The following is a 72089-nucleotide window of genomic DNA, read 5'->3' on the forward strand; positions in this document are numbered from 1 at the left end:
GTGCTCCTTCTGCACAGAATCTGGCTGAGCACTTGACAAAAGCTGATGAAATGTTAAATACTGATGACTTCAAAACACAGCTTAGAGTCACTGCATTGAGTACTAAACATTTACAAGGTCTCCATTAAAATACTCATGCAGAGTTACATCTCTTAAGGGAAGAGCTAATGAAGCAAGAACAAGTTCAAAAGATTGATAAAAAAAGTTCTTCCAACCAACCTTTAACAGGATTGCTTATATTGAGAAGACTCAAGAGACCCAACAAGCTCGGATTGATGATATTCTGACAAATCAAGCTTCTCAGCAATCACAACTTAATAAAATCCAAGCCTCAGTGGAATTGCTTGTCTCTCTTCTATTACCTGTTGATGCCAAAAAGGGGGAGAAAGTCATTAAGTCCAAATGCAAGACTGATAAGACACTGAAAGGGAAGGATGATGAAAAGGATAATCAAGGTAGAGGTTTATCATCAAGAAAAGCTGAAATCACAAGTCTCAGGACAAGTTCTGATACTGGGAAAAGAATTAGTTCTGCTACTGGTAAAAGGATAAGTTCTGATGAACTTTTAGATCTTGATGAAGAAATGTCAAGACCGTTATTTCTTCAGGAAAATCCAGGAATGGACTTGGAGAGTTTAATGGAAGAAGAAGCCAGACTTAAATCAGAGAAAGTCACATCTAAATCTGAAGCTTCTGGTAAAAAGACACATCCAAAACTCAAAGGCATTGTGATAAAAGAAAGGACAAATACTGAAGCAACATTGGCTAAATCACAACTACAGATAGATCCAAGATCCAAGGGTAAAGAAAAGGTTGGTGAACCTATCAAGATTTATGTGCCTCCTGAGAATGAAGAAATCACTGATAAAAAGGATGATCTTGCTCTGACTTCAAGAAAAGTTCTTAAAACAACCTTTGACATGGCTCAAGTTGTTCAGAGTCAAGAGACGGTAAATTCTAATATTTTGAAGAAGCAAGTAACCTCTGACACAACTCAAGTTAACTTGATATCAGAAGATAGATCAAAGAAACTCCTACCAGGATTCACTAAAGCAAAACAGACTCAACCTTTGAAGACTGCTGCAAGTGGTTTTGAAGCAAGAGTAGTTACTGGAAAGGAAGCAAGAGATAAAACTGGATTGGGAAGTGCTGATGAAAGAAGAATTCAGAACACTACCAATGATCCAACTTCCTTGAGTGAACTAGGTATTGGAGCAACTCCTGAGAGATTGAATCAACTGGAATCTGTACAAATGGTTTACCATACCTACTTGAAAGAACACATCTTGTTGTACTTCATGACATATGTTAGGGTTTATCACATAAGGAAAAATGCCATTCCATTGAAGTATTTTGAAGAATTGGAGCATGTACTATTCTTACTTCAAGTGGATGACAGATTGCAGGAAGTGCTGTAAACTATTTGAGGGATCAGATTCAGAGACAGAAAAGGCTTTATTCTGTTAAGTCTAACAGCACATATGTTCCAAAGTACAGAGATCACAAGGGTGATATAGTTGAAATGAAGCCCAACACTGCTAAGATTATAACTACCTTTCTGGGTTACAGGGCTGTGGAATTCAATCTTGAGTCTGATAAGGCATATTTGATCAGACTGGATCAGGATATAAGAAAAGCTAAGATTAATGATCTCAGGGCTGCAATCTTTCAAATTGGTGAAGATACTGCAGAGCTTAAAGATGCTAAAAGGAGGATGATTGATGAACTTAGATATGCTGAGAGATGTTTGTTGAAGAATATCTCAGAACAACTCCTGACATCAGAGAGATCGGAAGATGAAGCCAAGTCAAGATCTACAACTGATTAAATTCTGATATCTGTACAGAATGAAGCTGTTATCAGAAGATAAATATTGGTAAAGCTTTAAGGACTGTAAGTTGTAGTTATCTAGTCTAATTCTCATGCATTTGTACTTAATGTTTTTGACATCATCAAATATCTATTAAACTTGTAAATTAGCACATTTGTACTTAATGTTTTTGACATCATCAAATATCTATTAAACTTGTACATTATGCTAATTTACAAGTTGGGGGAGATTGTTAGATATATTTGATAATGTCATGGTTAATATGATTTATGTTTAGTTTTTCAGATCTTACTTAAACAGGATAAATCAATACTTACTGGAAGTCAGGACTTAAGGATATCAGTACTTATATTATCAGGAGATAATCATCAGAAGATGGATATTAGAACTTAAGTGTTGAAGGACGTTCAGATAAGGACATCAGCTGATTAAAGGAAAGAAGGTCGAGATAAACATAAGAAGAGATATGCATGAAGAAGGAATTCTATGAAGAATAGAATACTTGGAAGAAAAGATATCTGATTGATATATTTTAGGAAGCAGAATTATATTCCATATCAATTAGCGATTATCTTGTAACTGTGTAGTATATATAAACACAGACATAGGGTTTACACTATAAGTGTTATCATATTTGAGAAGATTATTTAATATAACCCTAGCAGCTCTCGTGATATTTGTTCATCACTGAGAGGTAACAGTTCCATACTATAACAGAGTTTATTGTTTCAATAAAGTTTGTTTTCTGTTACTTGAGATATTAAAGTTCGATTTGATTATACTTTACACTGTATTCACCCCCTCTACAGTGTGTGTGACCTAACATTAATTTTTAATCCGATTAGGACCGAGTTTGATCCGAGCTAGACTCAAAATAGGGTTTTATTTGACTAATGAAAAATCAGCACGTGAATATTTTCGAGTATGTGTACGTGTCGATATATTGGTTAATACGGTCGAGTTTTTAACAATGACTTGGATTAGTCAGACAGTGTCTCAACCAAACAAATAGGGATGTGCATTAATCTCGCCCCGCCTTACCCCGATACGATCCCCGCCCTGTTTAGGTCGAGGATTCAGGGAATTCTTAGAGGGCGGGGAACGAGGAAAGTTTTATAAATATTTCAGGGATCGAGGCGGAGTCTAAGATTAGTGTCTCCCCGACCCCAATATGTGTGTGTATATGTGTCTATATACATAATATGATTTATACTATTAATATATTTTTAAAATAATCCATACTTTTCTTGACCAATTCTTTTACAATGCATTATAATATATATATTTATTTTTTAATGTGTCATTTCTTTATATCAGAAATCAATTTTAATATGATTTGATGTTAAAAAATTGAGATATTATTAGTGTTTTTTATATAATAAAAATTGGTAGATTGTTTTTAATCATAAAAACTTATTAAAACTACAAGATTATTATTATTAATTATTTCCCGAATCCCGTGAGAATTCTTGTTCGGGCGGGGATCAGAGAGTAAAAGAATTTCCGTTCAGGATTAGGGGCGGTGATAACATTTCTGGATCCCGAAGTGACATGATACATAACCCTACAAATAAACTTTAAATGTTTTTGTTATAATAACATAAGTTTGGTTTGTTTAATAATTAGTCTTATATACCTTACAATAAGTATCTAATCTCAAAATTCACGCGGTGAGCGATAATCGAACCCCACTACAAAAAAGTAAACTCTCTCCACTTAAATTATCTGATCAAACTTTAATAGTATGTATGAAAATAATAAGTAAGATAATTCAGTGATGAAATTTATGTCATCACATTTTCATATATTTAAATTTACGAGATGTAATCAAATTTATAAAAATATATATCATTCTTTATTATATAATTGTTATGCGGATATAAAATTAAGTTAAAATAATCATTTTACGTATTAAAAATTAATTTTTTATAGGTACAAGTTCGTTCGACATAATATTTTAATATATACACACACATATATACAGGCCCGTGTTTACGCTAGTTATAATAATATACAAACTCACACTCTATACCTGTTTCTCAATCTGTATCATTTTATTTTTAAGTAAAGTATTAGGAAATATCTAATTTTGTTTTAAATTATTGAGACATTCACAGTTTTAGAAATCATACATTATTTTTAAAATTGGTGATGTCGAATTTTTTATTATGATATTTTACTTAAATTTAATTTTTATAAATTACTAGATATTTAGTGGAGTTTACGAAAATGTGAAGAATTGGAAACGAATTGCTCTTGTTAACAATGTTTAATTATTTCTTCCCGAAAAACTAAGTGTTTAATTTAAAACTATAAACAAAAATTTTTAATTTTTAATAAATGACCAGAAAAATATACTAATAAAAATATATAAATGATTTGTAATAATTTATTATATATATAGAGAAATGATCAAATAAAAACCAATATTAAAATAGAAACTCGAACCAATCTAAACCACTCACTTTTTAAATCTTATTAAATCCTGACCACTAATTTAAATATCCATATCCCAATTATTAATTTTATTTTAATGTCTTATCTCTTCCGCCCTTTTCATCTTCTTCCTCGTTTAAACATTCCAGCGACCGAAAATCACGACTGTCATATCTCTCTCTCTCTCTCATTACATATACATAAATTTGGATATATATATCACCCCTACATGTACTAACCACTATCAATCTAAGCATTATCAATATTTATAAGTTTCGACACCAATAAGTTTGTGATTGTTTATTTGATGGACATGATAAGAGAGATGAAGATGGAATAAAATGTTGATGGAAGATGGACATCATCAATAATAAATTCAGCAAGATTGATCAGGTATTCATGTTCATATGTAGTGCTTAACTTTCAGATTTGATGACTTTATAGGTGTTGGTAAGCGAAATTCGAATTTGTAGAATAAAAATAAGTAGAAATCGGAATGGGGTACATAATGAGCCGCAAGAATTAATGATGGTTGGGGTGTGGCCGAAATTAATGGTGCTGGAAAGTGTGACCAAGATCAATCGGGATATGCTCATTGATATTATATAACATGTGCATATACAAATATTTAGGTAGGTTTCTGGTTTCTATTATAATTTGGTTTCGATTAGAGTATCCCCTAATATATATATATATATATAGATATTAGAGTATCCCCCTAATATCTATCTATATATATATATATATATATATATATATTATCCGACATAAACAAGTGGAGTCCGAGTTGAATATATAAAAAATTTAACTCGGCTCATTTACTTAGAGTTCATTTCATTTTTAAGATCGACTCATTTAAATAAACAGACGAGACAATCTCGAGTTTGATGCACGAATGAGTATGTTCTTTTTACGGGACATGGAGATTTCACAGACCCACGTGAGTCTTTAAAATTTATAAGAATATCTAGCTATTGCAAACTGGGGCTACACATGGGTTGACTAAACCGATCAAACCGACCCAACCTAACCTGTTTTTAACCCGAAAAACCCGACTCAACGTAAACCGAATGATAGATGGGTTGTCACTTGGTCAGCCTAGCGTGAATGGATTGGTTACGAGTTACAAATATTTTTACCATAAACTAACCCAACCGAATTCATTAATATATCACCTATAATTTTATATATTTTTTAAGTTTGACATGTATTTACACCCATTTTCATACTACAATATCTTAAAAGGGTTGTGTAGTATCTTTTTTTATCTCATCTCCAATATCTTATGAAGATTGCTATTTCATATAATATAATTTTATTTGTTCAATTTTTGGTTGCATATTCATTTTCGTTTGCATATATATGGTTTACATTTCGTGGGTGTGCATATAATTTACGATATGATATACATTATTAAAATTATAATACTAATCAAATTTTAAAATTAGTACTGTAATTGTAAGTTATACACATTTTATTTTATTTTTAAATTTTAAAAATGAGCGATGATATATAGTATTGATTTTCTTTTTATTGGATCATTCAACTCTTCTAAATCAACCCAATCCGATCCAAACTGATGTATGATGGATAGGGTTGGATTACAACTTATATTTTACACGATGGATTAAAAAAATTAAACTAATTTATTTGGCTCTGATTATAAAACGACCCTCAATCCCATCAACCCGATCCATGTGTAGCCATATTGCAAACTTTACGAAGAAAAGAGAGATCGCCGGGAGAATTATTAACATGTGAGTAGCGGGCTGCGAAAATATTAACATGTAAAGCGGGCATTGCAATTACAGTGGGCTGTGGATATTGTTATAGGGAGAATTTCGTATAACAGTGTTGTGGAGGTTGATGAGCGAAACAAGGATCAAGGATGGTGTTTGAGGGCGGAGGAAGGTTGTTTGGTGGTGGTTCAGCTTGTATGTTGACTCCTTAAGAAAGAATAGGGTTTGTTATTCTCTATCAAGTGTCGACCCATGTCTCATACAAGTGCCTACGTACCCTATTTATAGGGATCAAGCCTCACGTAGTTCTTGGCGAACAAGTCACATAGGCTAGGGTTAGGACTCCTCAGCCCGTGCAGCCCAAGCCCATGATAGAGTCAGACCTTCAGCCAATTTAGTCACGTAAATCTCAACCGGCTCCACACGCTTCCTACAATCTCGAGGCATCTCCGCAATTTTTCCCGTGATTGTAGAAACAACCCGTGTCGGCCCCGAAATCTACGAGCAACTCAGTCATCTATGAGTCACTTTTCCATATCGAACACAAAGTCCTCTAATGCGGGCCGGCCTGGCGGCCTCGGCCCGCACCGCCTTCATTTTTAATCAATAAATACAATATTATCTTCAACTCCATTAGATGTGAGCTCATGGGCCCAACCCGCGTATGGGCAACCGAGCCCAGCTCGAGTACGGTCACTTGAGCCCTCCTCACATGAAGTCACTTGAGCCCGCCTCGCGTATGAGAGCCCAGTCGGCAAGTATGAGCCTACCTTACGGGTGTGAGCCCAGCTCGCATGTCGTGAGCCCAGCTCGCATGTCATGAACCCAGCCCGCATATGCTAGCCCAAGTCACATTGGTTCATGATTCTAGCCCACACATGAGAGTCCATCCATTCAATGCATCTATGGGTATCTGTTTAGGGCCCATGATCGAAAGCGGACATAACAGATATACGCAGACACATCGACAAGGAGAAACAAAGAAAGAGATGTGATCGAAAAATGGTACTCCATTATGGTTGAAAAATTCAAACCATTTCTGAGAACTGAGCAGTAGACAGACAGTACAGGAAGTGTTGGATCATCACCCTGTGCCACATTTAGACGAATAAACACGGCCTAATTATCACTTTTGAGATGATCGAGACACTCTAGCCACCCCACCTTCACGTTTGACCATAGTTCATACGTTTGCGTGACCATGCATGCATTCTATATTACTTCCTCCCTCTTTCCAGGTTTTTTATATTAAAATACGGGTAATTGGCACGAATTTCAATAATTCAATAAAATATGATTTTCTAAATAATTTTAAATATTTATTTTTTTAAATAAAAATATAGTATTTAAATTTTTATGCAGAAAAAAATAGTTAAAAATATATTATAGAATTATACTTTTTAATAACCATAAAATATGCGTCAAACAAGATAAAAAATATATAAAGAAATAAATGGTACGGAAGCGGTAAGAGTTTACACGTTTCATGTTTGTATATATGGTACTCAATGAAACTCAACTAGAATCCAGGGGAACCAACGTGGCAAACCTAAACTGCAATACTGACTTAACTAAAAATTTAAATAATTTTTTTTTCATGAAGTCCTCTTTTTTAGTTAACAAATTGTTAAATTTTTACTTTAAATTTCGGCCAGTCTCAGAAAAATAAATCATATTAGTCCCAGATATTTTATAATACTACTCTAATATATAATTTTGACAATAACGCTGTGAATTGTGTGATGAATCGGCTTCATGATATGTAACAAAAGAATAAATTTTGACGTACCTATCTGACTACAAACTCACTACCTATAAATCAGGATGACCTGTTCTTTCTTTTTTCATACTCACTTTCAACGGGGCTTAAGTATTTATACAAGTTTGGTCCGTTTTATTCTACTGTGATCATGAATTATTAGTTACTAATTTATTTTTTAATTATTAAAAATTAAAAATGCTATAAAAAAACATACCTAGATGAAATAACGAAATTTGTTCTTTTTATTTTGAATGTGATTATTTATTTAGAGTGTTTTTAAATTTTATTTGTCTACCCGATTTATCACATCTTTCGAAAAAGAATGAGTTATATATGATTTTTTAATAAAAAAATTTGCATTTTAAAATACTTGTTATCAAATAATCTAAGTAAAATATTAAATACTTTGTAATATAATAGGTTTTTAAATATTTTTATCACATTTATATAATAAATTATGTCTTTTCATGGAACAATATGTTCAATCGTAATATCTTTTTGTATTTTTTAAATATAATATTTTATTTTGTAGATTATTATTTATTATAGACATATATTATATTACAGATAACATAAAAATTAGGAAAAAATAAATTGGATGTTATAAAAAAAGAAGTAGAAGTGTAGAACATAGGAGGAGGAGCACTGCTCTGTTACGTTAAAATTAAATAAGTAAACTAAAAAACAGTATAAAAACATGAGAAACTGGATTCTAAAATGCTCATGTTCCAACAAGATCATATAAATAAAACAGTATACAAACATGAGAAACTGGATTCTAAAATGCTCATATTCCAACAAAATCATATAAATAAAAGACTCAAACCCTAGTAACTTCCAGAGGTATATAATGTTAAATAACCTACTCATTTAAAGTTTTAGGATTGTGAAGGAAGTCTCCAATAATATTATATTAAATAACCTGCTCATTTAAAGTCTTAAGATTGTGAAGGAAGTCTCCAATAATATCATATATTCTCGTACATATGTAAGTCAAGATTTACCAATAACAAAATTCTGGATTATTTATAATTAAACGTATTTATATATCTATTTATCTTATTTTAGACAAAACTTGAATTTTGGCAACGAGAGACAGTTAGTGACGCCTGACGAATGAAAAGTTATTGGTAAATTGTTTCGAAAACCAGTCAAAGCAAAAACAGTACTTTACCTATATCTATACAACTATATTCTGTGCTATACAATCTTTCATTTAATCCCCACTACAAAATTACCAAATGTCAATCGTCTGGCAAATATGTGTACCCGATATAGACACGAGGCCTATTCAGCATTTCTGAGACTGGGTCGTAAATGGAAGCAATAATTCAAGTTGGAGGCTAGAAGGACGAGCTTTCTTTCGTCTTCTCCCCCAGAAATACATTATTATTGCATACATTTTATATGTACCACGAATCAAACTCTTCGTCTTCTGCAAATGAGACAACAGTTCAACCAGAGCATTTTTGCATGCCTTTGCATTATTGCAAATTGTAGTAATGGTTTTGATAAACTTTTGGTTGGAGTCATACCTGTCGCGCTGAATCCGCTGAAGTCGCGCACTACAAGTAGCAGAGAATTGCCAACTGAGGACTCTCATAATTTAAACATGACTATATATCATTCATGTCCTGTGATGAGGGATCCACTCGGTCTTTTAACTCAACTAGGCTGCCAGGGATTGGCTTGTTAATTAAATTTTTCAGATTTTTAAAGGAGTTTTGTTAAGTGGATGAGAATCGATAAATAAGCTCCAAAGATCTGTTCTGTATATAATAGAAAAATAGGGTGATAATATTTTTGAGATTAAAAAGTCTAATTGAAAAGATGTGTATTCTTGGAATTGAACTCGAAATATTTCATTGGCCTATATAATTTCGTTCTTGGATTTGAACTCGAAATATTTCATTGGCCTATATAATTTCGTACTACTACACCATATTGTCACATGTGTTTTTTATCATACACATAATATGTATGCAAGTGTGTTAAATGAATATTTTATTTAACTTTAAAGATATTTAATTGAATTCCGCAAAAAAAGTTAGTTACTTGAATATATATATATATATGTATATATATAGTTAATTTTAAAGAATTGAATTCCAGATATAAAGTTAGGCATAATACATAAATGGATTATTATCTTATTTATTAATCATTTTTTAGTTTGAAAATATATCTCATATATTTTTAACATATTTTTTATTATAAAAATTAATTAAAATGTACATATATAATTTTTAAAGAAATATTGAAAATAGAATCTCTTAAATATAAATAATCTATATTGGTATTATATATTTAAATAAGTTCGAATTATAATGAGTCAATGCATTTTAGTTTATTTCGAATTTGAAAACAGAACTTGGCCCATTGTTCAAAAAAATACTCGGAATTTGACTACATGAGCCGGCCGAAAAACATCGTTACATTCTACGTTTTGTAAATTTAAATTACAAGCTTGGCGGGAATATTTTACCAATAATATGAATTTTTTTAATATCATATGTTAATATAAATTAATGTGTTTGAGGTCTTTATATGATCAAGTCAATTGACTATTGTATTAAAATTACTAAATTCACTGATAGCACATTATTATTTTTGGGACTTATCCCAATTTTAAAAATATTCGAAATTTGATATAAGATCTCACTAGATTTGTTAAAATACGATGATATATTAAAATAATTTATTTTTCATTTTTCACTTTAAAAAACTAGCTTTTTTAAAAGAATTTTTTTAGATAAACAATATTCATTGATCAAGATAATCTTGTACAAATATTTTAAATTATTTTAATATTTTGAATTATTTAAATAAAAGTTATATCTATACTATATTATAATATTTGATTCAATACATTTTATACTATTCAATATATATATATATATATATATATATATTGTTCAATAATTTTGAAGAAATTAACCAGTTCAACTGATATTTATAAAACTTTATTGAATTGAAAAATATATAATTTTAGAAGAATAGTATACAATGTTATCAAATTATTATATGAAGTAATATCAGAGTCGTAATGGAAGAAACTTAAAAACGGTTTAAATAACAATATAATTACAAATTTTCCTCGAATTTTTGAAAAAAAATCATGAATATCAATAATAAGTTTTTACAATATATAATTTATTTTTATGCTACAACCATGATTGATACTCGGTTGAGTAAAAAATAGATATGGATTGTTTGTCAGTGATAATGTGAATACCATATATAAATTATTGTAATTTATTTATTACATAATTTTAACTTTTGAATAATTATAAAATGCATGTTATTTAAGTAATCAATTGCCTCACTAGATGTTAATAATGATTATACATGTACATAAATCAGATATTTAGCATATAAATAATCGAAACCATCGTAATTTACTAAGAAATATAACATACGATAATTTACATGTTGACACACACACATAAATAACTTGATCTTACTTTGTTAACAGTAGTGTTAATAAAAAACTAACATTTTTCCAGACACCCATATATTGATTTTTAAAAAGTGATATTTTTTATTAAATAAACTTTTATATTAACAGTAGTGTAAATTTTACATTATTGTATATTATGATTGCAAGTTATTCTGATTTCAGTTATACATTTTTTTATCTTTTTTTGAGTAAGTTAATTATAAGTTAGTAGTGAACTCGGTAATAATATAGACCAGTACATATAGTTTATTTAAATAAAATTCAAAATTTTTGGTCTACTCTGTATTCAACATATATGTTAATTTTTAATTTTTTTCTTTGTAAACATACTAACGACGTTCTACAGATTAAGTTTAATCATTTCGTTTTAAATGTACACTGACTACCATGTTTATATTCATTCATTAAATACAAATTATACAACACAAACAAGAATATATATATTTTGCTTAATGAGCTATATTAGAAACGTTGTGTAATTTAGTAATATCTTGTATGAAAATAATACACATTAATAAATAATCAACTTGTATTTGATATACGTTAGACATTGTACAACATTTACAAATAAGAAAACAACTAAGAATATCATAATTGCATGATGCATAAAAAAACTCTAGAAAATGACTCGTGCCTCGCACGGGTTGTTATTATGCTAGTTACTATTTCAGCTCCAAGTGTCTTGTAAATGACATAATTGCCCATGATGGAGACAAATTTAATGAATTTCACTTGTTAAAAATATGGGCAAATATGTAATAAAAATGACCTAATTTAAAATTTGGAGCTTCAATAGTAAAACGAGGAATTTATTTATCAATTCCCTTATTAAATTGGGACTAGAGTTTGTTGCTGCTAAACGTACTAATGTAGTTAGTAAGTAATATGGGATACAAAATAACTTATGCCGAAAATTAGAAGTATAATTCTCTTGTAAAAATGTTTGGTTATTTAATTAAAGAAATTATAAATTTAGTGTGAGAGAAATCTACCTAAAGGTATAAAGTCTCAAGGATTCTTGAGCATGAAAGCTCCAAATTGCCCTTCGTATTTTTTCAAATTCACAAATACATGCCATTGGATCAAATGACATGTATACCATCTCTTGAACAACAACACAGTTTGGTGTCACGTGTTAAGGCTCAAACAATATAATATTTAAGATATATATTACTCCTAAGTAATGAGCTGAAAGGCAGCCTGTTAGGACGAAAACACGCACTAAAATTACACGCAAGTATACGCGTTCGCAAGTAATATAGAATTCTTTCTAGTTCGTTCCCACAGAGACTGGTTTAGGTTAAATTCAATTTATGCACTTATGCAACAATGATATGGTTATCATTCAATGCTAAGACAAATAACAAATTGGGTTTTGATTAACTAAGAGATTATACTAAATAAAATTAACTAAGAGAATTGAGGTTGAATTACTTATATGAGACACTATGGGATTCGAACTTTATTACTACTTCATTCAAAGTCATTATTCTTAACCTTAGCATGCAATGGTGATGACAACTAATCAGATAACACGAAACTAGTAAACGCTAACTTTCGTTGTACGAATACCCTACTACCAGACATCCACAAAAGAGATAGAAGCTGAATAGACACCAATTATGTTGAGACCCTATATGTCTATAGAATTTGACAACACAAAGGTTTAATGCGCAAGTTATCTATTGTGATTACATAGGGCAAATAAGATGGTTAAAATTACCTATGAATCATGCATAATAAATGCATGAACCTATGCTAGCATGGCAAGTTCTAAACATCTAAATTCACTGTCGCTTCAATAGAGATTAACATGCTATCTTATATGTTAGCTAAACACATAAGACGAATAAGCACAACCAATACTAGGATATCAATTGTTAGGTCACACACACTGTAGAAGGGGGTTGAATACAGTGTATAGCATAATCAAATCGAATTCTAATAACACAAGTAACAGAAAACAGACTTTATTCAACGCAATAAACTCTGTTACAATATGGAACTGTCATCTCTCAGTGATGAACAAATATCACGAGAGCTGCTAGGGTTACAATGAATTATATTCTCGATAATGATAACACTTATAGTGTAAACCCTATATCTGTGTTTATATACTACACAGTTACAAGATAATCGCTAATTGATATGGAATATAATTCTGCTTCCTAAAATATATCAATCAGATATCTTTTCTTCCAAGTATTCTATTCTTCATAGAATTCCTTCTTCATGCATATCTCTTCTTACATTTGTCTCGATCTTCTCTTTCTTCAATCAACTGCCTTCCTTATCTGAAAGTTTCCTTCAAGTCCTAATATTATCTTCTGATAAATATCTCCTGAACCTTAAGTACTGATGACTTAAGTTCTGACTTCAGTAAGTGCTGATTTCAGTTAAGTACTGATTTGTCCTGTTTAAGTAAGATCTGAAAACTAAACATAAATCATATTAGTCATGACACTATCAAATATATCTAACAATCTCACCCAACTTGTAAATTAGCATAATATACAAGTTTAAAAGATATTTGATGATGTCAAAAACATTAAGTATAAATGCATGAGAATTTGACTAGATAACTACAACTTATAGTCCTTAAAACTTTACCAACTTTAACTTCTGATAACAACTTTAGTCTGTATTCATATCAGAATTTGAGTAGTTGTAGCTGATCTCTCTGATGTCAGGAGTTGTTCTGAGATAGTTCTTTAGCAAACATCTCTCAGCATATCTGAGTTCATCAATCATCCTCCTTTTAGCATCTTTAAGCTCTGCAATATCTTCACCAGTTTGGAAGATAGCAGCCCTGAGATCATTTATTCTAACTTTCCTTATGTCCTGATCCAGTCTGATCAAATATGCCTTGTCAGACTCAAGATTGAATTCTACAGCCTTATAACCCAGAAAGGTAGTTATAATCTTAGCAGAGTTAGGCTTCATCTCAACAATATCACCCTTGTGATCTCTGTACTTTGGAAGATATGTGCTGTCAGACTTTACAGATTAAAGCCTTTTCTGTTTCTGAATTTGAGTCTTCAAATAGTTTGCAGCACTTTCTGTTATTTTGTCATTCACTTGTAGTAAAAATAAAACATGTTCCAGTTCTTCAAAATACTTCAGTGGAATAACATTTTCCCTTACATGGTAAACCCTACCATCTATCATGAAGTATAACAAGATGTGTTCTTTCAAGTAGGTATGGTAAACCATCTGTACAGATTCTAGTTGATTCAATCTTTCAGGAGTTGCTCCAACACCTGGTTCACTTAAGGAAGTTGGATCATTGGTTATGTTCTGTACTCTTCTTTCATCAGCACTACCCAATCCGGATTTATCTCTTGCTTCCTTTCCAGTAACCACTCTTGTTTCAAAACCACTTGCTGCAGTCTTCAAAGGTTGAGTCTGTTTGGCTTTGGTGAATCCTGGTATGAGTAACTTTGAGGATTTAACATGAGCAATATCAGAGGTTTCCTTTGATTTATCTTCTGATATCAAGTCAACTTGAGCTATGTCAGAGGTTACTTGCTTCTTTGTAATATCAGAACTAACTAAATCTTGACTCTGAACAACTTGAGCCATGTCAGAGGTTGTCTTAGAAATCTTTCTTGAAGTCAGAGTGAGATCAGCATCTTCAACAGAAATTTCTTCATCCAAAGGAGGCACATAAACCTTTATAGGTTCACCAACTTTTTCTTTTCCCTTGGACCTTGGATCTATCTGCAATTGTGATTTGACCTTGGTTGCCTCAATATCTGTCCTTTTTTTATCACAATGCCTTTGGCCTTTGGAAGTTTCTTTTTACCAACAGAAGCTTCAGATTTAGAGTTAACTTTTTCTGACTTAAGTCTAGCTTCTTCTTCCAATAGACTCTCAAAGTCCATTCCTGGATTTTCTTTCAGAAATAACTGTCTTGAAATTTCTTCATCAAGATCCAAAAGTTCATCAGAACTTATCCTTTTACTAGTATCAGAAGTAATTCTTTTTCCAGTATCAGAACTTGTTCTATGACTTGTAGATTCAACTCTTCTTGATGAGAGACCTCTACCTTGACTATGACCTCCACCCATTCCAGAGTTTCCCTGGTCATCTTTTTCATCATCCTTCCCTTTCAGTATCTTATCAGTTTTGTATTTGGACTTAAGTACTTTCTCCCCCTTTTTGGCATCAGCAGGTAAAAGAAGAGAGACAAGCAATTCCACTGAGGATTGGATCTCATCGAGTTGAGATTGCTGAGAAGCTTGATTTTTCAAAATTTCATCAATCTGAGACTGTTGCTTCTGTTGGGTCTTCTCAATGTAAGCAACTCTGTCAAAGGTAGGTTGGAAAAAAGTTTTCTTGTCAATTTTCTTAGTCATTTCTTGCTTGAGCAATTCTTCTTGAATTTTATGCACCTCTGCATGAGTTATTGAATGTAGACCTTGAAGATGTCTAGTACTCAATGCAGTGACTCGAAGCTGTGTCTTGAAATCATCATTAATTAGCATCTCATCAGCTTTTTCCAAGTGTTCAGCAAGAATCGATTGAGAATGAACAAAAGTAGTTGTGTTCCACTCCTTAGTCCACTCCTGTCCTCTAGGAGTTTCACTCCAAGGTACTGGTGCTTCCCCTGTAACAAACTTCTTGGCTATCAGCATAAGACATTCTTCTAAGCCTTTTGAGAAGCTTAGATCCCCCAATTCCAGTATCCTTCTGAGAAGGGACCTTCTCAGCTTCTGTAACAACATGTTCTGATACAGGAACCTGTTCCTCACTGTCTGACCCATCTCTCAGAACAATCCTCCTTCTCTTCTGTGGTGTCTGAGGTACAGTCTTTGTCCTCTTGGGCTTGGAAGATGAAGGCTTCACAGTATGTGCTGATGATGAAGGTTGAGTTATCTGTGAAGGTTTGAGATGTGTTCCGATAGAGGGTTGAGTAGGTTGAGGTGTAGGTGAGGTATGTTCTGATGGTTGTTGTGGTGTCTGGGATGTGCTGGTTGGTTGAAAATCAGGGTAAACAGATCTGTAAGTATGAGGATCAACATTTACCAGGATCTGTTTTACAGACTGAGGTATCTGTAAGGGTCTAACCACCTTTTTTTAAGGTAAGCATTTACCAAGTCATTAAACGCCCGTTTGGCAAGTTTAAAGGGTGGAAATAAAAAATTGGCTGGTTGAGGTTCATTAGCACAGCAAAAAGTATATATAAGCTAACAAAATCTAGCAAAATATACTACATTCCTATCCTCTGTCATCCTATCCCCTATAAAGCCTAGCACAGCACTTGCAAAATCAAAATGAGTTTGGTGAATAATAGCATACCCGATGTGCTGACTCATAATAGGAATGACATCAAAGTTGGAACACTTATTGCCGAATGCTTTAGTGATGCAGTCGAAGAAAAAGCTCCATTCCTTTCTGATATGTGCTCTTTTCAACTGTCCAAGCTTGGCCAAACTCTTCTCATACCCCAAATTGGCCATGAGCTGCTGTAGAACGGGTTCCTCCGGTGTTGAGAAAATGCAGCCTTCTGGTAAGTGTAGAGCTTTACGAACTGCTCCAGGAGTTACCACATGCTCAACATCATTTACTTCAAAAATAATGCTTGGAGTACCAGTAGCACCACCATTATCAAAATGCCCAGTCCGCCAGAACGTCAGAACTTGTTGGCTGGAAATGACTTGAGGCTGGGTTAATGCATACCCAATCTCACTGTGTGCTAGAAGATCTTGCACAAAGTGCAAATCAGATGGAGCTTCATCATGGTTTAAGATTGCAGCATAGTTGTTGGGTACAAACTTGGCTCCATCTATAATCAAATCCTTAGGTGCCATGAGAAAAAGTGAGAAATAAGATTGCCTGAAAGGTGTTTGATAAAATGTCTTTATGAAAAAAAACGTCAGGAGATGAGAGAATTGAAGTAAAGAAAGAGAGTTAAAGTGTGAAAGTAAATAAAAGATTTTACAATCTTCTCTCTCTTTTACTTATACACGGTAGAAAAAGTAACCGTTGGACACCTGTCAGACATGCAGCAGTAAAGAATAATTAATGGGCACAGGAAAACAGTAATCATTACTTATCACATGCAGTTTTTCAAGGAAAAACCGTTTTATTTATTAAGTAATCCCTTTAATTAAGGTAGTTCAGTTTTAAATTTAAAATTTAAAACTGAACCCACTTAGTAAATCATTTTCACTGCGAGTCCATTATCCTGTAAAAATACAATGAGTGAGAGAATGACCAAAATAAATAAATCAAGTAAACATGTACTGCCACGTCAGAATCAGAACTTGATTTGTATCAGAGATAAACTGGTCATCAGAATATGGATAAATCAGGATTTAAAAATGCATCAAAACACCAAACAACTCAGAGACAAAATCTTGCAACAATAGAAAATTTTATTAATATATTGGGTGAATACATGTCATGAAATATAAATTACATCATAAAATTACAAGATTGTCCTAAGCTACAACTCATATTTCTTCTTCCTACTTTCAACAAAAAGAACAGCGAGACGAATGATTCGCTCCTGCTGTCGAAGAGCTTCCAACCGTTCTTCTTCCAGTCGCTTAACATGGCGATGGTAATCCATATAGAAGAACAAGAGATCTGTCAGAACCTCTTGGGGAACAGAGTCCCAAACCTCATCAGGAATGGCAGTTACATGCCATTCCTGCTGCCATTCTGGACAGCTCATGGTGAGAGAGAAAGTATCATAGTTCAGAGCTAAGTTGAAATTAACCATGATTGTGATGAGTGAAGAAGAAATGAGTTTGAGAATTCGAGTGTAAATGAGAGATGCGCTGGCTAGAATGAAGTGTTGGTTTATATAGGCAATAGAATGCCAGGAGACGCAAGGAAAATTTAATGCTGACAAGTAGAAATAATTCTACCTCGTCTCCCTAGACTGAGGAGAATAAAAACAGTCATTGGAAGTGTAAAACAGGGTTTAATGCGCACAAGTAAACATTACTGTGCATGGAAGTGTACCACTAACTCTAATTGTAGTGACTGTTAATATCTCACCCGAACATATTTTGATGTAAAATAGGACTGTTTCAGATTTTAACCATAAATAAGTCAAGTAAAGAATCAGAATTTAATATCAGAACTTAGACTTATATCAGAATTTAACAGTCATCAGAACATGATTTCTTAACTCGAAAAATGAATGCCTATTTCTGTAATTCTTCACACAAATTCTGATTTCGGTTCTTCAGAACTTATTCATCAGAACTTCCATCATAACTTGTCCTCATAATTTATGCAATCTGACACATAAACTGTTCATCTAAAACAACATTGATCACCACAGTAAATTTCATCATTCATATGGAGTGTAAGTGTGTGTATTAAGCTAAATATCAGACAAAGAGTAAAGTCTGATTCACTTCAGTACATCTTAGAAATAAGGCATAACTAAGAACTTTACTTAAAATCTGTTAGTATTCTGAAGACTACTATTGAATGAGTTCATGCATGAGTCCACCTCAACTGTTTTGTGCTTATTTTATGCATCTTTTGAAATTCCATTTTACAGTGGCTTCTCAGTGTAAGTGAGTCACGACTACTTATCATAATTTATGCTATTATCAGAGTATTTCTCCAGAAATCATAGAGTGTGAAAAGTCACCAAGAAAAATAATTATTTGCTTTTCTGATGCATATTACTTAATACCAGCAATGCACTTGGGTCGTCCCTTCCACATTTTTACTCTAGATCTCAAAGGAGTACCTGATTTTTATTCTTTGTCCCTCTTTTTTTAATAAGAGAGGTTTATCAGCACTTAGTACATCCATTAGATTTACTAATATCAGAACTTAACAGATGAGAAGCATTATTCTAGTTTTTGACTTAGTAATAAGATAGACAAAGTAAACTTAACTAAGCTCAATATCAGAATTTGCTTGTGTCAATAGATTTCCACATAAATAATTACTTCAAACATGGGATTTTTAGTATATTAAAGACTACTAGGTCAGCATCTAGCACAGTTATCCTCATAGAAGTGAATAGTCACAGAAACATTCATATCACTATCAGAGTTTAGAAATTCACATCAGACAACAATCAGTACTTAAGCAATTTTCAATTAAGCACATAATACACAAAGATAGTAATTTCTGTAAATACTGATCATAAAGTCTGATGCAGCAGAACAAAAGCTAAGCAGATTTAGAGAAAGAACCTGAAACCATTCCAAGTTCATTTACCAATCTTGTAAAAGTAGCTTCACACAGAGGTTTTGTGAAGATATCTACTAGTTGTTGATCTGTTGGAACAAAGTGCAATTCCACTGTACCTTCATCCACATGTTCCCTTATGAAGTGGTACCTAATGCTGATGTGCTTTGTCATTGAGTGTTGAACTGGATTACCTGTCATAGCAATAGCACTTTGATTATCACAGTAAATAGGGATTTTAAAATATGTTAACCCATAATCCAGTAACTGATTCTTCATCCAAATAATCTGTGCACAACAGCTTCCTGCAGCAATGTATTCTGCTTCTGCAGTTGATGTGGAAATTGACTTTTGTTTCTTGCTAAACCAAGAAATTGGCATCTTCCACTTGTGCTCTTCCTGTCAATTTTGCAACCTGCAAAATCTACATCTGAGTAACCTATTAGTTTAAAATCTGATTCTCTGGGATACTACAATCCCAGATCAGCTGTTCCCTTAAGATACTTGAATATTCTTTTCACAGCTGTTAAGTGAGGTTCTCTTGGATCTGCTTGAAATCTTGCACAAAGAGAGGTAGCATACATGATATCAGGTCTACTTGCAGTTAGATAGAGTCAAGAGCCAATCATACCTCTGTATTCAGTAATATCTACTGATTTACCAGTATCCTTATCCAGTTTTGTTGCAGTGGCCATGGGAGTGGATGCATTTGAACAATCTTGCATTCCAAATTTCTTCAGCAAATTTCTGGTGTACTTGGCTTGACAAATAAAAGTGCCTTCTTCATTCTGCTTGACTTGAAGGCCCAGAAAATAGCTAAGTTCCCCCATCATACTCATTTGATATCTTGACTGCATCAGTTTGGCAAACTTCTTGCAAAGTCTGTCATTTGTAGAACCAAAGATGATATCATCAACATATATCTGAACCAAAAGTAAGTCCTTTCCATGGTTGAGATAGAACAGTGTTTTGTCTATAGTTCCTCTGTTAAATCCACTTTCCAGAATAAACTGAGCTAAAGTGTCATACCATGCTCTTGGAGCTTGCTTAAGGCCATAAAGTGCTTTATCAAGCCCGTAGACATGATTTGGATATTTGGGATCTACAAAGCCTGGAGGTTGTTCAACATATACCTCCTCTTCCAATTCTCCATTGAGAAAAGCACTTTTCACATCCATTTGAAAGACAATAAACTTTTTGTTAGCAGCATAAGCCAAAAATATCCTTATGGCTTCCAATCTAGCAAATAGTGCAAATGTTTCATCATAATCAATTCCCTCATGTTGAGAATATCCTTTTGCAACCAACCTTGCTTTATTTATTGTAATTATGCCATCACTATCAGTTTTGTTTCTAAACACCCACTTTGTACCAACAATAGATCTGTTCTTTGGTCTTGGCACTAGGGTCCAGACTTTGTTTCTTTCAAATTCATTTAACTCTTCCTACATTGCTTGCACCCAATCAGCATCTTGAAGAGCTTCTTCCACTTTCTTTGGTTCAGTCTGAGAGAGAAAGGAATTATAAAGACATTCGTTTGAAGTAGCTGTTCTAGTTCTGATACCTGCATCAGGATTTCCAATTATTAAATCAGGTGTATGTGATTTAGTCCACTTTCTTGCAGATGGAAGGTTTTCTCTAGAAGTGGATGCTCCCTCATGATCCATGCCATCTTCATCAACATCTTCTGATGCTCCCCCTGAAACTATGCTCTCTGAGTTGGATCCTTCAGTATTTAAGTTTTCAGAACTATCAGAACTTGGCTTATCAAAACTTGTTGAATCAGAACTTGAAGAGCCAATTATATGTTCTGATGGTTCTTGAGATGTGGTTGTATCTTCAGTATGCTCCCCCTGCACAGGTGCATCCTCTTTTGACGTAGTCACCACAGTTTCAATGACATCAGAGTTTAATCCATCAGAGTTTGCAGTATCAAGACTTAGACTATCAAGGTTTTCAGTATCAGAATTTAATTCTTCATTTTCGAATCTCAGCTGATCATGATCATTGAAATCTTCAAGTCAAGTAATCTTCTTATCATCAAAAGAGACATTGATAGATTCCATGACCACCCTTGTTCTCAAGTTGTAGACTCTGAAGGTTTTTGTGGAAAGTGGTTATCCAACAAAGATTCCTTCATCAGCTTTTAGATCAAATTTGGATAGCTGTTCAGGGTGAGTCTTAAGAACAAAACACTTGCATCCAAATACATGAAAATACTTCAGATTTGGCTTCTTTTTCTTCACCATCTCATATGGTGTCTTTCCATGCTTGTTAATGAGTGTTGCATTCTGAGTAAAACAAGCAGTCTGCATAGCTTCAGCCCAAAAATAGGTTGGTAGCTTTTCTTCATCAAGCATAGTTCGTACAGCTTCAATGAGAGTTCTATTCTTTCTTTCAACAACTCCATTTTGCTGTGGAGTTCCAGGAGCAGAAAATTCCTGCTTGATTCCATGGTCTTTGCAGAACTCTTCCATTGTAAAATTCTTGAACTCAGTGCCATTATCACTTCTTATTATTTTCACAGAGTCTTTAACCAATTTATCCAGTTGCTTGACATGATCAATCAAGATAGATGCAGTTTCACTTTTTGTGTGCAAGAAATACACCCATGTGTATCTGGTGAACTCATCCACTATGACCATATCATATTTCTTCTTTGTAATAGACATGACATTTACTGGACCAAATAGATCAACATGTAGTAGGTGATAAGGCTCAAGAATTGATGATTCAGTCTTACTCTTGAATGAAGATTTCCTTTATTTAGCCTTCTGACAAGAATCACAAAGGCCATCAGGAGCAAATACTGACTTTGGCAGTCCTCTCACAAGATCTTTCTTGACTAATTCATTTATATTGTTGAAATTTAAATGAGAGAGTTTCTTGTGCCAGTTCCAGCTTTCTTCAATTGATGCTCTACTCATCAGAAAGATTGCAGAACCATCAGTACTTGTTGAAAGCTTGGCTTCATAAATGTTACCATGCATGTATCCTTTCATAACAACTTTGCCTGTAGATTTGCTTACAATTTCACAGTGTTCTTCAAAGAAATCCACATGATAACCTCTGTCACAGATTTGACTAACACTCAGCAGATTGTGTTTAAGTCCTGAGACCAGAGCTACTTCTTTAATAATGACATTCCCAAGATTGATATTGCCATATCCCAATATTTTTCCAATGTTGCCATCTCCATAAGAAACAATTAGGCCAGCCTTCTTCACAAAGTCTGATAGCAGGGCTTTATTTCCAGTCATATGTCCTGAACATCCACTATCCAGAACTAGGATATTTTTTCCTGTTGCCATGCAATCACAAAGACCACTAATGATCAGTTTTAAGGACCCATACTTGCTTGGATCCTTTGGCCTTATTAAGTTTGTTAACATTTGCAGCGGATTTAGTATCAGAGTTTATGTTAACATTTTTCTTATCATAATTTACACTATTAGACTTTGAATCAGAACTTACACTAGAAGGAACAATGCTAACTTTCTTTAAAGAAGGTTTTATTTGATAATAATCATAGTACAAACTATGATATTCCTTACAAGTATAAATGGAATGCCATAAACTACCACAATGAAAACAAGGATTTTGTGGCTTATATCTAACAAACTGACTCTTAACTCCTGACTTTGAAGGTAAGGAGTTTATGTTCTTGTTCTTCCTGTAAAAAGAAGCCAGATGGTTAGAACTTCCACAGTTATGACATGTTTTTCTAGGAGCATCAGGAACAGGCTTATAATCATTGCTTTAATTCACACCTTCCTTTCCATTTCTATTTTTCCTAGGCGATTTTACCTTGTTTGCATTCTTAACATCTTTCAGCTTATGCTTAAGCTGCTTCTTTGTCATTAAGCCTACGTTTACTTCAGTTGTCTTTTCCTGTTTTAGTTTTTCAGAAGTTAATTCCTTTTTAACTTCTGATTTCTCAGTTTCAGACTTTACAGCTACAAACTTAACATGTTTTAACTTTGGCTTTTGTTTAACAACTATAGGCTTAATATCTACAGTTCCTTTATCATTCTTATCATCTCCATAACCTAAGCCCTCTTTCCAGTTTCCACTACTTAACAAATTCTGAGTTGTTCTGCCAGAGTTAGTCCAAGTCCTGATAATCTCTCTTTCCTTTTCTAACATAGAAAGCATCATCTCTATCTTTCTGAGTTTGATGGAACATGACTAACTCTTTTTCTAAATAATCATTCCTCTTTTTACAAACAAGATTTTCAGAAGTTAATCTTTCACATGTTAAAGTTTGATCTCTATAGCTAATGAACACAGTTTTAAGATATCTTCTCAACTCATTAATATCATCAGTATGAAAGGCATAAGTAGTTTGAGGTACCTTTAACTCAGCAGCTTCAGGACTGCTATCAGCATTTGCCATATCAGCATTTGCCATCAAGGCATAGTTCTCCTCACTTTCAGAATCTGAAGTGTCTGTCCAGCTTTTCTTTTTTGTGACAAGAGCCTTGCCTTTGTGACTCTTCACTTTCTTGCAATCAGGAGATTTGTGACCTTTCTCACCACAGTTGTAGCATTTGACATTTGTGTAATCTCCTATGTCAGACTTTCCTCCTTTGAATTCAAATTTTCTGAAATTCTTCTTATCAGAACTTCCACCTTTCCTGGAAAGCTCTTTCCTTTCCTGAACTTCCTGTATGCAATCCTTGTGATTCCTTTCACCATAAGAGCACACAGCTTCATCATCTCTTCATCAGCATCTATCTCAGGCAAGCTTTCAGTTTCTGAGTCATCGTCACTATCAGAACTTGATGACTCAGTACCAGACTTTGTGAAGAGCGCTTTTCCCTTGCCTTTCCTTGAGGTAGCTGCCTTGGGGGATTTTTCTTTAGCCTTAAGAGCGACTGTCCTTGACTTTCCTCCTTTCCTCTTGCTTCTTTGTTCCATCTCAAGTTCATGAGTCTTGAACATTCCATAAATTTCATCAAGAGTTGTTTCATCAAGATTATAGTTGTCTCTTATAGTGGTGGCCTTCAAATCCCAGCTTTTAGGAAGTGCTAACAGGTTTTTAAGATTTGAATCCTCAAGATCATATTCCTTGTCAACTAGTGACAAATTATTCAAGAGTTTGACAAATCTGTCATATAAACCAGTTAATGACTCATCAGGCTTTGAGTCAAAGTGTTCATGCTCTTGAGTGAGTATTGTCTTCCTGTTCTTCTAAATCGAATCAGTTCCCTGGCACCTTGTCTCCAAGGAATCCCATATCTCCTTTGCAGTTTTGCAGTTTATTACCCTGTTTGACATTACATTATCAATGGCACTATGCAGTAAGTGTCGTACCTTAGCATCCTTAGCAATTGATGCGATATCTTCAGCAATGTAATCACTCTTCTCTTTTGGTACAGACTTTGCTGCTTCACCTGCAACTGCAACAACGAGTTTTGTTGGATTGTGAGGTCTTTCCTTGATTCTATAAGGATATTTTGGATCTGTAGCTTCCAGAAACATAGTCATTCTCACCTTCCATATGGGATATTCAGATGTTTTCAATATGGGAACTCTAATAGCCTCATATCGACTATGGATTTGTGTCTTTGGAGGTTCTTCAGTTTTGGTGGGCTTAGTTGGAATTTCTACTTCAGACATGATTGTTTTTGGATCTTAAACTGTTTGTGTGTTAACAGATCGGCTCTGATACCACTTGTTAGGTTACACACACTGTAGAAGGGGGTTGAATACAGTGTATAGCACAATCAAATCGAATTCTAATAACACAAGTAACAGAAAACAGACTTTATTCAAAGCAATAAACTCTGTTACAATATGGAACTGTTCTCTCTCAGTGATGAACAAATATCACGAGAGCTGCTAGGGTTACAATGAATAATATTCTCGATAATGATAACACTTATAGTGTAAACCCTATGTCTGTGTTTAATACTATACAATTACAAGATAATCGCTAATTGATATGGAATATAATTCTGCTTCCTAAAATATATCAATCATATATCTTTTCTTCCAAGTATTCTATTCTTCATAGAATTCCTTCTTCATGCATATCTCTTCTTACATTTGTCTCGATCTTCTCTTTCTTCAATCAGCCACCTTCCTTATCTAAAAGTTTCCTTTAAGTCCTGATATTATCTTCTGAAAAATATCTCCTGAACCTTAAGTACTGATGACTTAAGTTCTGACTTCAGTAAGTGCTGATTTAAGTTAAGTACTGATTTGTCCTGTTTAAGTAAGATCTGAAAACTAAACATAAATCATATTAGTCATCACATTATCAAATATATCTAACATCAATCAATCACCACACACTAAGATATCAAAATAATTAACTATAAAAATCCATAAGTAAATCCGTTAGAACCCCAAGATAACGATTAGTTCATAACCGAATTCATCATCACCATGGGTTCCGATGAAAGCATGATAATAAATTGAATAAGAGTACTAGGGTTCAAGACAAATTAAAAACAAACATCCTAAGTATCAACTATATTGAAGAATATGAAAGTCTTCTTTTCCGTAGTCGTCTTGTACTCTCTAGGTCTTCGTATTGCTCTTCCTGGTCTCCTCGTTGTTAATACACGTCTTTTTATTGTCTTTAAATAGTATCCCATTTGTTAGGAATATATGTGTATTAGTTTGATGATAAGTTAAACAAAACACTTAAGTAGAAATCTAGTGTTTGTAGCCTCAATGGATAAGACCACTTTGGCTATCCGTTGATGAAGTAGCTTTACTTAGAAATAAGTTTAGTATTGTAGCACATTTCAGTCTTTTTAAATGAGTTATAATTCTTAGAAGTTGCAGGAAATTATAAGTCATGTTGACTACTAGTGGATATGCAAATAGGAGGGCTAATTGTAAATATTTGATGCCTTGTAATTTTTTATAAATGAAGTAGTATCAACTGATAAATTAAAGACCTTCAACGGATGAGAAACAAAGCCTCAACGGATGTCTCTAAAGCTTCAACGGATAACATCCATCAACGGATGAGTGCATCAACGGATAAAGCTTCAACTGCTAAAACATCAACGGATAAGAGCATCAACGGATAAAGCCATCAACGGATGAAAGTTTCAATGGATGCTCAGTTCCATAGCAGTTGATAGTGACAATTCATAAGCTGACAGAGGCACATGGGTTGACAGAGATAATTGGAATATGGTAGCCTCTTGGAGGAATCATGAAAAAGCAGCATTTCCATTCTGGTGCAAATAAGGAAGTATTCAAAGATTATCTTAGATTGCATTGGACAGAGAAATGAAGAAGAAACATGTGAAGAACTATTTATAATTGTATTTTATCTTTGTCTTCACTTGATATACTTGGTGATATATAAACCAAGTTGCAGCTAGTAATTAGTGTGAATTTTCCAGAGCTGTTTAGAAAAATTCAGAGAGAAAATCATCTAGTTTGTACTAGGAAGCAGCTGTGAACAATTCTTTGTATCACAGATTTTCTGAAATACACATCTCTGGTGGAATAACAAATCCACCAGAAAAGTTTTTAAAGCCTCTGTGTTCTTTACATTTGTGTTTTGAATATACATCTGTCTGTACTTGCTTAAAGCAATTCACACACATCTGTTCATCATACACTTAGCTTTTGAAACTGCTCAAAACTTGAAAAAGTTTTGAGATTTACATTCAACCCCCCTTCTGTAAATCTCATTGTTAGTTCCTTGGGAATAACAATTGGTATCAGAGCAAGCTCTTAACATACAAAGAGTTTAAAGATCTATTCTACTAATATCATTAGTAAGAAGGATATTGGAGTGAAGATTCCAATCTTGGAAAGAGATAATTATCATCACTGGAAAGTGAAGATGCATCTACATCTTCTCTCTCAAGATGAAAGCTACATAAACTGCATTGAGAATGGTCCTCACATCCCTCATAAAGTGGCCACAGCTTCTACTGCCACAGTTGCTGTTGGACAGTCTATTCCCAAGCCAAGAGTAGAATGGACTCCTGAAGATATTGAAGAGGTTCACAAGGACAAGAAGGCCATGAACATTCTGTTTAATGGCCTAGACAAAGATATGTTTGATAATGTCATTAACAGCCTCGCTGCTAAGGAAATTTGGGATACTGTACAACTTATCTGTGAAGGTACTGAGCAAGTTAGAGAAAACAAAATGTAGCTTCTCATTCAACAATATGAATATTTTCATTCTAAAGAAGGAGAATCATTAAATGATACTTTCAATAGATTTCAGAAACTGTTGAATGGATTGAAGCTGTATGGCAGAGTGTACCAAGTCAAGGATTCCAACTTAAAATTTCTAAGGTCTCTACCAAAGGAATGGAAGCCTATGACTGTTTCACTAAGGAATTCTCAAGATTATAAGGACTTCACACTTGGAAGATTATATGGAATTTTGAAGACCTATGAACTTGAGATGGAGCAAGATGAGCTGTTGGAGAAGGGAAAAAAAAAAGGTGGATCAGTTGCACTTCTAGCTGAAAATGAGAGAATTGAAGCCATGGATGAAGAAAAGACAATGCCAAGTCTCAAAATTGGCATAAGCAAATCATAATCAAGCAAGGAAAATGAGCAAGCAGCTGAGGTTGAAGATAATTCCAGTCAAGATGACTCTGATGATGTTGATGAACATCTGGCCTTTCTTTCCAGAAGATTTGCAAAGATGAAATTCAAGAAAAACTTTAGAGCCACTAAGCCAAACAAGAACATGGTGGACAAGTCTAAGTTCAAGTGTTATAACTGTGGCACAAGTGGACACTTTGCAAGTGAGTGCAGAAAGCCAACTTCTGAAAAGAAGAAATTTGAGCAAGTGGATTACAAAAAGAAATATTTCAAATTGCTCAAACAAAAGGAATGGGCTTTTCTGACTCAGGAAAATGACTGGGCAGCTGATGGAGCCAATAAAGATGATGATATGGAGTATGTCAACCTAGCCCTAATGGCTAATTCTGATGAGAATGAAACTAGTTCATCAAGCAACCAGGTAATCACTACTGACCTCTCTCAGCTTTCTAAAGATGAATGCAATGAAGCTATAAATGATATGTCTACTGAATTGTATCATTTACGTGTTTCACTTAAATCACTGACTAAAGAGAACATGAGAATTAAAGAGAATAATCTGTTTTTAAGTGATAGGAATGCTATGTTAGAGGGTAAGGTAATTGAGCTTGAAAAGATTAAAATCAAATGCTTATCTGTTGAGAGTGAACTAGAAGAGTCTGTTAAGAAAGTAGAAATTCTTTCTAAACAACTAGAACGTGAGCAATAGGTAATCAAGGCCTGGAAAACATCTAGGGATGTTAGTGCTCAAATTGCCAAAGTTCAAGGAATTGAATCTTTCTGTGAGAATGCCTGAAAGAAAAACAAAAAGGAAATGGAATTGATTGATGGACTGTCAACGGATGTGGAATCAATGGATGATGAAAGTCATCCGTTGAAGGAAGAAAAGGAGCATTCGTTGAAGGGTGATCAGTTGAAACAGGCAAATGATTCTAAAAAGGATAATTTGAAAAATCTCAGTAAGAAGTTTGGTTCAACTTCCAAGAACTTTGTCAAAGAAGAAGCTAGCACATCCAAAGATGCTAGTAAGGTGAATATAGGACACATGACTTTAGACCAGTTGAAGAATAGGCTTAAGTTGGTTGAGGATAAAAAGGAAACTAAAAGAAAATCCAATAGAAATGGGAAAGTAGGGATTAACAAACACAACAACTACACACCTGATAAGTATGCTCCTAGAAAAAGTTGTGTGTATTGTAGTAATGTTAATCATCTATCTGCTAACTGCAAATCTGTAAAGAATGCTCCCATGCCTTTATCTTCTTCCATGCCTAACATGTCTATGTCACCACTGCATGTTATGCCTGTTATGTCTCAACAGAATCCACATGCATATTTTGCAAACATGCCATATGTTAATAATCCTTATTTTGCTGCATTTAGTATGCCTCAAATGTCATACAACATGCCTATGTAGAATAACATGTTTGCATAATCTATGCCTTATCAAATTCAACCAAATGTGCTAAATGATTCTGTGACTAACCCTACACTTCAACCAACTACATCTGAGACTAAGGTTGACTCAAAGTTACCTAAGTCGAAAGGTGCAGGAAGTGTGAAGTCTAGGAAAAAGACTAACAAGGCTGGACCCAAGGAAACTTGGGTACCAAAATCAACTTGATTTAATTTTGTTGTGTGCAGGGAAAAAGAAGGAATCTATGGTACTTGGACAGTGGTTGTTCAAGGCACATGACAGGAAATTTCACCCTGCTCACAGAGTTCAATGAGAGAGCTGCCCCTAGCATAACCTTTGGAGATGACAACAAAGGGTTCACTATGGGATATGGCTTGATTTTAAAGGAAAATGTCATCATTGATGAAGTTGCATTAGTTGATGGTCTCAAACATAATCTATTGAGCATCAGTCAACTATGTGACAGAGGGAATACTGTTTCCTTCAATTCTGAAGCCTGTGTTGTTACAAGTAAGAAGGACAACAAAGTGGTTCTAACTGGAGTTAGAAAAGGGAATGTGTACTTGAATGATTTCAACTCTACAGATGCAGAATCAATCACTTGTCTTTTCAGGAAAACAAGTCAAGATGAAAGTTGGCTATGGCACAAGAAGCTATCCCATTTGAATTTCAAGACAATGAATGATCTAGTCAAAAAGGACTTAGTTAGAGGAATGCCTCTAGTGGAATTCTCAAGGTATGGATTGTGTGATGCTTGTCAGAAAGGAAAGCAAAAGAGAGCATCATTCAGTAAGAAGCTTGAATTAGCAATTGATGAACCATTACAACTTCTACACATGGATCTTTTTGGACCAGTCAATGTATTGTCAATTTCAAGGAAAAGATATTGCCTAGTGATTGTAGATGATTTTTCAAAGTTTTCATGGACCTATTTTCTTGGATCAAAGGATGAAGCTAGTGAAATCATTATCAAGCATATCAAGCAAGTCAACAACCATCCAGATTTCAAAATAAGGAATATTAGGAGTGACAATGGAACTGAGTTCAGGAATTCTACCATGAGGTTGTTCTGTGAAGAAAATGGGATCATGCATGAGTACTCAGCTCCAAGGACTCCACAACAAAATGGTGTGGTGGAGAGGAAGAACAGATCACTAATTGAAGCTACAAGAACAATGCTTGAAGAGTCAAAACTCCCAACATATTTTTGGGCTGAGGCTGTTAACTGTGCATGTTACACTCAGAATATTTCTCTAATTAATCAGGCAAACGGCATGACTCCCTATCAATTGTTCAAGAGAAGAAAACCAACCTTAAACTTCCTTCATGTCTTTGGTTGCAAATGTTACATTCTAAGGAACCAACCTGATCACAAAGGCAAGTTTGATGCAAAGGCTGATGAAGGGATATTTGTTGGTTATTCTGCTGGAAAATCATATAGGGTCTACAATCTAAGAACCAACATTGTTATGGAATCTGTGCATGTTGTGTTTGATGATAAAAAGATTGATGGACTAACAGATGAGGGATACCATGAAGGACTCAAATTTGACAACATTGAGATATATTGTGATGATAGTGAAGATGAGAATGATGGAGAAGACACTTCAAAAAGGATTCAAAACTTGCATGTGGATAATGCACAAAATGCTGCATCAGTTGAAAGTCATAACTCAGCATCCGTTGACAGAAGTAATGCAGCATCCGTTAAAAGACAAAGTGTATCATCCGTTGAAGTACATAATGGAGCATCCGTTGATCATAGTTCATCAACGGATAATCAAATTACCTCATCAGTTGATAGAACTCCCAGTTCCTTGCAAATGCCCAATAACTCAGGGGGAGTTTCAACTAATCAACACTCAATCTCAGATCATGAATACACTAAGGCCACCTCATCTACTGCTAATCTACCACCTCAAAGGAAATGGACCAAGAATCATCCCTTTGAACTAATCATTGGTAATGCAACATCTAAGGTGCAAACTAGAAGGGCTACTCAAGATGAATGTCTATACAGAAGTTTTCTATCACAGGAGGAACCTAAGAGAGTGGAAAAAGCTCTATTGGATCCAGATTGGGTTGTAGCTATGCAAGAGGAGCTAAACCAATTTATGAGGAACAGAGTATGGAAGTTGGTACCCAAGCCAAAGAACAAAAGTTCTATTGACACAAAATGGGTATTCGGAAATAAGATGGATGAAAATGGCATTGTCATAAGGAATAAAGCTAGATTGGTTGCCAAAGGCTACTCTCAACAAGAGGGTATAGATTTTGATGAGATATTTGCTCCTGTTGCAAGACTTGAAGCCATCAGAATCTTTCTAGCCTATGCAGCCCATGCCAATTTCAAAGTCTATCAAATGGATGTTAAGAGTGCATTTCTGAATGGAGAATTGGAGGAAGAAGTCTATGTGAATCAACCTCCAGGGTTTGAAGATCCAAATTTTCCAGACCATGTGTATTATCTGTTGAAAGCACTCTATGGACTAAAGCAAGCACCTAGAGCCTGGTATAAGACTTTGCCAAAATTTCTTCTAGATAATCACTTTACTAGAGGTACTATTGACAAAACTCTTTTCTTTAGAAATGTTAATGGCTCTACAATACTTGTTCAAATTTATGTAGATGATATTATATTTGGTTCTACAGATGATAAACTTTGTAAAAAGTTTGCTAATTTAATGCAAAGTAAATATGAAATGAGCATGATGGGAAAGCTAACTTATTTTCTTGGTTTACAAGTTAAACAAGTTAGTGGTGGAATTTTCATTAGTCAAACTAAATATATTTATGATCTTTTAAAGAAGTTTGATTTAATGGAATGTTCATCTGCAAAAACTCCCATGGCCACTGCCACTAAGCTTGAATTAAACATGGTTGAAAAGTCTGTGGATATTACAAGCTATAGAGGCATGGTTGGCTCACTTCTATATTTAACTGCTAGTAGACCTGATATAATGTTTTCTACATGTCTTTGTGCTAGATTTCAAGCTGATCCTAGAGAATCTCACTTAGTTGCTATTAAAAGAATTTTCAGATATCTCAAAGGGACTCCAAATCTAGGAATTTGGTATCCTAGAGAGTCTGGTTTTGATCTAATTGGCTACTCAGATGCAGATTATGCAGGTTGCAAAATAGACAGGAAAAGTACAACTGGCACTTGTCAATTTTTAGGGAATAAGCTTTTTTCATGGTTCAGTAAGAAGAAAAATTATGTTTCTACATCAACAGCTGAGGCTGAGTACATTGCTGCTGGTAGTTGCTGTGCACAGATATTATGGATGGGGAATCAACTATTTGACTATGGGCTAAATGTTGACAAAATTCCAATATTCTGTGACAACACAAGTGCCATTGCCATAACTGAAAATCCAGTGCAGCATTCAAGAACCAAGCACATTAACATCAAGTACCACTTCATAAGGGAACATGTGATGAATGGTACAGTGGAACTTCATTTTGTTCCAAGTGAAAAATAAATCGCAGACATATTTACCAAGCCACTTGATGAATCAACATTCACAAGACTGTTAAGTGAGCTTGGTATGCTTAATTATTCCTAAATTCATGTCCTAACTGTAATTTGTTATGCAGCCTGAAATGAATTTGTTGCAAGAGCAAAGTTGGCTTTAAGTAAGTTTACCCTATCAATGGATATTTTCTATCCATTGAAAGCCAAAGTTGTTCCATCAACGGATGTTCATTATCCGTTGAAAGACAAATACATTTCTGGAAATTTTATCCTTTAATGGATAAAACGATGTTAATCTTCAATGGATGATCGTTTACCTCATCCGTTGAACTGTCACATCAGTCGTTTTGAGTGAGTCACAGCCGTTGATTCTATTTTCTTAACCGTTGATACATATATAAATACAGTTGTATGTATTTGTATTAAAGGCAGTTTTTAGAATACATACAGTTTTTCTTTTATTCTCAAACGGCTGTAATTTACTTAAAAATATTGTTTAATCATTATCTTTATATTTTAATTTGAGAAAGTATAAAAGCCCCTTTGATTTCTTATTTTCACTTTACGCTTTCTTGAATTTTCAAAAGCTTTTACTCTCCTTCTCTCCCAAAACTCTCAACTTTTCTCTGCTACTTCTACCCACAACAATGGCACCAGTAGTAAAGATAATGTCCCAATCTGGGTTTGTCTATGAGAAAAACAATTTCGTAGCTTTGGTGGAAAAGAATGAATCCCACTCAGATTATCACAAGATGATGGATTTTATCAAGAACTATAAACTGATCTATGCAATGCTGGAGGCCCCAATGATTTACTGTGAGGTAGTTGAGGAGATTTGGACAACTGCTGAGTTCAACCCCACTGATATGACCATCTCCTTCTCTCTCAAAGGTAAGGATTACTGTATTAACTCTGATGATATACATTCCTGTTTTAAATTACCTGAAAACAATGCCATTACACCACACACTGATAATGATGTATCTAGCATGTTAGATTCCATAGGCTATTCCCTTGATTCTACTAGTTTAGGCAGTATTAAGAGAAAAGGCCTTAGGAAAGAATAGAGTTTTCTCAGTGATGCCTTTATCAAGGTTTTCTCTGGGAAAATTAGTAATTTTGATGCAATAACTTCAGCTCTTGTTAATATGCTCTATATGCTGGTTTCTGATAGGTACCATAATTTTAGCAACTATGTTATACTAGAATTGGGTACTAGGTTAGGTAACAAAGCTAATAGAACTCATAACATCTATTATGCTAGATTCTTTATGTTATTGACTAACCATGTTGTTGAAGGTTTGGTCATAAATAATGAGAGTAATAAACTCAAATACTGGGTACAAGAGAAGAGGGTCCTTGCAGGATTGACCTCAACAGTAAGGTGCCATTGGTATACTTACCAATCATAGATGCACCTCAGGTAAGTGAGGTAAATACTTCTTCAACTCCTACTACTTCCAACCCTAACATTTCTTTGCCTTCAAGTGTGGTCATGGGATCTGTGTCAATGCCCCAACAGATTCCTACTAAGGCCACCAAACCTAAAATTTCAAAACCCAAGTCAAAGAAAGCCACCTCTGTTGTCTCTCAAAAGACAACAGTTGTAACAACTACCATAAACCCTGAGGGGAGCGAATAGGGTGTTAGTGGTGAGGGGAGGGGTGAACATAAAGAAAACCCCCATAATAAGGTAGAAGAGGTGAGTGGTACCCAAGCTAGCCAAGCCACAGTTTCTCAAAAGACTGTGGTGGTTGAAAAGGATTCAAACTCATCCCTTGTTGCACCCTCCCAAAAGGGTGTAGCTATTGAAAATAGTCCCCAACCAGGGACACAGAACAAAAGAGGGAGGGACACTGAAGCCACACACTCACCTGTAAAAGCCTTCACAAGAAGAAAGAAGGTCAAAACCCAAGTTTCCACAATGGGTGCACACACTGTACAGATACACTCACTTGTATCTATGCCTTCACAAATTCAGCTTGATGTGACTCCAACAAATGTGGAGTCTGTTAGATATATTTGATAATGTCATGGCTAATATGTCTTATGTTTAGCTTTCAGATCTTGTGTGAACAGGATAGATCAGTACTTAACTGTTGATCAGTACTTATACTAGAAGTCAGGACTTAAGGATATCAGTACTTATATTATTAGGAGATAATCATCAGAAGATAGATATCAGAACTTAAGTGATGAAGGACAATCAGATAAGGACAGTAGCTGATTAAAGGAAAGAAGATAGAGATAAAACATAAGAAGAGATATGCATGAAGAAGGAATTCCGTGAAGAATGGAATACTTGGAATAGAAGATATCTGATTGATATATTTTAGGAAGCAGAATTATATTCCATATCAATTAGCAATTATCTTGTAACTGTGTAGTATATAAACACAGACATAGAGTTTACACTATAAGTGTTATCATTATCGAAGTTATTATTCTTTATAACCCTAGCAGCTCTCGTGATATTTGTTTATCACTGAGAGGTAACAGTTCCATATTGTAACAGAGTTTATTGTTTTAATAAAGTTTGTTTTCTGTTACTCAAGTTCTTTAAGTTCGATTTGAGTGTACTATACACTGTATTCACCCCCTCTACAGTGTGTGTGTGACCTAACAATTGGTATCAGAGCCTAATTGTTAACTTACATACAGTTAAAGATCCAAACACAATCATGTCGGACACAGAAACTCCAACTAAGCCTACCACAACTGAGGAACCACCAAAGACACAAATTCAGAGTCGGTATGAGACCATCAGAGTCCCCATACTGAGACCATCTGAATATCCCATATGGAAGGTAAGGATGACCATGTTCCTAGAAGCAACAGATCCAGAATACCTGGATAGAATCAAGGAAGGTCCTCACAAACCAACCAAACTCGCTGTTGCAGTTGCAGGTGAAGCAGCAATGACCGTACCAAAGGAGAAGAGTGATTATACTGCTGAGGACATAGCATCAATTGCTAAGGATGCTAAGGTACGACACTTACTGCATAGTGCCATTGATAATGTAATGTCAAAAAGGGTAATCAACTGCAAGACTGCTAAGGAGATATGGGATGCTCTGGAAACAAGATGTCAGGGAACTGACACAATTAAGAAGAACAGGAAGACAATACTCACTCAAGAGTATGAACACTTTGACTCAAAGACTAATGAGTCATTGAATGATTTATATGATAGATTTGTCAAACTTTTGAATGATTTGTCATTGGTTGATAAAGAGTATGATCTTGAAGATTCAAACCTTAAGTTCCTGTTAGCTCTTCCTGAATGCTGGGATTTGAAGGCAACGACAATAAGAGACAACTACAATCTTGATGAAACAACTCTTGACGAAATCTATGGAATGCTCAAGACACACGAGCTGGAGATGGAACAAAGAAGCAAGAGGAAAGGAGGAAAGTCAAGGACAGTTGCTCTTAAGGCTGAAGAAGAATTCCCCAAAGCAGCTTCCTCAAAGAAAGACAAGGGTAAAGCTCTTTTCATAAAGTCTGATACTGAGTCATCAAGTTCTGAGAGTGATGATGACTCAGATTCTGAAAGCTTGCCTGAGACTGATGCTGATGAGGAGATGATGAAACTGTGTGCTCTTATGGTGAAAGGAATCACAAAGATTGCATACAGGAAGTTCAGGAAGGGAAAGAAGTTTCCCAGGAAAAGCATAAGTTCTGATAAGAAGAATTTCAGAAGATCTGAAGGAAGAGGAGGAAAGTCTGACAGAGGAGATTACACCAATGTTAAATGCTATAACTGTGGTGAGAAAGGCCACATATCTCCTGACTGCAAGAAGGTAAAGGGTGACAAAGGCAAGGCTTTTGTCACAAAGCAGAAAAGCTGGATAGACACCTCAGACTCTGAAAGTGAGGAGAACTATGCATTAATGGCAAATGCTGATAAAGAAAGTGCTGAGAGCAGTTCTGAAGCTGCTGAAACAAAGGTACCTCAGACTACTTATGCTTTTCATACTGATGATATTAATGAGTTGAGAAGATATCTTAAAACCATGTTTGTTAGCTATAGAGATCAAACTTTAACATGTGAAAGATTAACTTCTGAAAATCTTGCATATAAGAAAAGAAATGATTTCTTAGAAAAAGAGTTAGTCATATTCCATCAAACTCAGAAGGATAGAGATGATGCTTTTTATGTTAGGGATGAAGTGCTAAAAATGAATGAATATCTAAAAACTGAGTTAGAAAAGGAAAGAGAGATAATCAGGACTTGGACTAACTCTGGCAGAACAACTCAAAATTTGCTAAGTAGTGAAAATTGGAAAGAGGGCTTAGGTTATGGAGAAAATAAGAATGATAAAGGAACTGAAGAAATTAAGCCTGTTGTTAAGCAAAAGCCAAAGTTAAAACCTGTTAAGTTTGTAACTGTAAAGTCTGATAATGAGAAATCAGAAGTTAAAGAGGAATTAACTTCTGACAAACTAAAACAGGAAAAGACAGCTGAAGTAAACATAGGCTTAATGACAAAGAAGCAGCTTAAGCATAAGCTGAAAGATGTCAAGAATGCAAACAAGGTAAAATCACCTAGGAAAAATAGGAATGGAAAGGAAGGTGTGAATAAAAGCAATGATTATAAACCTGTTCCTGATGCACCTAGGAAAACATGTCATAACTGTGGAAGTTCTAACCATCTGGCTTCTTTTTGCAGGAAAAATAAGAATATTAACTCCTTACCTTCGAAATCAGGAGTTAAGAGTCAGTCAGTTAGATACAAACCACAAAATCCTTGTTTTCATTGTGGTAGTTTATGGCATTCCATTTATACTTGTAAGGAATATCATAGTCTGTACTATGATTATTATCAAATAAAACCTTCTTTGAAGAAAGTTTCCATTGTTCCTTCTAGTATAAATTCTGATTCAAAGTCTGATAATGTAAATTCTGATAAGAAAAATGTTAACATAAACTCTGATGCTAAATCCGCTGCAAATGTTAACAAACTTAATAAGACCAAAGGATCCAAGCAAGTCTGGGTCCTTAAAACTAATAATTAGTGGTCTTTATGATTGCAGGGCAACAGGAAAAATATTCTAGTTCTGGACAGTGGATGTTCAGGTCATATGACTGGAAATAAGGCCCTGCTATCAGACTTTGTGGAGAAAGCTGGCCTAAGTGTTTCTTATGGAGATGGCAACATTGGAAAAACATTGGGATATGGCAATATCAATCTTGGGAATGTCATCATTAAAGAAGTAGCTCTGGTCTCAGGACTTAAACACAACCTTCTGAGTATAAGTCAAATATGTGACAGAGGTTATCATGTTGATTTCTTTGAAGAACACTGTGAAATTGTGAGTAAATCTAAAGGCAAAGTTGTTCTGAAAGGATATAGACGTGGTAACATTTATGAAGCTAAGCTTTCAACAAGTACTGATGGCTCTGCAATCTGTCTGTTAAGTAGAGCATCAATTGAAGAAAGCTGGAATTGGCATAAGAAACTCTCTCATTTAAATTTCAACAATATAAATAAACTGGTCAAGAAAGATCTTGTGAGAGGATTGCCAAACACAGTATTTGCTCCTGATGGTCTTTGTGATTCATGTCAGAAAGCCAAACAAAGAAAATCTTCATTCAAGAGCAAGACTGAATCATCAATTCTTGAGCCTTATCATCTTATACATGTTGATCTATTTGGTCCAGTAAATGTCATGTCTATTGCAAAGAAGAAGTATGCGTTGGTCATAGTGGATGAGTTCACCAGATACACATGGGTGTATTTCTTGCACACAAAAAGTGAAACTGCATCTATCTTGATTGATCATGTCAAACAGCTGGATAAAATGGTCAAAGATTCTGTGAAAATTTTAAGGAGTGATAATGGCACTGAGTTCAAGAATTTGATAATGGAAGAGTTCTGCAAAAGCCATGGAATATAGCAGGAATTTTCTGCTCCTGGAACTCCACAGCAAAATGGAGTTGTTGAAAGGAAGAATAGAACTCTCATTGAAGCTGCACGTACAATGCTTGAAGAAGCAAAGCTTCCAACCTATTTCTGGGCTGAAGCTGTGCAGACTGCTTGTTTTACTCAAAATGCAACACTCATTAACAAGCATGGAAAAACACCATATGAGATGGTGAAGAAAAAGAAGCCAAATCTGAAATATTTTCATGTATTTGGATGCAAGTGTTTTGTTCTCAAGACTCATCCTGAACAGCTATCAAAGTTTGATCTAAAAGCTGATGAAGGAATCTTTGTTGGATATCCACTTTCCACAAAAGCCTTCAGAGTCTATAATTTGAGAACAAAAGTGGTCATGGAATCTATCAATGTCTCTTTTGATGACAAGAAGATCACTGGTCTTAAAGATTTCGTTGACCATGATCAGCTGAGATTTGAAAATGAAGACTCATATTCTGATACTGAAAAACCTGACAGTCTAAGTCCTGATACTACAAACTCTGACGGATTAAACTCTGATGTTATTGAAACTGTGGTGACTACGTTAAAGGAAGATGCACCTATGCAGGGGGAGCATACTCAAGATCCTACCACATCTCAAGAAACATCAGAACATGCATCTGGCTCTTCAAGTTCTGATTCGTCAAGTTCTGATAAGCCAAGTTCTGATAGTGCTGAAAATCTAAATACTGAAGAATCCAACTCAGAGAGCATAGTTTCAGGGGGAGCATCAGAAAATGAAAATGAAGATAGCATGGATCATGGGGGAGCATCCAGTTCTAGAGAAAACATTTCATCTGCAAGGAAGTGGACAAAATCACATACACCTGATTTGATAATTGGAAATCCTGATGCAGGTGTCAGAACTAGAACAGGTACTTCAAATGAGTGTCTATACAATTCTTTTCTCTTTCAGACTGAGCCAAAGAAAGTAGAAGAAGCTCTTCAAGATGCTGATTGGGTGCAAGCAATGCAGGAAGAGTTGAATGAATTTGAAAGAAACAAAGTCTGGACCCTAGTGCCAAGACCAAAAAATAGATCTGTTGTTGGTACAAAGTGGGTATTCAGAAACAAAACTGACAGTGATGGCAAAATTACAAGGAATAAGGCAAGGCTGGTTGCAAAAGGATATTCTCAACAGGAGGGAATTGATTATGATGAAACATTTGCACCAGTTGCTAGGTTAGAAGCTATAAGGATATTTTTGGCTTATGCTGCTCACAAAAAGTTTACTGTCTTTCAAATGGATGTGAAAAGTGCTTTTCTCAATGGAGAATTGGAGGAAGAGGTATATGTTGAACAACCTCCAGGTTTTGTAGATACCAAACATTCAGATTATGTCTACAGGCTTGATAAAGCACTTTATGGACTTAAGCAAGCTCCTAGAGCATGGTATGAGACTTTAGCTCAGTTTCTTCTGGAAAGTGGATTCAACAGAGGAACAATAGACAAAACACTGTTCTACCTCAACCATGGAAAGGACTTACTTCTGGTCCAGATTTATGTTGATGATATCATTTTTGGATCTACAAATGACAAACTTTGCAAGAAGTTTGCCAAACTAATGCAGTCAAGATATCAGATGAGTATGATGGGGGAACTTAGCTATTTTCTGGGCCTTCAAGTCAAGCAGAATGAGGAAGGCACTTTTATTTGTCAAACCAAGTACACCAGAAACTTGCTAAAGAAATTTGGAATGCAAGATTGTTCAAGTGCATCCACTCCAATGGCCACTGCAACAAAACTGGATAAGGATACCGGTAAATCAGTAGATATTACTGACTATAGAGGTATGATTGGCTCTCTACTCTATCTAACTGCTAGTAGACCTGATATCATGTATGCTATTTGTCTTTCTGCAAGATTTCAAGCAGATCCAAGAGAACCTCACTTAACAGCTGTAAAAAGAATCTTTAAGTATCTTAAAGGAACAGCTGCTCTGGGATTATGGTATCCTAGAGAATCAGATTTTAAACTAATAGGTTACTCAGATGCAGATTTTGCAGGTTGCAAAATTGACAGGAAAAGCACAAGTGGAAGCTGCCAATTTCTTGGAGGCAGATTGGTTTCTTGGTACAGCAAGAAACAAAAGTCAATTTCCACATCAACTGCAGAAGCAGAGTATATTGCTGCAGGAAGCTGTTGTGCACAGATTCTTTGGATGAAGAATCAGTTACTAGATTATGGGTTAACATATTTCAAAATCCCTATTTACTGTGATAATCAAAGTGCTATTGCTATGACAGGTAATCCAGTTCAACACTCAATGACAAAGCACATCAGCATCAGGTACCACTTCATCAGGGAACATGTGGATGAAGGTACAGTGGAATTGCATTTTGTTCCCACAGATCAACAGTTGGCAGATATCTTCAAAAAACCATTATGTGAAGCTACTTTTACAAGATTGGTAAATGAACTTGGAATGGTTTCAGGTTCTTTCTTTAAATCTGCTTAGACTTGTTCTGTGTTATCAGACTTTATGCTCAGTATTTACAGAATTAATCTCATTGTGTATTCTGTGCTTAATTGATAAATGTCTTTAAGTATTGACTGTTGTCTGATATATGTTTCTAAACTCTGATAAGTGATATGTTTGTTCTAGTTCCTATTCAATCCTATGAGGATAACTGTGCTAGATACTGACCTAGTAGTCTTCAATAAACAAATGATTCCATGGAAGAAGTAATTATTTCAGTGGAAATCTTATGACACTAGCAAATTCTGATAATTGAGCTTAGTGAAGTTCACTTTGTATATCTTATTACTAAGTCACAAATTAGAATAATGCTACTCATCTGTTAAGTTCTGATACTAGTAAAACCGCTGAGTGCACTAAGTGCTGATAGACCTCTCTTATCAAAAGAAAAAGCAAAAAGATTAAAGAATAAAATCAGGTACTCCTTTGAGATCTAGAGTAAAAATGTGAAAGGGACGACCCAAGTGCATTGCTGGTATTAAGTAAATATGCATTAGAAAAGCAAAATATTTTCTTGGTAACTTTTCACACTCTATGATTACTGGAGAAATACTCTGATAATAGCATAAATTCTGATAAACAGTCGTGACTCACTTACACTGAGAAGCCACTGTAAAATAGAATTTCAAAAGATGCATAAAATTAGCACAAAACAGTTGAGGTGGACTCAAGCATGAACTCATTCATCAGTAGGTTTCAGGATAATGACAGCTCTTTAGTAAAATTTTAGTTATGCCTTATTTCTAAGATGTACTGAAGTGAATCAGACTTTACTCTTTGTCTGTTATTTAGCTTAATGCACACACTAATCACTCCATCTGAATGATGAAAATTTCTGTGGTGGTCTATGTTATTGTAGATAAACAGTCATTGTGTCATTTTTGCACAAATTCTGAGGACAAGTTCTAGTTACACGTTCTGATGATTCAGTTCTGACGTTCATAACTAAGAACTTGTATGAGGATTTACTAAGATGAGCATTCCTTTTTCGAGTTAAGAAATTATGTTCTGATGACTGTTAAGTTCTGGTATAGGTCTAAGTTCTGATTTCTCAGTCTAATCCTTTACTTGGCTTATCTTTGAATGAAATTTAATAATAGTCTCAGTTTGTACTCGCATATGTTGAAGTGGAAGATTAATAGTCACTATGATTAGGATTAATGGTTTTGTACTTGAACAATCCACTGTTTCTTGTGTCTTGTGCGGTCTAGACCATGATTCCTCTTTCCAATGACTGTTCTTCAAACACCTCAAAAGTGGAGAAGCATTACTTTGAGCGATGAATCAGATTCTGAGGATCAGATTCCCTCTTCAGAACCTGTGGTAAATGAAGCTGAGAAGGCAACTTCTCAGAAGGATTCTGCAATTGGGGGTTCTAGGCTTCTCAAGAGGCTTAGACGTATGACGGTTCCTGAAACTCCCAAGGAATCCAAATCAACAAGGAAGTACAAGAAACAGAGGGCACAAAGGCCAGTTTCAGATGATGGGGAGGAAGCAGCTAAGGAAGGGGATCAGGAATCTCTGATCTCACAAGACAAGGAATTTGCTCCAGTCACTTCTTCTCCATCAACTCCATCTCAGGAACCTGTATCTGACAAGGCTAATTCACCTTCTGTGTCTCTTGTTGATCCAGGCACAAGTGCTGAAATTGATATTCAGAACCTGGTTGTGCCTGAAATACTTTTCTTAGAAGCTCCAACAACAAATAATCCTTCCACAACACCTGTTACTGATGTTGTTCAAACTCCTGAGTTATCACTAACACCTTCTCTGCATCAAGATGCTGATGATCAGATTTTAGGTGAGCATCAGGATATGGCTGTTGATCAGAACTTAGTATCAGATCAGCAATTAGAGGATGCTGAAGCCTCCATTGCTACTCACACTGTTGTCTTATCAGAAGATACTGATTCTCTAAGTTCTGATGCTGCAAATATTGGAGATACTGGTGAGGCTGCTACAACTGTAGATGCTGATGAAGCAGGTCCTTCAGGACATACTCCTCCACTGACTCTTCCTAAGTCTGAACTGGTAAAGGAGTTTGTTATCAGGGATGCACCAGTACCTTGGAGTGAAACTCATGCAGGTCATGAGTGGACTAAGGAATGGAACTCAGTTTCATGTGTTCCAAATGCTTTACATCTTGCTGAGCACTTGACTAAAGCTGATGAAATGTTACATTCTGATGATTTTAAAACCCAGCTTAGAGTCACTGCATTGAGTACTAAACATCTACAAGGTCTTCATTCTAACACTCATGCAGAGCTACACAAGATTCAGGAGAACTTTATCAAACAGGAACAAGTTTGGAAAATTGATAAGAAAAAGTTCTTCCAACCTACCATTGACAGGGTTGCTTATATTGAGAAAACTCAAGAGAAGCAACAAGCTCAGATTGATCAAATTCTGACAAATCAAGCTTCTCAGCAATCGCAACTTACTGAAATCCAGACCTCAATGGAACTACTTATCTCTCTTTTATTACCTGCTGATGCCAAAAAGGGGGAGAAGGTAATTAAGTCCAAATGCAAAACCAACAAGACACTGCAAGGAAAGGATGATGGAAAGGATGACCAAGGAAACTCTGGAATGGGTAGTGGTCATAGTCAAGGTAGAAGGTTTACATCAAGACAAGCTAGTCACAGAACAAGTACTGATACTGGGAAAAGAATAAGTTCTGCTGCTGGTAAAAGGATAAGTTCTGATGAACTTCTAGATCTTGATGAGGAAATGTCAAGATAGTTATTTCTTCAAGAAAATCCAGGGATGGACTTGGAAAGTTTAAAGGAAGAAGAAGCCAGACTTAAATCAGAGAAAGTCACATCTAAATCTGAAGCTTCTGGTAAAAAGTTACTTCCAAAACCTAAAGGCATTGTGATCAAAGAAAGGATACATACTGAAGAAACTTTGGCTAGATCACAACCACAGATAGATCCAAGATCCTTGGGTAAAGAAAAGGTTGGTGAACCTATCAAGCCTTATGTACCTCCTGAGGAAGAAGAAATTACTGATGGAAAAGATGATCTTGCTCTGACTTCAAGAAAAGTTCTTAAAACAACCTCTGACATGGCTCAAGTTGTTCAGAGTCAAGAAATTGTAAGTTCTGATATTCAGAAGAAGCAAGTAACCTCTGACAGTGCTCAAGTTAACTTGATATCAGAAATTAGATCTAAAACACTCCTACCAGGATTCACTAAAGCAAAACAGACTCAATCTTTGAAGATTACTCCAAGTGGTTTTGAAGCAAGAGTAGTTACTGGAAAGGAAGCTAGAGATAAAACTGGATTGGGAAGTGCTGATGAAAGAAGAGTACACAACACTACCGATGATCCAACTTCCTTGAGTGAACCAGGTATTAGAGCAACTCCTGAGAGATTGAATCAACTAGAATCTGTACAGATGGTTTATCATACCTACTTGAAAGAATACATCATGTTGTATTTCATGACAGATGGTAGGGTTTATCATATAAGACAAAATGCCATTCCTTTGAAGTATTTTGAAGAATTGGAGCATGTACTTTTCTTACTTCAAGTGGATGACAGAATAACAGAGACTGCTGCAAACTACTTAAAAGAACAGATTCAGAGACAGAAAAGGCTTTATTCTGTTAAGTCTGACAGTAGATATGTTCCAAAGTACAGAGATCACAATGGGGATATTGTTGATATGAAGCCTAATACTGCACAGATCAGAACGTATCTTGGTATTAAGGGACTTGAATTCAATCTTGAATCTGACAAAGCTTATGTCATAAGACTAGACCAGGAGTTAAGGAAAGCAAAGATTAATGATCTCAGAGCTGCAATCTTTCAAACTGGTGAAGATACTGCAGAGCTTAAAGGTGTTAAAAGGAGAATGATTGATGAACTAAGATATGCTGAGAAATGTTTGTTGAAGAACTATCTCAGAACAACTCCTGACATTAGAGAGATCAGAAGATGATGAAGCCAAGTCGAAGATCTACAACTGCTTAAATTCTGATATTTATGCAGATTGAAGTTGTTATCAGAAGTTGAAATTGGTAAAACTTTAAGGACTGTAAGTTGTAGTTATCTAGTCTATTTCTCATGCATTTGTACTTGATGTTTTTGACATCATCAAATATCTGTTTAACTTGTATATTTTGTTAATTTACAAGTTGGGGGAGATTGTTAGATATATTTGATAATGTCATGGCTAATATGTCTTATGTTTAGCTTTCAGATCTTGTGTGAACAGGATAGATCAGTACTTAACTGTTGATCAGTACTTATACTGGAAGTCAGGACTTAAGGATATCAGAACTTATATTATCAGGAGATAATCATCAAAAGATAGATATCAGAACTTAAGTGCTGAAGGACAATCAGATAAGGACAGTAGCTGATTAAAGGAAAGAAGATAGAGATAAAACATAAGAAGAGATATGCATGAAGAAGGAATTCCGTGAAGAATGGAATACTTGGAATAGAAGATATCTGATTGATATATTTTAGGAAGCAGAATTATATTCCATATCAATTAGCGATTATCTTGTAACTGTGTAGTATATAAACACAGGCATAGAGTTTACACTATAAGTGTTATCATTATCGAAGTTATTATTCTTTATAACCCTAGCAGCTCTCGTGATATTTGTTCATCACTGAGAGGTAACAGTTCCATATTGTAACAGAGTTTATTGTTTCAATAAAGTTTGTTTTCTGTTACTCAAGTTCTTTAAGTTCGATTTGAGTGTACTATACACTGTATTCACCCCCTCTACAGTGTGTGTGTGACCTAACAGAGTCACAGCCCCATTCTCTCAAAATTGACACACACCAACCACCAAATTCGCCATCACCATCTCTAGATGTGGACATGATCTTCACATCAATTCCCGATTCTCCCTCTTTACAACTTAGGGAGGAACCCCACTCAAACACCGGTGATAATCATCTTTTAGATGATTTGTTGGATCATCAGCCAATTCTTTCAGACCTAGTTGAAGAATCTGTGTCACTTAATTTAAAATCAATCCACATAGATTCAACAATTATGTCACTTTCAATTTCTACTTCCTTTCCTTCTTCAATGGATATCCCTCATCCGTTGACAAATGGTTGTTCTTCAACGGATAAGCTTAACAGCAGTTATCCGTTGATACCATCAGTTTCAACTTCAACGGATATTCTTTATCCGTTGATGGTCTCTACACAAACATCTGAATTAACTCCAAGTGTAGAAGACATGGTTACTGTACAATCACTTCTAGGGCTGAGGGAAGGGAGTGAAAACTTGAGTGAGAGACTGGGTTGCTCCCATGCAAAAGGAGAGCTTGAGAGTCTAAATATGCATGATATTTCTGAAAGGAATATGTCCTAAGTCCAATCATGTATGAGGATTTAGGAATAACTTTTATGTAATCTGTTTTGATTTCATTGATATTAATAAAAGACTTGTTTTGTTTTTATTACGGGCTCTATCTATTTAAGTGTTTAAATAAGATATACCATAGTTTAGAGTAAAGCTTTTTATGGATTATGATGAGATCATAATAGTGAGACCTAAAAGATGATAACTCTAAACTTAAATAGTTCCTGGTCATATGATTACTAACTGGTAATTAATAATCCGCAAAGATCGGTACATACTATGCTTGCTTCATTATGAAGGATGTCTGTTCTCATAGATATTTGTGTGGTGACACTATAGCTAGTATGTAGGTGCTTGTTATAGAATAAGTTCACTGAACATGACTCGCACAGCTGAACAACTGATGGAGTTCACTCACGTGTCAGCAGTTGTTCACATAGTGATAGTTGTACAAGTATCCTTAGACTTGAGGTCATCATAGTCATCTTGTGTACACTGAACTATGCTTTGGTTTAGTTCTTAGTCTCCAGGGACAATTATTAGGGCTCTACTGGGTATAGGAATTTGTACACGAAGATAGTGAATGATCAATAAAGGATCTACCCCTTCCAGTGAAGGAAGAGAATGTTCAAGGCTGATCCACTTATGCTAGTTCAGGAATCTCTGGCCAGAGTGAATGAAATTAGAAAGGAGTTTCTAATTTACATAGAACTGAGCATAGTAAATAGGAAAACAAATGATTAAATTAGATAGGCTTGACACAAGTTCCATGCCTTGTATTTAATCAGGACATTATAGGGTAGAAGGAGTTAATTGTACGGTAATTATTCACCGAATAGGTTCTTGGTATTCTAAGCAGTGAATTCGTATTATCCGGATAGTCGCGATATGCTGAGAAGTATCCCTCACGATGTAGAATAAATATGATTAATTAATTAATCGTATTTAATAAATTAGAGAATTTATATATATATTGATAAAATAGTTTTATTATTATTTATTTCTACTACCGGCTTAATATTGAACCTACAGGGTCACACCATAAAAGAGAATGATTTAATGGTGGAGGAATTAATTAATAATGGCTAATAATTATTTATTTATGAAATAAATAATTAATTGGCAAATTTAATAATTGATTAAATGAGATTTAATTGATTATAAATTAATTAAGAAAAGTTCTTAATATTATTAATTAAGAATTTAATTTTTGGAAATTAAATCAAGAGAGAGAATTATTTCTAAAGTGTTTAGAAAAAGGATTAATAATTAAAAGATGTTTTAATTATTAATGTGAATAATAAAGGGTTAATAATAATAATATTTTATGGGAAAATTTCAGCTGAAAATTTTGCCTATAAATATACTATTATAAACTGTAACACCCCCAGATCCGGGGTCGGGGATCCGGGTCGTCACGGTCTTTCTTTCCACAATATCACTTCACTTAATTAATAATAATAACCTTATGCTGTGACCCCACACTAACACACACCACAACCCGTTATAGTCTCAGAGATGAAATTTAAATAAGTACAAGTCTTTGAATTCATAATTTAAAAGTTATTACAACCCAAAATGATTACTTGATAAATTTACAGTTAATTGCCATTATCTGCCACAAGTTATAATTATACATAATTGATTCTCAAAAGTAGATGGTCTGATCTACAATAGATCTACCTCTGCAGCTATAGCAGCTACAACATCAACGGGAAGACGCGGGACGCTTCCCACGCGCTTGCGCTGGGTCTGCTGGAGTCTGGCCATCTTTCCTAACTGTTGTTGTGTGATGAAGAAATAAAGCAAGGGTGAGCAGCAAGCCCACCAAAATAATATGTATAATGATTAACAATATATGAGCCTTCTCATAGCACTCATGAAAGTCTTGGTCAAAAGAAATGAACCAAGTTGATATCTTAATGCGATGAAGTCGCAAAATATTCAGTATATATATATACATATATACTTTTCAAAATATGGGAAGTCCTCTTCCATGCATAATACACACAGAGTTCCAGTTTATAACTGTATATATAAAAAATATCGTTGCAAGGTGATCTCATATATCTAACCTTGTCTCAACGTTTTTCCGAAAATCTTTGTCATTCATAAGACAATCATTAACTAGATATAAGTTTAAAAGATGAAGTTACAAGATACCCCAAAATACTTATATCTTTCCCAAATACTACTTGAACTACCCCCGTTCAAGTTATAATCAGTTTCAAAGGTTCATCACATAGATGAGACTACAAGACAAGATTTGAATAGATTCAATCTTTGAATATCATTATAAATAATGAAGTTACGAGATACTTCATTAAGTCCCGATATATAAATATATTCATATATATCTCCCATACATTTCCTGAAAACCTCTGTCATGTAAAGTATGAACAGAGTTGCAATATCCAATGAATTTGGAAGGAAAAGAATTTTGGCATAAACCAGATATCTTGCTGATCAGGCAAAGATACCAATAAGTAACCTTTTCTACTGTAGATGGATGAATTCCTCACCGGTCATCACCCTGGCCGCATTAGGACCTCGCGCTAGACCGTTACCCGGCCACTCACGCGTTGATGGACTGCCACCCAGCCACTTACACTTTGATAGACCGTACCCCGGCCTGTCGCTTATGCCGACTCAATTAGATGGGCTTACTTCCCGAACATTGGGCAAGTAATCAATTCATTCATCAAAACAGCAACCTTGTTGCGAATATAAAATACACCACAGAGCCGAATCCCTTAGATTTTTGAGCGAGTATTCAAGTCCCTTTAAAATGGAAGATCTTGAATTTGGAAACAAGTTTTGGGATCCTCTCTACCTTTTAAATTCATTTTGAAGACTCGAAAACATTTTTAAGAATGTTTGGAGTAATGCTGATTTAATAAAATAAATCAGTCCCAATATGAAAGAAATATCTAAATATTATTATTTAAATAATATTCCCATAAAGAATAATTGAGGTAGAAGTTGGAAAACTTATACTTGAATGAATAGCAATTAATCAAGGATATACTTATACGAAAGTAATATTATTATTTGAATAATCAAAAATAAGTTTGATTATTGACACCTTATTCTTTAATAAAATAAAGAATATATTTCAGTAATAAGCGAAGTCATAATACCTCGAATGAATATTATAAATAATATTCATTAAATAAAATAAAGGAGTCATACATCCTCAAATGAATATCCAAGTAATATTCAATAAATAATATAGAGTCATAAGTCCTCGAATGAATATTCAAGATAATATTCATTAATAAAATAAAGTTATCGAATAAACCTTATATGATTAATAGTTTTGAAAACTATAACCATATATATATAAATATATATATATATATAAAATCTACTCGGGATCCTCGACTCCCGGTTTTAGAAAATGTTTTCACCTTTTGGGTCCCTATATTAAAGGTATATGCAAATTACCGTTATTCTCTAGCATAGGTATTATCAACTGAATCAACAGATATATATGAAAAGAATACGAAACAGGCATGCATATATACCATATCACATGCTACAATATATCGCAAGAATTTGCTAATAACAAATATGCATTTATCGCAAGATCATGCATATACACATATACATCACAACAACAGTTATAACGGGTAGAAAACTTGCCTGAGCGACTTGGGGTGATAAAAGGCTCGGGACGAGTCTGGTAACCTATAAACAACAAGTAAGTTGGAATTAAACCAAAATCACTTGTAAATCTATACTTTAACTAACTTAGACTCTAACGCTTGTTTTGCGCTCACTGATTCGCTTAAGTCACTCGGGTACCCTCGGCTCCACCATTTTTAATAATTTAACCTTTACGAGTTTTAAAGCAATTCCTTCGCGAGTGTCTTACCAACTGCCTAACACACTTACCATAAATGTTTCATACATTAATTAACCCTTTTTGGTCTTTAACCTATGTTTCAAAGTAAGGCGAGGGGAAAAGTTTCGTTCGCGAAACGCCGTTACTTGAAACGGTCGTTTCTCCTAAACCGTGTATCGGAATCGAACGAACTACATATCAAAACGAAGCTCGTAACATGAGATATCTAAAAATGGCAGTGGTCATAATCTAGCAGGGGGTTCTCGGGTCCTAATGTTATGCACAAAAACAGTCCAAAGAAAATCGGATGTTATGACGGCTATGTTTACGCGATTACCAATGTTTAAACTACTCCAATTAACCACCAACCAACTCATAACCATCAATACAACAAAACTTCACCTAAACCATACCACATCAGTCCATAATCTCCAAGGTTTTCAACTCAAACAACCACAATCAAGACCTATGAACTATAATCAAGCTTCAATTACCAAAACACTTCCAAATCAAACCAAACTACTAATAATCACAATCCATGCTTCTCATTTCACAACACCAACCATTAAACTTACTAACAAATAAAGTAAAGGCTAGGGTTTGAAGTTTATACCTTCCTTGGGAGGTGTTAAGTTGCTAGGAAGCCTTAGGGAGCCTCCTACAAGCTTGATCTTTCCAAAGAAATCAAGAACACAAAGTTAGGCTTTGAAGTTTCTAAAAGTCCGATTTAAATAACTGTAAAAATGAGGGTCTTACCTTGATTATTTGGACGAGACTTGTGAACAAGAGTTGTAGGCCATCTCAATACCTTTCCAATGAGCTATAGAACACAATATTTGAGTGAGAAATGAAGGAGATACAGCAGTTTTAGTGTTCTGGTTCTGTTTTGGCCGAGAGCATGAAGAACAATGCCTTGGTTTCTTTTTGATTTTGATGAAAATGATTTTACTTGGCTTGGTTGCTTTGTTTTTGTGTTTGATTTAGTCAATTACCTTGTTCCCCTTGAATTTGTGTGATTCTCATTCAACCACACCTCCTTCCTTCCCATGTCATGCTTGTGTCATCCTCATGATGTCATCCTCCCCTCCTTGTCCTCTTTCTATTGGTTGGATGACATCATCCCCACTAATCCCCTTGATTAACTTCCTAATCGTTTGCCTAATGACCACTGATCTGTTATACGGTTCGCTTAACTTTCGTTTTCGTTTATCGTTTGAGGGATCATACCCGGGATCTTATTACTTAGGTTCCCTTAACCTTTCTCAATATATTGTATTCCTTTTATGATCCTCTCTTATAATCCTTTAATTTAAATCCTTTTTATCCTGTTACCTTATACTCAATTCTTTCTGTATCTATTGGATTTCCGGGAAAAATCAAAGTGTTCGGATTTGGATTCTGACGATCTTTACATACACTTATATCCCATATAAAGTACTAATAAAATCTCAGAATATCCATATCAGAACCCCTACATAGTGTGGCATGAAAAGTTTTCTCATTCAGCAAAAACACTATTCATAAGGGTTTCAAAAATTTCCCAAAAATTGGGGTTATTACAGTCTCCCCTCCTTAAAAGGATTCCGTCCCGGAATCAGATAGAAAATGAATAGGGATACTCTCTTAGCATTGCACTTTCTAACTCTCGAGTAAATTTTCCCACATTGTGGTTCTACCATCAAACTCTTACTAGTTTGATAACCCTTCTCCTAAGCACTCGTTCCCTTTTACTCTATACCCTTTCTGGTTGCTCCATATAGGTTACGTCTGGTTGCATGTCTATGCGCTCATATGCCCCTATTTGTCTGGCATCCGAATTACACTTTCTTAACATTGATACGTGGAACATGTTATGAACTTGCTACAGGTTCGGGGGTAGGGCTAGCTCATATGCTAACTTCCCAAACATCTTAATATATCCAAGGGTCCAACAAATTGTAGACTTAGCTTTCCTTTCTTTCCGAACCTCATCAATCCTTTTCAAGGGTTTCCAAGGGGATACCTATAACATTACTAGGCCCCCTATTTCATACTCTTTGTCCTTTTTGAGTCAAATCAGCATACCTCTTATGTCCATCTTGGGTTACTACCAGCCGTCCTCTGATTAGATCTATCATATCCTTGGTCCTTTAGACCACTGCTGGTCCGAGCATCTTGCGCTCTACAACTTCATCCTAACATAAGGGAGATCGATATTGTCTTCCCTCAAGGATCTCATAAGGCGATATCTCAATACTGACATATGATCTATTGTCGTATGAAAACTCAATCCGTGTTAAGTGATCATTCCAAATTCTTTCAAGTCTACTACACAGACTCTCATCATAGCTTTTAGCATTAGAGCTTTTGCTTCTCAATACCCATTCTTTTCCAGTTCGTAATCGCTACTACCTTCCGTTCCTAATATTATACTGGTTATACTTTTGCTCGTTAGCGTTCTATAATCTTTTAATAACCACGTCAACCTTGGTATCACGAATGTGTTCCCATTCCGCATACTACCACCACTTTATTACTCCTTTTTCAGTTGTTTCTATTTTCCAAAATTTGATCAATCAAATAGAAGTAAAGGAATTTGTTGAGAGATCACTATGATCATGAACACTTGTTATATCGCATAGTTAGTACAGAAGGTGGCCAGCCTTTAGTACTTGACAAGCAATTAAACAATAGCTGGTATCCTACTCGGCTTCTATCACACAGATAGATAGTCATTCGGCAATACCTCCCCTTCTGGAAGGGTTGTTCTTCTCAGCTTACATGAAATGAAAAGAAGAGAAAAGAACGAACTGAAGAGAATTGTATATTCATAAAAAAATTTTATTGCCATAAAATATCTGGCTTGGAATCTACCTCTGAACTATAGAGGTTTGTCATAGAAGAACAAAACATATATGTATTTATATCAACATCAAGTATTATAGCATCGCATTTCACGTGCCTAAATATTTTCGCTATCCCGTCCATCATTCTATGGACCCATGCTCTTCCTCGAGCTTATACACAATCACCTTTGAAACTCCCTCGACATCGAAAATCGAATCTGGGATCTCATTCTATACATCATCGTTACTAGAATTCTATGCTTGCACCGCAACCTTCCTCGTATAATAATACGACTCTCTATTGATAAGAAAGAATAATAATTCACTAGGTAGATACTCTACTTAATTAGTCTATCAATGATAACTTATACACTACCACGACCCGATTAGTGGTACTCAATCTCAACACCCATTCCAATACAACTCTCACGGTTGTAATCAGCTCATTACTCGCAGAATCATTGCTGCCTTACTATGGTCCACCACTGACCTACTGTCGTCATTCACTTTTCCATAAAATCTTAATATCTAACCATACGGAGTCCATACATCTCGTATCTAATTCTCCTAAGGAGTTAACATAACCACCAATCACAATTCATGAAGAACACTCCAAACTCTGACGTACTTTCATGACATGAAGTAGATAAAATTGCAGAAGAGTTTCAATCAAAGCAACGATAGCAGGTTAATACCATTCTTAGTCATATGCCTTAAATAGAAGACTTAACTCAAAGGTTCGTTTAGTCCTTTTTGAAACATGGTCCTGGATTATTCTCAAGATAGTACCTCCTAAGATAGATAGCCCGTTCCTGGCGATTACACGAATTAAACCTTTACCAACTACTATTACGGTTGGGTATTGCACAGTCATCAGAAGGAATGTCAATCTTCCAAACCATAATTCAACCTTCACATTTTTAACCATCATCACTGTTTTCTTTTGGCACACGCGCCTATAATTATCCACTTACCTTTAAAGTGTCGGCCACCTCTTTGGCCTTTCCTGATAGTAAAATTTCCTTACAGTCAATGTCATTTTAACCACCTCCAAATAAATTTTCTACCTTATTTCCGATCACTGCTTGAGTGAAGATGTTTTCCTTAAAATCAGATGGGAAAGAAAAGAAAAAAAAATATCACCATTTTTCCATAAGTTATTGCCTCAATCTTTAGAGGCTAATCACTGTCAAGACTGACTCTCAATCATACTTAGAACATTTTTTATCTTAAGTCCTAATTGCCCTGAACAATTTCGACCATTACTGGTTCGATCCATACTTTCTCGTGGTTTAACACGTGCCCCACTTGGCATCATTATAATTATGTCATATTTCCTTTATCAACATTTTTATTCTTGAGAATTTCGAATATTTCCTTTCTCCTTGTAAAACCTCAAAGGTTATCCTTCAATCGTTCCTCCTGTATTCCCTAGATACAGGGCATATCAAAATACCATTCACTATTACTAGAACCATTGTCTATATACTTCTGAAAAATTTCTCCACTGATCCTTAAAGGTTGTTGTTACCTTAACCCTTTCTAATTCATCCTGTCAAAACTCATACTGTCCCTATTAAGGGTGAAAAGCCAACCTTTATGCATTCCCCTAGGATTCGTTTTAAGTTACCGATGTTCTATCCTTAATTCCACCTTTAAAAAGGTACAAGCATCCTTCCATGGATAAATAAAGTCATATATCCCTGATAAGGGTATCTTATTCAATCATTTCCACCTCGATAGTCTATACCGAATTTCACAATAGCATCCTTATTCAAGTTAAGGTCAATCCACATGGCCTCCAAAAGATAAAAATGGTTATCCGCTTTTCTTTCCTGATTTGGTAATGATCACATGGATGATCTGGAAGATATTGGTCGTGTTCAATATGAACTTCTTCTTAATAAATCCTTATTTACTTTTGTTGTTTATCTCAACAGTCATCTCAATATTGGGATATCTTTCATACCTGGCGTCTCCCTTCCTGGGTATCAAGCCACCGGTCTTACACTTCACATTCTTGAAGGTCACTTCCTTCATCCAATTTTCTTAATTTCTTACTTTCTTGTCTCCTCAGTCTATCCGCGTCTCATTATTTATCCTTCGAACTATCTCAAGGTTTCTTCGAATCCTCCCAACTTACAGGGGATAATATATATGTATCTCTTATACCTTCAACCATCAATTTAACTCATGGTATATCACCCTCATCCTGACGATTACATACTTTTCTATGTCTATTGCTACGAGTCTTTAGGGTTTCCTCATACACAACTCCCTTATCATTCCTCAAACTCTATTGCCTTTATATTCCTTTCCACTTCAGTTTCTTTTTATTTTCCTTTCTCTTATCATTATTTCATGGACCAACACAACATAAACATTGATTTCATACATCCCGTCATTCTGGATTCGTGTCCTCAGAACGAATCTTGATAACTTTTACAACTTAGATTCATAATTCATCATACTCGTCTGCCTTTGTTCTGTCTCTAAAGCTTTTACACTATCTCCATAACCTTGGGAAGTACTTTCCTAAAACAATTGACTGAACTTAAATTAGTTTATCATAACCTCTGGCTCCATGCCTTTCTTGGTCTTTCACCAGCGGGTGGTCTCTCTCTTAGGAGGGTAAGTGACAAAAACAGTCCTTTTGAGATTCGTCAATCATTTAGAATCTCAAATGATTCCTATATTTCCTTTAGCCAGGCTCTTTCCTCGGCTGGGTCAGCTTGTTCCATGGAACTCTGAGAGCTTAGCGACCTAAAGGTCCTGAAAGAATTTCTCACCGCACTGTCTCCTCAGGGTGGTGGTTGGGGATAATAGTCTAAGTTCTTTTTAGACAGGTCCATGAATTGCCGTATAGGAGTACCGTCTCGGGTCTCCTTTCCTTACTCGACTTTCTGTTTCCTTAGTATGAAATGTTTCATCCTACTCCCCATAATTGGGGTCATCTTTTAATTTAAAATCCTCATTTTCCACTCCATTATATCATGGGTTCCTTCTATCTTGATGGCGACCTCCCTGACTATCACGTTCAGGGTTTGCTCTAAATCTTATTCCTCAAACTATGGCTCTCATCTAAGTTCTCATCCTTACGCTCTTGAACTTTCGGAACCCAAATTCTATAGGAATACCTCATTATTCCCTTATCATCTTTCTCGATATTAATCTTTTATCTAATTGTTGGCTCTCTGCCTTTCTTCATAACTTTTTCTGGCACAATATGCTCTTTTTCAATAATTCGGGCTGTATTGCAATCTCGAACAGCTTTTCGGTACCGGCTCCGGTTACCTTCACTTCTATTTCCATTTTCTCAAAATCTCTTATAAACTCTCCAAAAAACATTATCATCTTGAGTCTCTCCTTTTTACTAAGGGCATCAGCCACCATATTGGCTTTCCCCGAATGATAAAGAATCTCCCAATCATTATTCTTGATTAGCTCTAACTGCCTCCTCTGGCATATGTTGAGCTCTTTCTACGTAAGAATGTACTAGAGCACTTATGGCTTAGGTAATTCTCGCACTTCTCTCCATACAAGTAGTGCCTCCAATCTTTAGGGTAAAATTATTGCCACGAGCCTAAGCTCATGGGCGGGGATATCGAATTTCATATTACCTTAATTGTCTTGACGCAGACGCGATTATCTTGCTGTGCTAAGAAGCACCCTAATTCCTTATGCGAAGCGTCACTTGCAAATCACAAAATCTCCTTTTTCCATCCGGCAACGCCAGCATAGGGGCCATCACCAACCTCTGCTTCAGTTCTTGAAAGCTGTTCTCGCATTTCTCTGTCCATTCGAACTTCTCAGTCTTACGAGTAAGCCGCGTTAAAGGGGCTACTATCTTTACAACTTGAACGAACCTCCGGTAGTGACCGGCCAATCCTACCTCTGGTAGTTGCCCTAACCATGGTCATCAATTCCTCAGTGGTCCTTTATTCATTCTTGTCAGGATCCTCCATGGGATCCTCCTCAGCAACTATCCCTTCTAGGACAACATCCTCAACCGCTACATCCTCAATATCAACATCATCCGGTCCCGCGTTAGGACGCTCTATCGGATCCATAATCTGATCCCCAATAAATAATAAAACATCATCGCGTTGATGTTCCTCAACTTCAGGGTTCAGAGTCCCGCTACCATATACGATAACGAACTACGCTTCTATCGCTACATTTATAAGGGTTCCCATAAGGGTTTTAACTGTCAGTACTATGTTAGGTAGTCCGACTATGAACTTGGCAAGAGTTCTTATTATCTTAGTGAACTTATTATCTTAACGTCCCATCATCTCTGAGGTTTATAACGCTTAACTCTGATACCATTTCTGTAACACCCCCAGATCCGGGGTCGGGGATCCGGGTCGTCACGGTCTTTCTTTCCACAATATCACTTCACTTAATTAATAATAATAACCTTATGCTGTGACCCCACACTAACACACACCACAACCCGTTATAGTCTCAGAGATGAAATTTAAATAAGTACAAGTCTTTGAATCCATAATTTAAAAGTTATTACAACCCAAAATGATTACTTGATAAATTTACAGTTAATTGCCATTATCTGCCACAAGTTATAATTATACATAATTGATTCTCAAAAGTAGATGGTCTGATCTACAATAGATCTACCTCTGCAGCTATAGCAGCTACAACATCAACGGGAAGACGCGAGACGCTTCCCACGCGCTTGCGCTGGGTCTGCTGGAGTCTGGCCATCTTTCCTAACTGTTGTTGTGTGATGAAGAAATAAAGCAAGGGTGAGCAGCAAGCCCACCAAAATAATATGTATAATGATTAACAATATATGAGCCTTCTCATAGCACTCATGAAAGTCTTGGTCAAAAGAAATGAACCAAGTTGATATCTTAATGCGATGAAGTCGCAAAATATTCAGTATATATATATACATATATACTTTTCAAAATATGGGAAGTCCTCTTCCATGCATAATACACACAGAGTTCCAGTTTATAACTGTATATATAAAAAATATCGTTGCAAGGTGATCTCATATATCTAACCTTGTCTCAACGTTTTTCCGAAAATCTTTGTCATTCATAAGACAATCATTAACTAGATATAAGTTTAAAAGATGAAGTTACAAGATACCCCAAAATACTTATATCTTTCCCAAATACTACTTGAACTACCCCCGTTCAAGTTATAATCAGTTTCAAAGGTTCATCACATAGATGAGACTACAAGACAAGATTTGAATAGATTCAATCTTTGAATATCATTATAAATAATGAAGTTACGAGATACTTCATTAAGTCCCGATATATAAATATATTCATATATCTCCCATACATTTCCTGAAAACCTCTGTCATGTAAAGTATGAACAGAGTTGCAATATCCAATGAATTTGGAAGGAAAAGAATTTTGGCATAAACCAGATATCTTGCTGATCAGGCAAAGATACCAATAAGTAACCTTTTCTACTGTAGATGGATGAATTCCTCACCGGTCATCACCCTGGCCGCATTAGGACCTCGCGCTAGACCGTTACCCGGCCACTCACGCGTTGATGGACTGCCACCCAGCCACTTACACTTTGATAGACCGTACCCCGGCCTGTCGCTTATGCCGACTCAATTAGATGGGCTTACTTCCCGAACATTGGGCAAGTAATCAATTCATTCATCAAAACAGCAACCTTGTTGCGAATATAAAATACACCACAGAGCCGGATCCCTTAGATTTTTGAGCGAGTATTCAAGTCCCTTTAAAATGGAAGATCTTGAATTTGGAAACAAGTTTTGGGATCCTCTCTACCTTTTAAATTCATTTTGAAGACTCGAAAACATTTTTAAGAATGTTTGGAGTAATGCTGATTTAATAAAATAAATCAGTCCCAATATGAAAGAAATATCTAAATATTATTATTTAAATAATATTCCCATAAAGAATAATTGAGGTAGAAGTTGGAAAACTTATACTTGAATGAATAGCAATTAATCAAGGATATACTTATACGAAAGTAATATCTTTATTTGAATAATCAAAAATAAGTTTGATTATTGACACCTTATTCTTTAATAAAATAAAGAATATATTTCAGTAATAAGCGAAGTCATAATACCTCTAATGAATATTATAAATAATATTCATTAAATAAAATAAAGGAGTCATACATCCTCAAATGAATATCCAAGTAATATTCAATAAATAATATAAAGGAGTCATAAGTCCTCGAATGAATATTCAAGATAATATTCATTAATAAAATAAAGTTATCGAATAAACCTTATTCGATTAATAGTTTTGAAAACTATAACCATATATATATAAATATATATATATATAAAATCTACTCGGGATCCTCGACTCCCGGTTTTAGAAAATGTTTTCACCTTTTGGGTCCCTATATTAAAGGTATATGCAAATTACCGTTATTCTCTAGCATAGGTATTATCAACTGAATCAACAGATATATATGAAAAGAATACAAAACAGGCATGCATATATACCATATCACATGCTACAATATATCGCAAGAATTTGCTAATAACAAATATGCATTTATCGCAAGATCATGCATATACACATATACATCACAACAACAGTTATAACGGGTAGAAAACTTGCCTGAGCGACTTGGGGTGATAAAAGGCTCGGGACGAGTCTGGTAACCTATAAACAACAAGTAAGTTGGAATTAAACCAAAATCACTTGTAAATCTATACTTTAACTAACTTAGACTCTAACGCTTGTTTTGCGCTCACTGATTCGCTTAAGTCACTCGGGTACCCTCGGCTCCACCATTTTTAATAATTTAACCTTTACGAGTTTTAAAGCAATTCCTTCGCGAGTGTCTTATCAACTGCCTAACACACTTACCATAAATGTTTCATACATTAATTAACCCTTTTTGGTCTTTAACCTATGTTTCAAAGTAAGGCGAGGGGAAAAGTTTCGTTCGCGAAACGCCGTTACTTGAAACGGTCGTTTCTCCTAAACCGTGTATCGGAATCGAACGAACTACATATCAAAACGAAGCTCGTAACATGAGCTATCTAAAAATGGCAGTGGTCATAATCTAGCAGGGGGTTCTCGGGTCCTAATGTTATGCACAAAAACAGTCCAAAGAAAATCGGACGTTACGACGGCTATGTTTACGCGATTACCAATGTTTAAACTACTCCAATTAACCACCAACCAACTCATAACCATCAATACAACAAAACTTCACCTAAACCATACCACATCAGTCCATAATCTCCAAGGTTTTCAACTCAAACAACCACAATCAAGACCTATGAACTATAATCAAGCTTCAATTACCAAAACACTTCCAAATCAAACCAAACTACTAATAATCACAATCCATGCTTCTCATTTCACAACACCAACCATTAAACTTACTAACAAATAAAGTAAAGGCTAGGATTTGAAGTTTATACCTTCCTTGGGAGGTGTTAAGTTGCTAGAAAGCCTTAGGGAGCCTCCTACAAGCTTGATCTTTCCAAAGAAATCAAGAACACAAAGTTAGGCTTTGAAGTTTCTAAAAGTCCGATTTAAAGAACTGTAAAAATGAGGGTCTTACCTTGATTATTTGGACGAGACTTGTGAACAAGAGTTGTAGGCCATCTCAATACCTTTCCAATGAGCTATAGAACACAATATTTGAGTGAGAAATGAAGGAGATACAGCAGTTTTAGTGTTCTGGTTCTGTTTTGGCCGAGAGCATGAAGAACAATGCCTTGGTTTCTTTTTGATTTTGATGAAAATGATTTTACTTGGCTTGGTTGCTTTGTTTTTGTGTTTGATTTAGTCAATTACCTTGTTGCCCTTGAATTTGTGTGGTTCTCATTCAACCACACCTCCTTCCTTCCCATGTCATGCTTGTGTCATCCTCATGATGTCATCCTCCCCTCCTTGTCCTCTTTCTATTGGTTGGATGACATCATCCCCACTAATCCCCTTGATTAACTTCCTAATCGTTTGCCTAATGACCGCTGATCTGTTATACGGTTCGTTTAACTTTCGTTTTCGTTTATCGTTTGAGGGATCATACCCGGGATCTTATTACTTAGGTTCCCTTAACCTTTCTCAATATATTGTATTCCTTTTATGATCCTCTCTTATAATCCTTTAATTTAAATCCTTTTTATCCTATTACCTTATACTCAATTCTTTCCGTATCTATTGGATTTCCGGGAAAAATCAAAGTGTTCGGATTTGGATTCTGACAATCTTTACATACACTTATATCCCATATAAAGTACTAATAAAATCTCAGAATATCCATATCAGAACCCCTACATAGTGTGGCATGAAAAGTTTTCTCATTCAGCAAAAACACTATTCATAAGGGTTTCAAAAATTTCCCAAAAATTGGGGTTATTACATAAACCCTATTTTTATTCTAACCCAAAATTTTTAGAAAAACCTAATTCTCTCCACCTCCTCCTCCTCCTTAACGTCGTTTTCTTGGTGGATACCGGTGGAGTCCTTCACGTTTGAGGAGCAGCTGCTAAGGATCTCCGATCGTTGCTTTTGGATCGTTATTAAAGGTTAGTAATCGATCCATATTTTATTAATCACGATTTATATGCTATTATTTGGATTTTATATGTATAAAAGTGTTTTTACCATGCTTCCGCTGTGATTAAAATCCAACATTGGTATCAGAGCATAGGTTGCATGCATATAGATCTGTGGTAAAAATTTCAGAATTTGATGTGCTTGTATGAATTAATTATGATTCTTACAAGTTATATAATGGTTTAATTATGACTGATGAGAAATCGTTTCTCAGAAGAATTTTGAATGTTGATCTGGGTTCTACAAGTGTTGTAGATCGTCTGGGTATTTTTCTTATAATTTTATGATGTATAGATTATTTATTATGAATTTTTGAAGTTGTTGCAATTAAATTTGTAATTAAATAATTATATATATATAAATTAAAGTATGTATATATATACATTTGTTGCTGTACTGAATGGTGCACGGAGAAAAGGACGGCTGTTTGTAACAGCACGGCGATCGAGAAAGAACAGGAGGCGACGTTCGAAGCAGAATGGAGGAACGCGCGTCTGGCGCGCACGCGTGGTGTACACGTGCTCGTGTGCCACGCGCAGCGCGTGTCAGACATGCGCTGGTCAAGCAGTGCTGACGTCATGCTGACGTCACCAGCTGACGTCATCAGCTGACGTCATGCTGACATCAGCGTAGAGTTTTGGGCGCGTGGGGCGCGTGGGCACGCGTGGGCGCGCGTGGGCGGCGGTCTGACACGCGCCTGACAGCGCGTGTGCGCGTGACGGCGCGTGGGTTACCTTCCCGGGGCGCGTGAGGGCGCGTGGGAGCTCAGAATTGGGCGTTTTTGGTGCCGTTAGATTCGTCTTTTCGAGACGCTTCTAATGGTATATTATATGATATTTTATGAAATTGTTTCGAACTATTTATAGCTAACATAAGTGTTTTAAGCTGTTTTTTATCGTTTGAATTGCCTTTAAATGCTTCATGTGATACATAGAGATGTATAATGCTTAGACCAATATGCTAGATGATATAACATGCCTACCTTGTCGTTTATTCATGTTTATATATGTTATATATGCTTAGTTTATCATGCGATGATAGATTTAGGTGAACTTAAATTAACATAAGGCGTTTGTTAGACAATCTAGTATAGTGAAATTGTTTCATAACCTTAATAATAATATTATGAATACAATCATGAGATTCTTGTGTTTATGAAACACGTAATTGAATATGAATTTTCAATATTGAGAGAAAGGATGATTCTGTCAACAACAGATTTCTATCTGTAAGAAAGGGTTATTAAGTGACGCATCTTGACAATGCTCCACCCGATCTGGGAATCATCTGATTATTGATTATTGATTTAAAATATTTAATTTAAAAGGAAGAATCTCTTTATAATATGTGTTATTCCTAATGAACTAACAATGAGATTTACAGAAGGGGGGTTGAATGTAAATCTCAAAATTTTTTCAAGTTTTGAGCAGTTTCAAAGGCTGTGTTCAAGATAAACAAGTGTGTGAATTGCTTTAAGCTAATACAGATAGATATATATTCAAGCACTAATGTAAAGAACACAACAGACCTTAAAAACTTTTCTGGTGGATTGTTGTTCCACCAGAGATGGTATTTCAGAAAATCTGTGATTCAAGAAGTTGATCACAGCTGCGTCCTAGTACACACTAGATAATTTTTCTCTCAAGATTTTTCTAAACAGCTCTGGAAAAATTCATATCTAATTACTAGCTGCTACTTGGTTTATATAACACCAAGTGTACAAGTGAAGACAAAGATAAAAAGTACAATAATAAAATAAGTTCTCCACTTGTTTCTTCTCCATTTTTACTCCAGTGCATTGTTGACTATTGCCTCTTTATACTAGAGTAGAACGGCTGCTTTTTCTGATGTTCCTGAAATAGGCTACCACATCTCAGTTGTCTCTGTCAACCCATGTGCCTCTGTTTGTAGGTACAACTACCACTTGTCAACTGCTATTTAACAGAACATCCGTTGAAGCCTTCATCCGTTGATGGCTTTATCCGTTGATGTGTTAGCAGTTGAAGCTCTATCCGTTGATGCACTCATCCGTTGAAGGATGTTATCCGTTGAAGCTTTAGAGACATCCGTTAAAGCTTTGTTTCTCATCCGTTGAAGGTCTTTAAGTTATCCGTTGACACCATTTCATTTATACAAAATTACAAGGCATGAAATACTTACAATTGGCCTTCCTATCTGCATATCCTCTAGTAGTCAACATGACTTATAATTTCCCTCAACATTTAAGAATTTATATCTCAAATTCAGAGACTGAAATGTGCTACAACACTAGACTTATTTCTAAGTAAAGCTACACCATCAACGGATAGCCAAAATGGTCTTATCCGTTGAGGCTACAAACACTAGATTTCTACTTAAGTGTTTTGTTAAACATATCATCAAACTAATGCACATATATTCCTAACAATCTCCCCCTATTTATGTCTATAAGAATTGTAGACATAAATTCAAGGTTAACTTGATGATAACAAAACACTTAACAAATATATGAAGTGAAACTAAGTAGAAATTCAAAAGTGCTGCAAAAGTGTATGTACTAGAAGGTAATTGAAGATTTACAGTATTTCCAAGGATGCTCCTCTAGCCTGAGCAAATCATCTTTTTCTTCTTTGATCCCTGGTTTTCTTTCCTAGCCCTTTGTCATTTTGCTCAATTTGGAGTTGGAGTTGTCTGAAGAATTCAGCTTCATCTTCATCACTGATATCCAACTTAGATTGCATTTCTTTGAGAGTTTCATTGCTGGCAATCTTGAGTTGGTCTTCAAGTCTGAAAAATCTTCTGACTCCTTTATCATCTCTGAATTCCATCAACCAATGAGGTGATTTGTGAATTGTAGTTCCCCTTTCTTGAATGAGTAAGGTTCTGGGCAAGGCATTGGGCTCCCTCCAAGTTTTCCTTATGTTGGCAATCTTGTTGAGAATTTCAGTCTTGGCAGTCCTGGTAAAGCCAGAATCCTTTTGTATGGCTGAAAAGACTCTGATCAAGGTAGAGTAGCCTTCATTCAGAATCCTGTAGAGAGGCCATGTTCTTTTCCCAGCTCCTTTGTTTCTTTTATGTCACAGATGTGAACATAATCATCTTTAGAAATGGGTGGCTTAGGGTTAGGTTTATGTTTTTGAGTGAATTTCTTAGAGTTTAGGGGAGGTGTAGATTTGGATTTTCTTTTCTGTTTCTTTGGTAGTGGAAGAGTGGTTAAAAAGGTAGGCAAATTGATGGTGTCCCAATCAATAGGTTCCTCTTTTGGGATGATTGGTTCACCATGGATGTTTATAGTGGGATCAGCAATAAAGGGTTCAGGTATGGAAGGTAGAGATTTAGTTTCTTCAGTGTTGCCTTCACTCCTTCTATGTGCCTTGGCCTTTCTTCTGTTTCCCTTCTGCCATTCCTCTTTTTCCTCCATACTTTCACCAAATATACTCCCAAAAACCTCATCTAAGTTTGCAATCTTGTCTTCACCCCTGACTTCAATTCCTTTCTCATTTTCAACTAGACTTGACTTTAGCTTTTGTTCAAGCTTTGCTTGTGCTCTTTTGTCAGCCTTGAGTTTTTCAGCTTCTTTCTTTAACCTTTTGGTTTCTTCCCTCTTAGCTATTGAGAATTTGGGATGTCCTTGCATCACACATATGCTCTTTCCCTCTCTAAAGATAATAGCCATGTTTCTCCTTACTGCCTCATCCATGGTCTCCTTGTGTTTTATGATGCTAGTACCCAAAACTTTGTCTTCATCAGGCTTTGGAAGAGGAAAGTCCACTTCTTTCATCTGAGCAAAGTCTAGAGGGTTCTTTGTGGAGTCCTTGCTGGATCTAGTGTTGGGCTTGAGAACCATAGGTTTTAGATTCTTGAAAGAAGTCTCTCCAACCTTATTTCTCCTTTCTGGCTTGTGCTCCATATTGATTGGTTCAACCTTTGTGCTATGTTTCACAGATATTGATTTATCTTGTGTAGAACCAAACAGCTATTGCATCCTTTCATCAATTCTCCTCCTTTGCTCTTTCACTTGAATTTCAGCTGCTGCTAGTTGGATTAAATCAATTCCATCAGGCTTTCCTTTGATTTGAATGATTGGAGAAGTAGTGATGGCAGGAACTAGCACTTTAGATATTTGGATTTTTATAGATGGCTCTCCTTCCCCTTCCCTTTTACTCTCCCCCTTTTTGTTATCATCAAGGAGAGGGGTCAAGCCCTGTGCTTTTGCCAGCTGCATAAGTAGATTTGTTTGAGATTGTTGGTTGTGAAGAATGGTGGCCACAGAATCTTCAATAACTTGAACTCTGTCTTCCAATTTGGCCAGCCTCTTTTCAGTATGTGATTCATTTTTCAATCTCAACAAAATGTCCTGCATTGTACCATAGAGCATGACTGAATCCAATTTTTCAGAATTGTAGGATTTCAAGTCAGCAATATCCTTTGTGAGTTCATCCACACTCAGATTCTGTCTTACTTGCTGCAACTTCATGAGATGCAGGGAGTCCAAGTGAGCTGTAAGGATAACCTTTGTACCAGCATGAGAAGTTTTCTGAATGGCCTGTTTGATAGTACTGATTTGTTTGACTAAGGAGACATTGAATTGCCCTGTTGTAGACTCCTTTGTGAAGGCCCATTCAGGTAGATTTGGAATAGAACTAGGGCCTTCATCTCCCCCTAAGTTCATGCTTCCATCAGAAGAAACAAAGTCATCATCATCAGAATTTACTCCAAATTCTTCAAATGACTCACCAGCTGTTGAAGGCATCTTGTTAATAGCAGCTTTGTCCCTTTGAAGAGATGTTGTTGTATGTGCTAGATGTAGTGTCTTTTCTGCCTCCACATTGCCCTGTGCAGCCAATAATTGATAGGCTGAAACAGGATGAGTAAAAGTGTCAGCATCCAAGGAAATGTTATCAATAACAACTTTGTAATGTTGCTGAAATTGTCTTTCCTTGTCAGCATCATTCACAATCATTGACTCACTAGCAATGGCTGGATCCATCCTTATTTCTGCTGTACCTGCCTTTCTCTCATTTTCTCTATGTTCTTGCATCAGGGGCTCCCCCTGGCTCACACAACTCATTCCCTCACCTTCATCTACTAAGGTGGTACTCCTCTCACTTACTTTTGCCATGCTGGAAAAAATAGCATGCATGTTTGAGCTCTCAATCTCTCCTTTTGCCTGGGAGCAACCCAGCCTCTCACTCAAATTGTCACTCCCTTCCCTCAGTCCTAGAAGTGATTGTACAGTAATCAAGTCTTCTACACTTGGAATTGTTTCAGTTGTGTGTGTAGAGACTATCAACGGATGAGGAATAGCCGTTGAAGGTGAAACTGATGGTATCAACGGATAATTGCTGTTAAGCTTATCCGTTGAAGAACAACCACTTGTCAACGGATGAGTGATATCCGTTGAAGAAGGAAAAGAAGTAGAAATTGAAAGTGACATAACTGTTGAATCTGTGTAGATTGATATGAGTTTTGGTGACACAGATCCTTCAATTACATCTGAAAGAATTTGCGGGTGATCCAACAAATCATCTAAAAGATGATGATAACCTGTATTTGAGTGGGGCTCCTCCCTGAGTTGTAAAGAGGGAGAATCAGGAACTGATGGGAATAACATATCCACATCTAGAGATGGTGAAGAAGTGTGTGGTGATTGATGTGTGTTAATTGTGAGAGAATGGGGCTGTGACTCCACATTTGTTGGAGCCACATCAAACTGAGTTTGAGAAGGCATAGATACAGATGGATGTATCTGTGCAGTGTGTGCACCCTGTGTAGAAGATTGGGTTCTTGATCTCTTTCTTCTAATAAAGGCTTTTGTTGGTGAGTGTTTGGCTTTAGTGTCCCTCCCTCGTTTGATCTGTGTTCCTGGTTGGGAACTATTTTCAATAGTTACATCCTTTTGGGAGAATGCAGCTAGGGATGTGCTAGTAACCTTTTCAACCACCACAGCTTTTTGAGAAACTGTGGTTTGGCTAGCTTGGGAAACACTTATCTCTCCTTCCTTATCCTGGGGGTTTCTTTGATGTTCACCCCTCCCCTCACCACTCACACCCTGTTCACTCCCCTCAGGGTTAAGGGTAGGTGTTACAACTATTGTCTTTTGAGAAACAACAGAGGTGGTTTTCTTTGTCTTTGATTTTGAAAGTTTAGTTTTGGTGACCTTGGTAGGAATCTGTTGGGGCATTGTCACAGATTCCATGGACACACTAGAAGATAAAGAAATAGAGGGGTTGGAAGAAGTAGGAGTTGTAGAAGCAATTACCTCACTTACCTGAGGTGCATTCATGATTGGTAAATATACCAATGGTACACTGCTATTGAGATCCATTCTCAATAAATCTGCAAGAACTCTTTTCTCTTGTGCCCAGCACTTGAGTTTATTATTCTCATTGGTTATGACCAAACCTTCAGCAACATGGTTAGCCAATAACATAAAGAATCTAGCATAATAGATGTTATTAGATCTATTAGCTTTGTTACCTAATCTAGTACCCAATTCTAGCATAACATAGTTGCTAAAATTAAAATACCTATCAGAAATAAACATATAGAGCATATTAACAAGAGATGAAGTTATGGCATCAAAATTGCTAATTTTCCCAGAGAAAACCTTGATAAAGGCATCCCCAAGAAAACTCCATTCTTTCCTAAGGCCTTTTCTTTTAATACTCCCTAAACTAGCAGAGTTAAGAGAATAACCTATGGAATCTAACATGCTGGATACATCATTATCAGTGTGTGGTGTCATGGCATTGTTCTCAGGTAATTTAAAACATGCTAGTAAATCATCACAGTTAACACAGTGATTTTTACCTTTGAGAGTGAAAGAGATGGTCATATCTATGGAGTTGAACTCAGCAGTTGTCCAAATCTCCTCAACTACTTCACAGTAAATCGTTGGGGCTTCCAGCATTGCATAGCTAAGTTTACAGTTTTTGATGAAGTCCATCATTTTGTGATAATCTGAGTGGGCTTCATTCTTTGCTACCAAAGCTATGAAATTGTTCTTCTCATAGATGAACCCAGATTGAGACATAATCTTTACTACTGGTGCCATTGTTGTGAGTAGAATTTGCAGAGAATAACTTGAAGGTTTTGCAGAGAGAAAATGGTAAAAGCTTTGAAATTTCAAGAAAGCGTAAAGTAAAAAATGAAAAATCAGAAGGGCTTATATACTTTCTCAAATTAAAAAGCATAAATAAGAGATTAAACAATAAATATATGTAAGTGAATTTCAGCCGTTTAAGAATAAACTGTAAGTATTCTAAAAACTACCTTTAAAACAAATACATACAGCTGTATGTATGAGTATCAAAGGTTAAGACAATAGAATCAACGGCTGTTAAACACCTGAATCGACTGATGTGATATTTCAACGGATAAGGTAAACTGTCATCCGTTGAAGAGCACTTCAGTTTTATCCGTTGACGGATAAAAATTCCAGAAATGTATATGACTTTCAACGGATAATGAACATCCGTTGACAGAACAATTTTGACTTACAACGGATAGGGAATATCCGTTGATGGAATAATCTGTGTTAAAAATCAAATTTGTTCTTGCAGCTAATACATTTCAGGCTTCAATTCAAATTGCAATAAGGACATGAATTTTAAGAGTAATTAAGCATACCTAGCTCACTTACCAATCTTGTGAATGTTGATTCATCAAGTGGCTTGGTAAATATGTCTGCAATTTGTTATTCACTTGGAACAAAATGAAGTTCCACTGTACCTTTCATCACATGTTCCCTAATGAAGTGGTACTTGATATCAATGTGCTTGGTTCTTGAGTGCTGCACTGGATTTTCAGTAATGGCAATGGCACTGGTGTTGTCACAAAATATTGGAATTTTGTCAACAGTCATACCATAGTCAAATAACTGGTTCCTCATCCATAGTATTTGTGCACAGCAACTACCAGCTGCAATGTACTCAGCTTCAGCTGTTGATGTGAAAACAGAATTCTGCTTCTTGCTGAACCATGATACAAGCTTGTTCCCTAGAAATTGACAGGTGCCTGTTGTGCTTTTCCTGTCTATTTTGCAACCTGCATAATCTGCATCTGAGTAGCCAATTAGATCAAAACCAGACTCTCTAGGGTACCAAATTCCTAGATTTGGAGTCCCCTTGAGATATCTGAAAATTCTTTTAATGGCCACTAAGTGAGATTCTTTAGGGTCAGCTTGAAATCTAGCACAGAGACATGTAGAAAACATTATACCAGGTCTACTAGCAGTTAAATATAAAAGTGAGCCAACCATGCCTCTATAACTTGTAATATCCACAGACTTTTCAGCCTTGTTTAATTCAAGCTTAGTGGCAGTGGCCATGGGAGTTTTTGCAGGTGAACAATCCATTAAGTCAAACTTCTTTAAAAGATCATAAATATATTTAGTTTGACTAATGAAAATTCCACTACTAACTTGTTTTACTTGTAACCCAAGAAAGTAAGTTAGCTCTCCCATCATGCTCATTTCATATTTACTTTGCATTAATTTAGCAAACTTTTTACAAAGCTTATCATCTGTAGATCCAAATATAATATCATCTACATAAATTTGTACAAGTATCTTAGAGCCATTAACATTTCTAAAGAAGAGAGTTTTGTCAACAGTACCTCTTGTGAAATGATTATCTAGAAGGAACTTTGACAAAGCCTCATACCAGGCTCTAGGTGCTTGCTTTAGTCCATAGAGTGCTTTCAACAGATAATACACATGGTCTGGAAAATTTTGATCTTCAAAACCTGGAGGTTGGCTTACATAAACTTCTTCCTCCAATTCCCCATTTAGAAATGCACTCTTGACATCCATCTGATAGACTTTGAAATTGGCATTAGCTGCATAGGCTAGAAAGATTCTGATGGCTTCAAGTCTTGCAACAGGAGCATATGTTTCATCAAAATCTATTCCCTCTTGTTGAGAATAGCCTTTAGCAACCAATCTGGATTTATTCCTTATGACAATGCCATTTTCATCCATCTTGTTTCTGAATACCCATTTTGTGTCAATGGAACTCTTGTTCTTTGGCTTGGGTACCAGCTTCCAAACTTTGTTTCTCTCAAATTGGTTCAGCTCTTCCTGCATAGCTAATATCCAATCTGGATCCATTAAGGCTTCTTCCACTTTCTTAGGTTCCTCCTGAGATAGAAAACTACTATACAGACATTCATTTTGAGTAGCTTTTCTTGTTTGCACTTTAGATGATGCATCATCAATGATCAGTTCAAAGGGATGATTCTTGGTCCATTTCCTTTGAGGTGGAAGATGTGCTCTAGATGAGGTGGCCTCAGTATCGTCGTGATGTGAGACAGAGTGTTGATCAGTTGAAACTCCCCCTAAGTTGTTTGTCCTTTGCAGGAAACTTGGAGTTCTATCAACTGATGATGTAAATCGATTATCCGTTGATGAACTATGATCAACGGATGCTTCATTATGTACTTCAACGGATGATGCACTATGTCTTTCAACGGATACTGCATTGCCTCTTTCAACGGATGCAGAATTCTGTGCATTATCCAAGGGCATATCTTGAATCCCTTTTGAAGTGTCATCTCCATCAATCTCCTCTTCACTATCATCACAATATATCTCAATGTTGTCAAATTTGAGTCTTTCATGGTGTCCCTCATCTGTTAGTCCATCAATCTTTTTATCATCAAACACAACATGCACAGATTCCATAACAATGTTGGTTCTTAAATTGTAGACCCTATAAGATTTTCCAGCTGAGTAACCAACAAATATCCCTTCATCAGCCTTTGCATCAACTTCCCTTTATGGTCAGATTGATTTCTCAGTATAAAGCATTTACATCCAAAGACATGAAGAAAGTTTAGAGTTGGTTTTCTTCTCTTGAACAACTGATAAGGAGTCATGCCTTTAGCTTGATTGATCAAAGAAATATTCTGAGTGTAGCAGGCACAATTAACAGCTTCAGCCCAGAAATATGTTGGTAACTTTGATTCTTCAAGCATTGTTCTAGCAGCCTCAATTAAAGATCTGTTCTTTCTTTCAACTACCCCATTTTGCTGAGGTGTTCTTGGAGCTGAGAACTCATGCATGATTCCATTTTCTTCACAGAACAGCCTCATTGTTAAATTCTTGAACTCAGTTCCATTGTCACTCCTGATATTCCTAACCTTCAAGTCAGGATGATTATTGACTTGCCTGATGTGATTGATAATGATTTCACTTGCTTCATCCTTTGATCCAAGAAAATAGACCCATGAAAACTTTGAGAAATCATCTACAATCACCAAGCAATATCTTTTTCTTGCAATTGACAATACATTGACTGGTCCAAACAAA

The sequence above is a fragment of the Apium graveolens genome, chromosome 10 (genome assembly GCF_009905375.1).
Source record: "Apium graveolens cultivar Ventura chromosome 10, ASM990537v1, whole genome shotgun sequence".
Classification (NCBI taxonomy): Eukaryota; Viridiplantae; Streptophyta; class Magnoliopsida; order Apiales; family Apiaceae; genus Apium; species Apium graveolens.